Source organism: Gobio gobio, assembly GCF_949357685.1.
Source record: "Gobio gobio genome assembly, chromosome: 9".
Classification (NCBI taxonomy): Eukaryota; Metazoa; Chordata; class Actinopteri; order Cypriniformes; family Gobionidae; genus Gobio; species Gobio gobio.
The window spans coordinates 27660129-27732217 of NC_137115.1; the positions used below are offsets into that span (position 1 = coordinate 27660129).

The window sequence follows — 72089 nt, forward strand, 5'->3', positions numbered from 1 at the left end:
TGTGCAGATGGAGAGATTTCTAATATGTCAGGTGGAGAGAGTAATGTTATCATAAGAACAACTGAAACTGTATTATTGTTTAATCATAGCTTTGATCAACATTATACCACTATCTTTATTTTCTCTCTCTCTCTTTTTCATACACATAGATTCCATTGAGTGCATAGTGTGTTCAAATGAGTTCTGGTCAAATACAGATAAGGATCAGTGTGTCCCCAAAGAAGTGGAGTTTCTATCCTACGAGGAACCTCTCGGCATTTCCCTGAGCACTGCTTCCTTGCTTGGCACCTGTATCTGTTCTGCAGTGGTTGTCATCTTTGCACATTACCGCCACACTCCAGTTGTGCGAGCTAACAATTCAGAGCTCAGCTTCTTGCTGCTGGCGTCACTCAAACTGTGTTTCCTGTGTGTGCTTCTGTTCATTGGTAGGCCACAGTTGTGGACTTGTCAGTTAAGACATGCTGTGTTTGGCATAAGCTTTGTGCTGTGCATCTCCAGCATCCTGGTCAAGACTATGGTGGTAATAGCGGTGTTCAAGTCATCTCGACCAGAGGGTAAAGGTGCTATGAAATGGTTTGGAGCAGCTCAACAAAGATGCACAGTTTTGGTCTTAACAGCCCTCCAGGTTGTGATATGTGCAGTCTGGCTATCAAATTCATCTCCAACACCCCATAAAAATAGCCAGTATAACAGTTCCAAAATAGTATATGAATGTACTATTGGCTCAGTGCTTGGGTTTTCCATGCTACTTGGCTATATTGGCATTTTAGCAGCAGTTAGTTTCCTGTTAGCCTTCCTGGCGAGAAACCTTCCAGACAATTTTAATGAAGCAAAGTTCATTACTTTTAGTATGCTAATTTTCTGTGCTGTGTGGATTGTATTTGTTCCAGCATATGTCAGCTCACCAGGGAAATATGCAGTAGCTGTGGAGATATTTGCCATCCTTGCTTCCAGTTTTGGATTGCTGGTCTCCATATTTGCTCCAAAGTGCTACATTATTATATTACACCCAGAAAGAAACACTAAAAAAGCCATCATGGGAAGAGCAACCTGAAATAACTAATTTTAAACAGTCTTAAATGTCTCCAGTCTATGACACTATGGCCCGGTTTCACAAACAGGACTTAGGCTAAACTAGGATTAGGTATTAGTTCAATTAGTACATTTAAGTAACTTTTATAAATGTGCCCTAAAAAAAAACATTTTGGGTGTGTATCTTAAGACAAAACAATGGCACTGACATATTTTAAGATACATCAGTGCAAGTTTCTTTCAGTTAACACAACTCAAAAATGCATTTTAGTCTAGGACTAGCTTAAGCCTTGTCTGTGAAACTGGGGGTATATGTACTACTTGTTGAAACTTGAATAAACAGCTTTGATGCAATTTAAGAACAATTAGCAATTGTTTGGAATCAAATAAACTCAGGTGGTTCTGTGGTTCAAACCTTTCAGATAAATGTCAAGCAATTTATCATTCCATCCCTTGTGAAAAAGTAGTGTGCTTAATTGTATTGAAAGTGTACTTTTTGTGTACTTAAAATCTTAAAAGTATGCTTTTTAAAAAGTGCACTTGCAGATCATATGATATAATTAAAATTAAAGGCCACTTAAGTGTACTTAAAGAGAATACACTTTAATGACAATATTTATAAGCACACTTAAGTGCACTTTTTTTAAAATGCACTTTGTAATAATATCTAATTAATTTTTACTTAAATAAAGTACACTTTCATGGCAATATTTATAAACACACCTAAGTGCACTTTTTATAAGTGCACTTTGTAATAATATCTAATTAATTTTTACTTAAGGAAAGTATACTTTCATGGCAATATTTATAAACACACTTAAGTGCACTTTTAATAAGTGCATTTTGTAATAATATCTAATTAATTTTTACTTAAGGAAAGTATACTTTCATGGCAATATTTATAAACACACTTAGGTGCACTTTTTATAAGTGCACTTTGTAATAATATCTAATTAATTTTTACTTAAGGAAAGTACACTTTCATGGCAATATTTATAAACACACTTAAGTGCACTTTTAATAAGTGCACTTTGTAATATGTAATAATTATTTACTTAAAAAGTACACTTTCATGACAATATTTATAAACACACTTAAGTGCACTTTTAATAAGTGCACTTTGTAATAATATGTCATTAATTTTTACTTTAAAAAGTACACTTTCATGACAATATTTATAAACACACTTAAGTGCACTTTTTTAAAAATGCACCTTGTAATAATGTCTACCTATATTTTACTTAAAGGGGTGGTAAACCACGATTTCACTATTCTAACTTTAGCTAGCGTGTAATGTTGCTGCTTTAGCATAAACAACATCTGCAAAGTTACAACGTTCAAAGTTTAAAGCAAAGGGAGATATTTGCTTTTAAAGAAATCCATTTCTAAGAACTACAGCAAACGGCCAGTAGGCGACTACACACATTCCTCCAGGGTTGGTGACATCACCAGGCTCAATATTTACATAAACCCCTCCTCCGAGAATATTAAATAGGGGGGGCGGGGGCGCCATTTTGTATCGCGGCGCTGTTGTGGTATAGTTAGGCTGGAGTGGTGTTGCCGCGATGCCGAGGAAACGCTGTTATATTCATCCGGATTGCAGGTCTGGGGTACTTGCTTTGTTCAGCCTTCATAGGGACAGGGGTGCGTTGCAGAGCGTTTAACATACAACATGTTATATGCACGTGTGTATGAGACAGAAGGGAACAGGCACGTGCGGGGCTCCCGCAGCACATCTCACGGAGGGAAACTTTCACAATGTTCGCGAGTTCAACACCGGATTTGCACAACGTCAGCTGCGTGAGACAAACGCGGCCAGTGTGTGAATGCACGACGCGCGCGGGGCTCCCTCCCGCCGCACATTTCACGGAGGAAAACTTTCACAATGTTCGCGAGTTCAATACAGGATATGCACAACGGCTTGACCTGAAAGCTGGATTTACAAACAGAAGCTGTTTACGGGCCACAACCTGTAAGTCTGATTTATTTTTCATCGATGTGTTTTCCTGTAATAGGTTGTAGCAAGGAAGTAAACAGATGACAACACTGTTCTGCAAACCAGTCTGTTAAATGCTTATTCATACTTAACGTTATCCGACGAACACCTATCGTTACAAACACTAACGTTAAAATCTCAACAGCGAACTTGGCATTAGTGTAAATGATTCTTTGATTAGAGCTTTTATGTATTATTTATCTACAGGCATTCTAAACATGGTTCTGTGTGTGATTTGGCTACTATAGTAAAGCCAGTGTTTAGTGTTTTGGGTTAATAGTTCTTGCGACAGATATTTGGCTATAATCGTTCTAAAAATACAAAAGTAACAGTGCCATTCAGTAGCGATCACTATAGATCCGCAGTCTTTACTCATTAGGACTGAAGAGGTTCTGCTCGATCATCTTCACTAAAATGTTCTGGGTCTGATTCGGGCTCAGATTGGTGTGGTTTTATTGACGCCATCGTTTCTAATACTGACCAAAGCACAGTCTTACCGGTAAGGTAAGGGGGGTGACGTTTCTGACAAACGTACACTGCGGTTAGCGAATCACAACACACTGGGCCAGCTAACCAATCTGAGCCCATTGCGTATTTTTGAGGGACTGGCTTCATACAACCCGGAAAACATCAGACCGTTTTACAAGGAGGGACAGAGCAGTGTAGAATAAATGTCAAATATATGAAAAATAATGATTTTTTTTTTAAAAACGAAGCATGAACACATGTTACAGTGCACCCCACAAACACAATCAAGCCTTCAAAACAATGTGTTTTACCACCCCTTTAAACATATTTAAAATAATTATTGTTATTTATATTTTATAAAGTACACTTATTTTTATATTGACATACTAAAGCACATGGAATTTTTTTTCCAAAATTACATTTGTTAATGTATTTTAAATGTGTTTAGCCTATAATGTATACTGTGTGCATTAATGTATTTCTTCTAGCTTCAATACACTTTTTAAAATTTGTATCACTAGCTCCTGCTCTATGAACTCAACTACAAGTGTCAGTTTTTTTACATAATATTTGACATAAAGTGTAATTTATGAGAGGACTAGCCTAGCTATTTGTGCTTAATGTAATAGCAATGTATTACTTACATCTGTGTACAGAATACTTTCAATATCATTATGTTGTTCTACGCCGATTAAACACACATTTAATTGCAAGCAAAAGTTGAACAAATCTAAACAAAATTAATTTGCATTCAAATTCAGTTAAAAAACATTTAATTTTAATCAGACTACACTACACTGTAAACATGATTGACTTTTAGTTAGGTGAATGAGTCAAGTTATTTTAACTTACAGTCCAACTACACAGTGAGTTAGAACATCTTCAACTTGAACAGAAATGGAAAACATTTATAATCAACATTTAACCATGCACAAAATATCTTTCTATTTAATATTTGAATGTGCATGCGCCAAAAATACTACGTCATGATTTTGAAAAATGCGCTGTCCGCCATGTTTCTGTGATTGCGATGCGTGAGGAAACTGAAGCTGATCAAACAACAAGAAAACAACGGAGTGAACCTTTTGGATCATTGGATGATTACAGATGAGACGCTATGTGCTGCAAACGAGTCAAGTAAGTATATCTTGATTTAAGCTTTCTTGATTTTTAATTTTCACCGTAACATGGCAGTTCTTATTGCGATTAAGAGTGTAAGTTATTTAGTTTAAATGCAGATAGACGCAATATGGACTCGGGAGGTGAATTAATCATGTTTCCTATCATCATGTATCTATGATTGCATAATAATAATTTATTATATCGGAATGTGATCGCGTGTGTGGGCGTGTTCGAGGAATTTGGCTGCTGAAAATAAAATATTTGAATCGAACTCAGAATTTTTTAATGAACTAAATGACTTAAAGTTATAGTAACATTAGACATTTATATACAATTAATCCATATTATAATGACCAGTAATATTCAATATATCACCCACCTCTAGAAATAATGCTTGTAATGTATTTTTTATTTTTTTGCATTTGGAGAGTATGATGTTAAGTTACTATTTGTGTTTTTGTAATATTTTGTGCTTATCTGGAGTTATTTTTTATTTTATTTTGTAGGATCAGTATAGATGTGTTATTGGAGATCCAGTGCAAGCTGTGTGGAATCACAGAGCCGTATTGATGAGGTGAAGTTATTGTTAATTATGAATTTATTCCCAGCCATGACACTGATCACACACTACAAGCTAAAACACTGCTATCAAGTCTATAGCTTTTAAATGCTTTGCATCTTGTCCATTTGTAAGTAATAAATTCCCACCTGTGCATTTACACCCCTAATCATTATATATTTTACAGGTAACAACCCAAAGGAATGGGGCTGCAGCATTCCTGTGCCAGCCGTGGCAAATACAGGAACATCCTTAATGGAGATGGTCATATGAAACTTGCAAGGCAAGATGAGGAAAAATGGAAGAATAGCTTTCGCAATTTGCATGGGTCTTGGGTTATTTATATATATTTAAGTTATGTTTAATTCCCTGTAAAGTGGTAATAAAAACAATTATTAAAATGTCCTCTACTTTTAAAGCCCAGTGTCAGTGAAGATGATGTGGTCCGTGGGATCTGGTGTTTGTGGGAAACGTGAAGGAACCTCTCCCAGCATTCTACTGTGATGTTGCCCTGATGACTGAGTAATTCATCACATAGGTGATGCAGTTGCGGTCAAACGTTTACTCACACCTTGCAGAATAAACTGCTTCATCAGGGCAGTACTAAATAAAAAGACAACATGCTAATTTTTATGATCCCTCTTATTGCTAAAATTATAATTTTTTTAACAGATACAGCAGTGTGAATATAAACTTTGGAGCGCAACTGTACATCTATCGCTTTCATTTAATTAAGCCAATTATAATAATCGATAGATCTGTTTTATAAACAATTGTTTTCTTTCTGTCTTCTTTTTCTTTCCTCAAGGTATATATTTTTAGCTTTCCTGACTCTTTGGAACATGTCCATTCTCATCTACTGTGGAGAGATGGTGCGCAAGTTTTCTGCCGATGGAGAGCTTCTGGAACATTGACATAAATAGCACTTTCCAACAACTTCAAAATAGTTGGTGATGAACAATTAAAAAAAAAATAATAATTGTGCCTTTGGAGTTCTTCAGGTTTTTTATTTATTTTTATTTTTTACTTTCATTCACCGTAATGGTGGAATAAGATTTTAGAATAAACCTTTTGGTCCTAACTTTGGTGCTAGTAAAGGTTTAAGAGCTTAAAAGTTCGGTAACACTTTACAATAAGATCTCATTTGTTAACATTATTTAATGTATTAGCCAACATGATCTAACAGTGATGAGCAATATTTTTTTTACAGTGTTTATTAATATTTGTTGACCTTAGTTAATCAAATATAGTTCAAAGCTAGTTAATGACATTTATAGCCATTGTTCATGTACGTTAACAGTGCATTAACTAATTAACATATACAGCTTTCGATTTTAAGATTGCATTAGTAATAGGGGTGTAACGGTACACAAAACTGACGGTTCGTTACAGCAGGGAGAGAAAACTAAATATAAAATTGCTTTTTTTTTTCAATTAAAAAGTTGTTTACTGAGCAAATTGTCATTGTCCTTAAATTAATTCAATTATAACTAAAAGTTTCTTAAAGACATAAAAATTATCTCTGCAAATGCTGTAAAGTGTAGACTATATAGGAAGCCCTTACTTGCACTTCCACAGTACGCAAACATAATCATTTATACACAGTGGCTGTCATTTTCATGACAGATTTATTTAAACATTACGTACATTACTCCAATACATTAAATAATCAAGACATCACTAACAGGTTCAGTAGATTATAATGAATATATAGGCTAATATAGGTCATATATTTAGTGAAAAAGTTGATTTTTCTAGTGAACTAACAGCTGTGGACACTGAATGACTTCTAGTAAATGTGATGCTGCGTGACATTGTTCTCAAGCTGTTTTACTGACATATTTCCGCCGTTGAAACACTGATTGAGCAATTACACAACATGTGATATGTTTCAGTAAGTTGTAATGTATCCTCAACACACCTTGTGATGTTAATTCATGTTTATTCTTTGACTATAATGAGATGATTGCATTCACTCGCTCCGCGCTGCCTAATTAAAGTATTAGTCATTCTAAGTTCATGTTAAATTAAGTAGTTAACTAATTAAACATTATTGTAAAGCGTTACCCAAAGTTTTGAATCTTAGTGTTGTACATGGAATGATACTTTTCTTTACATTTTGTTTGTATTAATTCATGTGTTGTGTGTGTGAGGTACTGTGTGTTTGCTTCTGTGTGTGTACTGGTAATCCCTACGTTATTGGGACCAATTGACCCCACAAGTATAGTAATACCAGTAAATTTTGACCTTGTGGGGACATTTTTTTAGGCCCCCATGAGGAAACAATCTTATAAATCATACAGAATAATGTTTTCTGAAAATGTAAAAATGCAGAATGTTTTCTGTGATGGGCAGATTTAAGTACCTTTGTATGAGGAAGATTGTGCATATAATCCTCATTGTCCTCCAGACGCTTTCTAAATGAATTTGTGTTTGTGTGAATTGTTTCTTGGGATTTTCTTGTGCATCAACAAAAAGGTTTGTGTATTTGTTTTACAGATTGTTTTGTCAATAAATGCAGAGGGTTTCAATTTGGATTTGTTTATTATACTAAATTGCAGCTGTATTATTGGAAAAATGTAATTACAAATGTATTTAATTATATAATAGTGTACATGTAAATTACGTTAAAGTTTACTTTAGTTCACATGAATTGCTTCTCAATAGATTGAGCAGTACACTTTAACTATATTTTGAAGATATTAGAAGCAATTATGAAAGTACATATAAAGTTGTATTATAGTCCCACTTAAGTTGTTCCAAAAAATCACTCTTAATGGCAACTTATTACATTTTATTTCACCTTAATATGTGATACATTTGTAATCAATTACACCTAATGTGCATTCAGTGCGCCAAAAACAATGCATTTAATTCCCACTTAAGTGTATTTTTAGCTGACATTAAAATATATTTTAGTTCACATTAATTGCTTGTCAGTACATTCAGAAGTACACTTTTACCATATTTTAAAGTACATATAAAAATATACTAGTCTCAACTAATTGCATTTTAACATGAACTTAAGCTGATACATTTGAAATTAATTACAAATCAAATGCACTTAAGCGGCAAAAATATTACATTTAATTCACACTTAAGTGTATATTTAGCTGACATTAAAGTATATTTTAGTTCACATTAATTGCTTTCAATAGATTGAGCAGTGCACTTTAACTATATTTTGAAGACATTAGAAGCAATTATGAAAGTACATATAAAGTTGTATTAAAGTCCCACTTAAGTTGTGCCAAAAAATCACTCTTAATGGCAACTTATTACATTTTATTTCAACTTAATATGTGATACATTTGAAATCAATTACACTTAATGTGCATTCAGTGCGCCGAAAACATTGCATTTAATTCACACTTAAGTGTATACCTTTAAAGTATATCACACTAAAGTACACTAAAGTGCACTTTTTTTTCACAAGGGATCTGATCTGATTTGTACTCAAATGGATTATTAAGTGATTTTTCTTTAACACTTTATGCATTTTAATGTATAATGCATTATATGTCTTCGTAAATAATTGTAACAAAAGTTAAAATGCTTTATAATATTTGCAGATTCCTTGTTACATCTGAAATTGGTTGTTTTCATGTGTTTTAATGCATTATACTTTCTAAAGGTGTAACAATTAATAGATAAGTATTATAATGTATTATAACTGTGGTTACAATTATTCATGAGACGATACATTGCATTATAAGTGCATTACAATGTATAATTAATGCATTAAAAAATACTGTCACAATGAGTCTCGGAGTCAAATGCAAGTTCACAATGTTTATTTAGAAGTAATAGGTCTAGGCAAAGCACATATATCACACTCCACAGAATCGAGACCACACGCGGTGTCCAACGACGTAATCCACTCTGGTGGGTGACCGGAGAGAAATCCTCACATGAAAGATGACTGACGAAATACTCCATGCACTGGACAGAAGACGAGGCAGCGCCCGGCAGAAAAAGGCAGTTCGTGGGAACCTGGATGAGACTGGATCTCGCCTCAAAACGAAGCGCACCAGTCACACCGGAAAGGCAGGGCAGAGTTCTCTCGAGGACAGTTCTCCTACATCCACAGGCGTGTGAATTCCGGGCATTGACAAGCCTCCAGATGCCTGCGACCGAACCTGAGAATCGCTAAAGAGAGAAACATAAACAAGAACCTCCGACTGGACCGACAGAGTGACTGAGACCAACCAAGACAATGAGCACGCGACGAGAGAGAGGACAATGTGCTATAAAAGGGAAATAACTGATGAGACACGACAGGTGAACAATTAGCGAAATGAGTGGGAGGGGCCAGTGAACCCGTGAGGAACCACCACCAACAGGTAAGAAAATAAATACACACACACACACGATCACCCAGGAGTCCTGACAAATACATTCATAATGAATTATATATAAGGGCTTTAAGTAAGGTGTTACCGATTTTTCATTTATTGGAGCAATTCCATCTTTAAGTAGCCTATCACCTAATGTGTTTAAGTCAGCACACTCCACCTACAGTCAATGAAAGAACAGGCAGCACACAACACAATAGTATAGTTAGATAGGATGTGATTTTGCATTGAAATACAGCAGAAATCAGGATGGAGCTGAATGGAATGGAACAAAACAGCAGTGTTGATAGTGGTTTGTTATGCCGAGTTCAGACTGCATGATTTTCAAACTTGTCGGATCACTGCTCTATTCAAACTGCATGACTATCTGTGGTAGCATTCAGTTACGGCTGTGTTCACACTGACCGATGGACAGGAGGTTTTTACACTGCATGACTTTACAAGACAAAGAATCGCTGACAGCTCTGTCCCGTCCGTAAACTACGTTTCACAACCAAACACACGTGAGAAGTGACAAGGAAACGTCAGACCGTTCTCGCGCAAGACTGGAATTGTTATTAAAAATATAGAATGCAGAAAGTTTGCGATCCAAATTGTCTGTGCGCTGATTTGCAGCGAAAAGGAGAAAAAGAAAACAGATTATGGTGGAGGAAATGGTTGGGGAGAAACAGGGAGCAAGGATTGTGTTCTGCAAAGAGAGTTGGAGGTATATAAATAATTTTGCAATGTGCTGCTGTTGCGGCCGGTCAATCAAATGTTTGTGCTTTGTTTCTGTTAGATATAATTGTAATTATATCTATTAAAATACTGATATTTTGGTCTATAACACCTCCCGCTGCCCTGTATCTTGCTCTCTCATTGACTGTAGGTCATCGCCAATATAATTTTCAGTCAGAACTCCTTTCACACAGCAGGAGTTTTAATCGGCAAGTCTCTCTGATTGCGTATTTGATAATTCACACTGCATGATGTCGAGTGTGAACTCGGCATTAAAGTATATATTAGATATATTTAAACTGTTTCTTATAAATTCAACACACAGTAATACCAAATACCAGTCCTGTATGAACAGCCCATAAATCTAACTTTGGTAGATTTAAAATCTTGATTCTAAAATAAATTGCTGCAAGGGAATATAGCTATGCTTATGTTGTTTAATATACTGGGTTGGGAATGGGGGGAGCGTGGGGGGACTGAGTGTGGGGAGTGAAAATTGTGTTGCTTTTCCCTTGGACCAGACACTTCACAGACGTATTATCTGGTTGTGGCGGAGGAGGTGTTCCTGGATTAATTTGAGAGGACTGCGGAGGCCAGTGGGTGGGACGAAGACCATTGGCCGCTGCTCCTAATCCTCCTGTTGACAGGGGAGGCGCAAATAGCAGCCCAGCAACTTCCGGTCCAGAACCTCCTCATTTTTAAGGATGGGTTGGCCTCACCCCTGAGCAACATCATCAGCGATTTCGATTGCTGGATCTGGGGGAAAGTGGCCGGCCCTTCATAATGGCGCAACAGCTCCGGGACGCATGCCGCAAATGGCTGAAGGCCGAGGGAAGCGACGCGGACAAGATCGTCGACCTGGTGGTGCTTGAGCAGTTCATAGCCCGACAGCCCACGAAGACACCGCAGTGGGTCCAGTGCCACCATCCGACTTTGCTGGACATCCAACTGGTGGAGGACCAGATGGTGGCATGCCCTGGGGTTGGCGGACTCTTGCCAGCTGTCTCTCTCTCCACCCCTTCCCCTGTCTCTCTCTCTAGGTCTGTTCCACTGCCTCGAACCCGCAGGAGCCTACCACCGAGAGTCCCACCCCGATGGCGGAGTGGTGGGAACGGAGTGCACCGAGTGGTGGGGTAGCTCCGCCCAGCGGGGTGGGGCCGACCACTCCGGGGCCGACCTATAACCCTGTTCCTCCCATCTCTCCCCGCCAATACCGAAAAATCGATAGGCGTCCGATGATGGAGGTGGGGGTTCCGGACGCCTCCATGGGAGGATGGAGATCCGGGTTCCGGACGCCCCGCAGGCTGCCCTTGATCAAGCCGGGTTGTATCAAATACCTGTGAGTATTAAGGTATTAAGTGTATTACCTTAACAGTATTAAGTACTCCTTATCAAGCTTTGGTGGATTCAGGTTGTAACCGAACCTCCATTCACCAAAGCTTGATTCAACCGGGGGAATTGGATAGTGATAGAATATGGTGAGTGCATGGGGATGTGATAAAATATCCGTTAATGCCAGTCACTATTCAGTTTCGGGGACAAAAGCATAGAGTGGAGGTGGAAGTTAGCCCGCACCTCAGACATCCGCTAATTTTGGGGACAAATTGGCCAGGTTTTAGTTTATTATTGGGGTTTTTTATGTTCAGATGTCCCCTGGGAAATCAGAGAGCGGGGAAGGGGCGCGGTGGTATAGGTGGGGGAGTCTGAACCAGGACCTCTGGGATCAGCTTCAGGGGAAAGAGCGCTGTTGAAAGGCTAAACCTTATGGAGCACAATGATATTCCCCTGGAACAATCCTAAGATGAATCGTTGAATCATGCATTCGAACAGCTCCAGTCCATTGACAGTCAGCCTCTCCACCCTGCATGACCACTCTTTATTTTTCTATTTTAAAGGACAAGTTGTTTCACGAGTTCACACTTACATATAATTTATGGAGAGTAGTTTAAATGCGTATTTGGCGTGCTGTCCGGGGGGAGGGCTTCGAGCTCGGAATTTTGGCCCGAACCCAAAGTACCCCCCGTATATGTAAGTGGCTGATAAAATAAAAGTGTGGAGAAGGGGTGGTGGAGGGATGCTAGAAAACTTCAATGAATGGAGATAAGACTGCTGCGTGTATATATACCTCTTACTGTTGATTAGCTGAGTGCTCTCCACCTGTGTCAATTATCTGAACGTATTCCTCCCGAACTTTGTTTATAAAACATCATTTCACGAGTTCACACTTACATATAATTTATGGAGAGTAGTTTAAATGCGTATTTGGCGTGCTGTCCGGGGGGAGGGCTTCGAGCTCGGAATTTTGGCCCGAACCCAAAGTACCCCCCAAAAATGCTAAGCATAGGACAGCCGCCTGCTAAATACCCCCCAAGAAGAGCCGAGCTTGGCGGGCTGGCATTTGTGAAGGGGCTTGATTGCTTGACCGGTAGGCCCTTGAGGGCTGCTGCGGCACATCATGCCGGGGGATTGCCTGCAATAGAAAAATGTAAAAAGAGAAACATGGGAGAGACAACTATTAAAACATTAAACATTTCCTTGCTGCGTGGAAGCTTTCCACTCTTTCGTTCTGCGTGGAAGCTTTCCACTCTTTCGTTCTGCGTGGAAGCTTTCCACTCTTTCGTTCTGCGTGGAAACTTTCCACTCTTTCGTTCTGCGTGGAAACTTTCCACTCTTTCGTTCTGCGTGGAAACTTTCCACTCTTTCGTTCTGCGTGGAAACTTTCCACTCTTTCGTACTGTGTTGGAAACTTTCCACTCTTTCGTACTGTGTTGGAAACTTTCCACTCTTTCGTACTGCGTGGAAAACTTTCCACTCTTTCGTACTGTACTCTTTCGTACTGTGTTGGAAACTGTCCACTCTTTCGTACTGCGTGGAAACTTTCCACTCTTTCGTACTGTGTTGGAAACTTTCCACTCTTTCGTACTGTACTCTTTCGTACTGTGTTGGAAACTTTCCACTCTTTCGTACTGCGTGGAAAATTTCCACTCATTCGTACTGTGTTGGAAACTTTCCACTCTTTCGTACTGTACTCTTTCGTACTGTGTTGGAAACTTTCCACTCTTTCGTACTGCGTGGAAACTTTCCACTCTTTGGTACTGTGTTGGAAACTTTCCACTCTTTCGTACTGTGTTGGAAACTTTCCACTCTTCCGTACTGTGTTGGAAACTTTCCACTCTTCCGTACTGCGAGGAACTTCCTCTTTCGTACTGCGTGGAAACTTTCCACTCTTTCATACTGCGAGGAACTTCCTCTCTTTCATACTGCGAGGAACTTCCTCTCTTTCGTACTGCGTGGAAACTTTCCACTCTTTCATACTACGTGGAAACTTTCCACTCTTTCGTACTACGTGGAAACTTTCCACTCTTTCGTACTACGTGGAAACTTTCCACTCTTTCGTACTACGTGGAAACTTTCCACTCTTTCGTACTACGTGGAAACTTTCCACTCTTTCGTACTGCGTGGAAACTTTCCACTCTTTCATACTACGAGGAACTTCCTCTCTTTCATACTGCGTGGAAACTTTCCACTCTTTCATACTGCGAAGAACTTCCTCTCTTTCATACTGCGTGGAAACTTTCCACTCTTTCATACTGCGAGGAACTTCCTCTCTTTCATACTGCGTGGAAACTTTCCACTCTTTCATACTGCGAGGAACTTCCTCTCTTTCATACTGCGAGGAACTTCCTCTCTTTCATACTGCGAGGAACTTCCTCTCTTTCATACTGCGAGGAACTTCCTCTCTTTCATACTGCGAGGAACTTCCTCTCTTTCATACTGCGAGGAACTTCCTCCCTTTCATACTGCGAGGAACTTCCTCTCTTACGTACTGCATGGAACTTCCACTCTTTCATATGGCGTGGAAATGTTCCACTCTTTCAAGCTGTGAGGAACTTCCCCCTGTGCTGCGTCCATGGAAACTTTCCATTTCTTACTGGAGCCTGAGAACATAAGAAGGAAAAGATGAGTGTTTGATCGGGATATTCTCACTGTGTACTAGTCAATAAGGGTTTGGTGGGCTTTTTTGATGTGGAATCGATTGGTCCTGATATAGCTTTGGAAAGCGTCAGAAGACCATCTCCCGAGAGCTTGGATCTGCTGTTGGGAGAGGCCTTTTTGAGCTGCTGAGGTTGTTACCCCAATACGGAAGGAGTGGCTTGAAAAGTTCTTTGCTGAGCCCCTGATAGTTGGAGAACGGATTTGAGGTGTTTCTTTGAGGATACCAGCGTTATAGGTTGTCTGGTGTCGGGACGGGTGGGCTGGGATCTTTGAATCCCTTTGATCAGAGAGGGTTTGGTGAATTGTTTATTTCGGGGGAGGAATCGCCGTACATCAATTGTGGAAAACTGCATGCAGCTCAAGTAACCTTTGATGTATTAAGGTAGAAAATAAATGAGGTGATTGAAAGGAGAGAAATCATGGAACGGTATGTTTTTAAGAGAAGTGAAATGCTTTAAACATCTCCAGGCCGTCATGTAGGATTGAGGTTTCTGGGAAAGAACATCACTGCTTTGGCAGTGGAGAAAATTAGCCAGAGAAACTGAACTCCTGGGAAAGCAGAGGGAACATCACTGCTGTAGTAGTGGAGAAAATTAGCCGGAGAAACTAAGCTCCTGTGAGAGCAGAGAAAATGGCACTGTTGATGCAGTGGAGAAAATTAGCTAGAGAAACTGAGCTCCTTTGGGAGCAGAGTGAACAGCACTGCTGTAGTAGGAGAAAATTAGCCAGAGAAACGAAGCTCCTGTGGGAGCAGAGGGAACAGCACTGCTGTGGCAGTGGAGAAAATTAGCCAGAGAAACTTAACTCCTGTGGGAGCAGAGGGAACAGCACTGCTGTAGTAGGAGAAAATTAGCCGGAGAAACTGAACTCCTGTGGGAGCCGAGGGAACAGCACTGCTGTAGTAGGAGAAAATTAGCCAGAGAAACTGAACTCCTGTGGGAGCCGAGGGAACAGCACTGCTGTAGTAGGAGAAAATTAGCCGGAGAAACTGGACTCCTGTGGGAGCCGGGAACAGCACTGCTGTAGTGGGAGAAAAATAGCCGGAGAAACTGGACTCCTGTGGGAGCCGAGGGAACAGCACTGCTGTAGTAGGAGAAAATTAGCCAGAGAAACTGGACTCCTGTGGGAGCCGAGGGAACAGCACTGCTGTAGTTGGAGAAAAATAGCCGGAGAAACTGGACTCCTGTGGGAGCCGAGGGAACACCACTGCTGTAGTAGGAGAAAATTAGCCGGAGAAACTGGACTCCTGTGGGAGCCGAGGGAACAGCACTGCTGTAGTGGGAGAAAATTAGCTAGAGAAACGAAGCTCCTGTGGGAGCCAAGGGAACAGCACTGCTGTGGCAGTGGAGAAAATTAGCCAGGGAAACTGAACTCCTGTGGGAGCAAAGGGAACAGCACTGCTGTAGTAGGAGAAAATTAGCCGGAGAAACTCAGCTCCTGTGGGAGCAGAGGGAACAGCACTGCTGTAGTGGGAGAAAATTAGCTAGAGAAACAAAGCTCCTGTGGGAGCAGAGGGAACAGCACTGCTGTAGTGGGAGAAAATTAGCTAGAGAAACAAAGCTCCTGTGGGAGCCGAGGGAACAGCACTGCTGTAGTGGGAGAAAATTAGCTAGAGAAACAAAGCTCCTGTGGGAGCCGAGGAAACAGCACTGCTGTGGCAGTGGAGAAAAATAGCCAGAGAAACTGAGCTCCAGTAGGAGCCGAGGGAACAGCACTGCTGTGGCAGTGGAGAATTAGCCAGAGAAAACTGAGCTCCTGTGGGAGAAAAAGGAGAAAAAGTTAGACGGACAAATGGAGAAACGCATTGTGTAACCGAAAGGACTCTTATTTTGAAATGTTAATGCCTTATTATTGAGGGATGCTCATTCAAATTCATATGAGATAAAACAACAACAACCTTTATATCTATAGCACGTTTAAAAACGACATGAGTTGACCAAAGTGCTTTACGCTCTCAACGGTACTAATAAAGCATTGAAAAAACACCCCTACATCAACACACAAAACACAAACACACATCTCAAACTCCCAGTCCTTATGGGCAGTTTTAAGCATGAGAGAAGAGATGTGTTTTCAACACAGATTTAAACCGTCCTAACAAGTCACAAGATCTGATACGCCGAGGGAGGCTATTCCAGAGGCGTGGCGCAGCCACAGAGAAAATACAGCCTTACAACTGTATACACCGTTTTCTTTACAGTGATTTATCTTAATATGTTGTCGTTGATACAAATTCGCTTTGCATAAATGTATGCTATTCATTGATTGAGAAATGCTCTGAACTCGAGCATTGTTCAATCCAGTAGAACGCACAATGGTGCCACATTCAGGTTTTGAAACGTGATCGCTCACGTTAATTCAGTGAAATCATAGCCTTTGAATTTCTTCTGTTTCATAATAAGATGGTAGGCTATAACAATCATTGATATGCTTGTTATACGATAGCCTGCCCTAAAGGTATTGATGTTACATTTAAAAAAGCGGGTGCTCCCAAATACATTGTTCAGTTCGCACACGTCTATTTATAGTCACAAAAGCGAGTATGGTCGCACTGTGTTGAGCCCTGTGTGACCGAGCTTATGTGAGCGTCAAGTTGAGAAGTATTGAATCAAGGCGGTGATTATCAGCTGAGTCCAACTGGTAGCTGATTGTTTGGCGTAATATGCCCTGTTGCATTGACAGCATTTTAGTGATTTAGCCTCACAATACGTTCGCTCGCTTTACCAGCTGCAAGTAAATTGATCGTTCATCACCACGGCGACCGCGTGCGCGTACATGATGAACGCACTTTTCCTGTGTGAAAAGTATCTGTCTGAACTGTAGTACACAGAGGCGGAAAGATCGCAAGAAAAAGTAAAAGAGTTGTAATACTTTATCTTAAGACAGGAACTGTTGTAGGTCTCCCTGTTGCAAGTCTGTGCTGTGTGCACTCCTTTACATTGTCCGAGCACTGCTCTTGCGGTTGGCTCATGAATGCTGATGGAAGCGGCCGAAAGGGGTTTTTAGATAGCTTATAAATTTGTAAGGAAAAAGTATTGAAGTATTGTAGAGTTGCTTCGAGCCGTGTAGACAGCGTGGGCGGGCGGGGCGAACTGCCGTCCGTGCTAGAAAACTTCAATGAATGGAGATAAGACTGCTGCGTGTATATATACCTCTTACTGTTGATTAGCTGAGTGCTCTCCACCTGTGTCAATTATCTGAACGTATTCCTCCCGAACTTTGTTTATAAAACATCATATCGAGTGACCCAAGACACTCAGACAAAACAGGATACAACTCAGTTGTTAGTTCCAAAGAGCCGTTGGGAAAACTCATCGGGCCATTGGAACGATCTGCACGAGGCCATAGGTTTGCCTATGCATGGGCAGGTGCGTCCCTAAATTACAAGACGGCAGCAGTTGCAACCTGTGCGAGACCAAAGACCAAAAAGGAGATGAGGCAGTTCCTGGGGCTGGCAGGATACTATAGATGGTTTGTACTTAATTATTTGGACCTCACCAGCCCGCTGACTAACCTCACTAAAAAGGAAGCACCAGGGGCCTCATTTATAAAACTTTGCGTAGGATTTGCGTCAGAAGTGCCTTACGGATGAAACATAGGATGTGCGTATGCACAGAAATATTCGGATTTATAAAACCGTGCGCACGCACATCCTACGCAGTTTTCCTTTAATAAATCACAATCAATTCTAAATGTAGCGCAGCTTTTGCGGCTTCATGTCACGCCCATGGTTGCCCATAAATAGTCCGTGAAACGCCCACAAGTTAATATTCATCGATTGCAAAATCATGGCAAACACAGAGAGGAAATAAAAAAACGTAACTTCACTCAATTTGAAGTAGAAGTTATCGTTGGCGAGGTGGAAAAGAGGAGAAAAATTTTGTTTTGGAGGGCACAGTGTGGGCATTACTAATGCCAAAAAGGCACTTGAGTGGCAAAAGGTTGCAGAAGCCGTAAATGCTGTAGCCTCACAACCTCGGACCATGGCCGAAATAAAAAAGAAATGGTCGGACATCAAAGTTGAGGCAAAAAAGCGTCTAGCGCTCCATCGCCAGAGTGTGTCCTCGTTTGCCAGCAAGTCTTCTTGCTGTCTGAAGATGCGTTCACTCCGAATCCTTCCATTTGCCACATCTTCTAAGAGCTCAAGATCAGCCATTGTGCATCATTACGCATTGTGAAGGGGAATTTTATTTCCATCCATTTAATTGCATCTAACAAGCTACAGACGTTGGTTATTATCTATGTGGAAATGGGAAATAGTTCAGTGCAAATGTAATGTCTTGCAGCTTTCTGAATGGTTGAGACATAGGCCTACATCATACGTTATTTTATCAAAAATAAAACTAAAGGCATATGCATGATTCCGTAGCTGATGAAGAAATTTTACTATGAAAACAACTTTCCCCAGTGGACAGTTAATACATCTATCTGACTATTTATCTATCTATCTATATGTGACCCTGTCTGTGAAAACCCAGCTAAAGTCATTTTTTGGTGATTCATTGTTTTATACATAAAATCATCCTACATAATGTAAAGAACATTCTGTGAAAATATAACCTTGATATCTTTAATATTGACTGAGTAAGACCATGTCAAAAATTATTTGAATTTCGGCCTCAGAAAATCATGATTTTGAGAAATTCCAATTTTAAAATCAAGCTTATTTTTAAAATTGCAAAACATTTTAACCATTTTTATTCTGACTACGTGCCATATACCACATAAAAGCTAAGATTCTCCCATTTTCAGTGATATAGGACACATTTATGGGAAAATTCTTAGAGTTTTGTAAAACAAGTCTATTTATTATGATGTGCATGTCCAAAAAGCGTGAAACATTGAAACGAATGGGGGCACCACATGAGCTTGATTTACAAAGTCAGTTCACTCTAAGGATTTGTAGACTATAACTTTATTAGTAAAATGAAATCTCAGTAGAAAATGTCATTAATAGGCCTATATATATATATATATATATATATATATATATCCATTAATATATAAAACATCCATAGAAAATCTCACTGTGTAACATTTGTAAAGTAAATCTAATGCCCTACCAAGTGAACAGGTCAGTCTCAAACTTCGTACAGTTAGTGATAACTGTGAATCTTCACTTTTCGATTAGATTATAACAAAAACCAAACTATTTCGACACGTCGCAGCCATTAAATGTGTTTAAAATAAGATGGTTATATCGGCAGAAGGTGTAGATAGAAAACTAATAAGCTGTTCCTGAAATGTCGGTGATGGCACAAAGAAATCCACACAGAAATCGGAACCCGGCTTAAGTTGCCGTTTTCTTGCCTTTCCCGACACTGACCTGATCGTTGATCGTGCGGATTGATATTATGGTTTGTTTGCACTTTGTAATTGTAAAAAATATGTTTCTGAACCGAATGATATAAGAATCATATAGAATATAAGAAGCTTTCCTGTAGCTCAAACAGTAGAGCACGGCGCTAGCAACGCCAAGGTCATGGGTTCGATTCCCAGGGAAAGCAAGGATTGACAAAATGTAAAAATGTGTACCTTGAATGCAATGTAAGTCGCTTTGGATAAAAGCGTCTGCCAAATGCATAAAAATGTAAAAAATTTAAAATGTAAGAATCAGCAGTTGTTTCTGCGTCGAAAGTAAACATTAAATCAATATTTAAGAAGCCCACGTCCGGTATTTTTTGGTGCAAAATAATAAAACGTAGCGTCAATAAAATCATTTATTTCAGTATTTATAATATTATAAATGAAAAATTGAGTACTGCATCTCAAAGCCCTTGGTATAATCTATCATTTACAGCAATAAACACAAATCACCTGTTTTGGTCATTTTTATGGCTATGACTACTTTGACGCTCTATATCTCATCATTGGATTATGCGACTTTAGCCGGGGTTTCCCAGACGGGGTCACATATATCTCCCTAATTATCTATCTATCTGTCTATTTAATTGCATCTAGGCCTATATCTGCTACGCCAGACGAATATCAGTTTTGCACATTATTTCGTTCTGTTTACCATATTATTTATGAGGAAGAATTGCATTACATGCCAATATTATTGCAGAACATATTTCACTTTTCTTTTTGCAAATATGTGTTAATTTGCATTTCTGTTGTAATTTTGGTTTGATTTTGTTTGTTTTACACTGCAGATCGATCAAACGGCTGTTAATTGTAAGACTTGCTTTGTGAAGTCTTCATGTTGTTTATGAGAGGCAGTATTGCCATTTCTTATACACAACGGTCTACAGTTTCACACACTTTCATGTGTTTCTTCCATCTGCCGACGGTGTCGCCATTTCTCATTTCACCCGTTTTTGTGCGTACGCCTGGGTCAGAGCTTGCGTGAAGGACCGCACATTTTCCCGTCAAGTTTGCTTTTTATAAATACCAATTATTGCATAGAGAGCGGCGTACGGCTTCTTTTGTGCGTACACAATGTTTATAAATGAGGCCCCAGATCCTGTCCAGTGGACGGAGCCGCGCCAGCAGGCTTTTACCCAGGTGAAGGCTGCTTTATGTGGTGGACCGCTGTTGCACTCTCCTGATTTTTCTCTTCCTTTTTTGTTGCAGAGTTGTTGGAGAGATTCTGTATGAAGAAATGGTCAAAAGGATTAACAATGCAGATTTATTTTTATAGGCTTCTTTGTTCATATTAATATTATGTGGTCATAATTCTGAGCACAAGTGTATATATATATATATATATATATATATATATATATATATATATATATATATATATATTATACTACACACCCTACCTTGTCACTCTCCGCTCATGATTTGAAAATGACAAGGTAGAGCAACCCAGAAGGATTTCCTTATTTCTCAAGTGACACCTCCTTCTCTTTAAAAGAATGCCACACTGTGTCATGCAGTGAATTCACTAGTTGAGTTGGCCATAAAGAAAAAGAAAGAAGGAGAGAGATGTGGATCACTCTAAATATCTACCTGTATCTGTCCTTTTACTATATTTCTTCTGCTTTCATCTCAGATTCATGTCAGCTCCAGGAACACTTCAAATTGAACGGGATGTACCAGAATGGAGATTTTATTATTGGAGGCCTGTTTGAGATTCAGAACCTCAAAGTCTTCCCAGAACTTAGCTTCAGAACTGAGCCGGAACTGCCCCAGTGTGAGGAGTGAGTTTGTACTGTGCAGGATGAGAACAGCTATGCTGAACAAAGAGTGTGAAAGAAAAGTAAAATGAGATTTAAAGAAAAGGATGACAATAGAATGATAACAGCTACTGTAACTTCTGCTCACAATATTTTCTAAATGATGTTCCTTTTGACTTCTGGATAGTTATTCCAATTAACTAATATAGTGTTGAGCATAAAAACTGCATCTGAAACAAATTGTATATCAAACTAACACATAGTATAAAAGAACAAGGAAAACAAATGTAAATGTAATTGTAATGTTAGAATATTTTGTTTATAATAGTATTGATCTCTTATTTTAAATATACAGTAGACTACTTAGTCATACAATTTGTGTTGCTTTTTCCAGATTCTATATGGCAAGTTTCCAGCAGGCAGTGACCATGGTTTTTGCCATAAATGAGATTAATAATAATAACAACCTGCTGCCTAACATTACAATTGGTTATCAGATCTATGACAACTGTTTAAGGCTTGGAGTGGCATTCCGGGCTGCCATGTCCCTGGTTAGTGGTACAGAGGAGTCCTTCTCAAACCTAAACTGCACTGGTCTTCCTCCAGTGATTGGGATTGTGGGGGATCCAGGTTCAACTCAATCTATAGCAATTTCCAGTGTCCTGGGACTGTTTCGAGTTCCACTGGTAAGATATAGTTTTTTTTGTTTTGTTTTGTTTTCATAAAATATATTTGCTTCCAAAAAACTATTTGTAAAAAAAAATAATAATAATAATAATAATAAATGTTATATTTTTTCTAATTTCCTTGCTTCTTCTGAATTTTATTCACAGTGTAAAATTTCCTGAGAAGCCTGATTTTTGTCTTTGTTTCTCCTGCTTTGTATTAGGTTAGCTACTATGCCACCTGCTCCTGTTTGAGTGCCAGGAAAAAGTACCCATCTTTCTTCAGAACAATCCCCAGTGACACCTTCCAAGTGCAGGCTATGGTTCAGATATTGAGGCATTTTGGATGGACCTGGGTTGGTCTCCTCTACAGTGATGATGACTATGGCATCTATGCTGCTCAGTCCTTCCAGCAGGAAATGCAGCAGTTTGGGGGTTGCGTGGCCTTCTCTGAGATTCTGCCTTATGATAACAACCGTAGGGATATTCAACGAATAGTAGGGGTTATTCAGACCTCTACAGCCAGGGTAGTTGTAGCATTCTCAACTGATCTGTCATCCCTGATGGATGAGTTGTTGTTGCAAAATGTGACAGATAAGCAGTGGATTGCAAGTGAGGCTTGGACAACAACACCTGTCCTACAAACTCCAAAATATTTGCCTCTACTGGGGGGCACGCTCGGCATCGCCATCCGTCGTGGACAGATTCAGGGACTTCATTGCTTTCTGAAAGGTTTCCGCCCTGACACTAATCCAAAAAACAGTACAATAAAAATCTTCTGGGAGAACATGTTTGGGTGCAAGTTTGAGGTTGGAGGCAAAAATATAGGTGAAGAACAAGGGGAAAACAAATGTTCAGGGCAAGAGGATCTGAGCAGCACAGATACAGCATTCACTGATGTATCAGAGCTGAGGGCCTCATATAATGTGTATAAGGCAGTTTATGCACTAGCACATGCTCTTCATGACCTGATTCAGTGTGAGGAGGGGAGAGGACCATTCAGTGGGAACAGCTGTGCTGACATAACCAACCTGATACCTTGGCAGGTAAGACTCAAATATATAGTGCATATTGTGTATGTGTATATATATACTGTATATATATATATATATATATATATATATATATATATATATATATATATATATATATATATATATATATATATATATATATTTATATATATATATATATATTAGGGGTGTAACGGTACACGTATTCATATTGAACTGTTTCGGTACAGGGCTTTCGGTTCGGTGCACGCGTGTATCGAACGGTTTCCGAGTGTATTCTTTAACAGTTAATAGTCGACTTGTTGTAAGCGCGGAACACACTTCAATCCGAGTTCCCACACAAACATATTAAGTATTCAGTCCATTTTATCATGAAATTCAAACGATAAATGCTGTTTTGAAACTCCTTAATGTGACGTGACTGTATAGGCGCTGTAAAGACGCGTCAGTTCACGCAATCATCTCTTCCTAAAGAATAAACATAAAATAACATCTCTTAAAGTATGTTGAGGATACATTACAACTTACTGAAATGAATCATATGTCGTGTAATCACTCAATCTGTTTCAATGGTGGAAAGACAATAAAACAGCTTATAAACAATGTCACGCAGCATCACATTTACCTCAGGCAGTCATTCAGTGTCCACAGCTGTTAGTTCACTAGATAAATCAACTCTTTCGCTAAATATATGCACTATATTAGCCTATATATTCATTATATTCTACTTAACCTGTTAGTGATGTCTTGTTTATCTAATGTATGTTTAAATAAATCTGTCATGAAAAGGACAGCCACTGTGTATAAATGATTATATTTCAACAACGAATTGGAGAAAAACAATTATAATTAGATTTAGAAGTTAATGCAAAAACTGCCTTATGTGAAGCTTGAGCTAAAAATAAATAGCAACTGAATTTAGTTACAATTTGGTAAAACTGCTGTACCTAACTCGTACTGAACCGTGACTTCAAAACCAAGGTACCTACCGAACCGTCAGTTTTGTGTACTGTTACACCCCATGTAGACATACATATATTTCATATGACACTTGTCCTGTCTACAAACTGTACAGATAGTGCACTACCTCCAGAAAGTGAACTTCACTACAGGCTTTGGGGATAATGTGTCTTTTAGTGAGAATGGAGATGCTCTAGCCATCTATGATGTGATGAACTGGCACCCGAGGTCTGACGGGTCGATCGTTGTCCGCATGGTTGGTGTGGTAAATGAAGGGGAGACAACAGGGAAGGTGCTCACACTGGATGACGATGCATTATATTGGAACTCTGAGACAAAAAAGGCAATTAGCATGTTACTTTAATTCTTGATGAAAATGTCTGAATGCTCATTTCATTGGCTGATGAATAACAATAAATTAGTAAATTAGTGGTTTTCAAGCTTGATTACTGGGTCAACTCTATACACTGACAAATATACATGAATATAATAAAATATTCATACATATACATGCAAATACCCATACATTTAAATAGTGATAATACTCCTGCAGCCCCCACGGTCTGTGTGCAGTGAGAGCTGCCCCCCAGGAACCAGACGAGTCAGAAGGAAGGGTCTTCCTGGCTGCTGTTTTGACTGCCTGCCATGTGGAGATGGAGAGATTTCTAATAAAACAGGTGAGGAGATTCATGTCTACAAATGACATATCGTCCCCTTGGAATTATAAGGTTCTATCTGACATTTTTGTCAAAATTGAGTTATTCACATATTCTTATTCTGTGATAACTTCTTTACATCATGTGATGTTGTTTTTTAAGTTTAAGTTTTTTGGAACTTTTTATTTAGAAAATAAAAAGGTTCTTTCTACACAGTCAAATGGAATGCAAAAAACTTTAAAGCTCAATATCTCCAAACCAGTCAGAATGCAGATAGAACCTTATAATTCCAAGGTGGCGATATGTAATGAGTATGTAAATGTATTTATTAGATCAGTTTCCCTACAATTATACTGTGCTGTTGTTCTCTGTCTTTCTTTCTTTCTTTCACAGATTCACCTGAATGTTTCATGTGTCCAGATGAGTTTTGGTCGAGTCCAGAAAATGACGATTGTATTCCCAAAGAAGTGGAATTTCTATCTTATGAAGATCCGCTCGGGATTTCTCTGACCACTGCCTCCCTTTTAGGAACTAGTTTATGTGTTGTCGTGACGGTCATCTTTGCTCATCACCGTAACACTCCCATAGTACGTGCCAACAATTCAGAGCTCAGCTTCCTGCTGCTGTTATCACTCAAACTGTGTTTCCTGTGTGTGCTACTGTTCATTGGCCGGCCACAGTTATGGACATGTCAGTTTAGACATGCTGTGTTTGGCATAAGCTTTGTGCTGTGCATCTCCAGTATACTTGTTAAGACTATGGTGGTAATAGCCGTGTTCAAGTCATCTCGACCAGAGGGTAAATCTGCTATAAAGTGGTTTGGTTCAGCACAGCAAAGAGGGACAATTTTGGCCCTAATTTCTACACAGGTAGCAATATGTACAGTCTGGTTATCCACAGCATCCCCAACACCCCATAAAAACAGTCAATATATCCGCTCTAAAATAGTATATGAATGTGCTATTGGCTCAGTGGCTGGTTTTTCTATGCTGCTTGGATACATAGGACTGTTGGCAGCAGTAAGCGTCCTGTTAGCCTTCATGGCAAGGAAACTTCCAGATAATTTTAATGAAGCAAAGTTCATCACTTTTAGCATGTTGATCTTCTGTGCTGTGTGGATTGCATTTATTCCAGCATATGTGAGCTCACCAGGGAAATATGCAGTGGCTGTGGAAATATTTGCCATCCTGGCTTCTAGTTTTGGATTATTGTTGGCCATATTTGCCCCAAAGTGCTACATAATTGTTTTACACCCAGAAAGAAACACTAAAAAAGCCATCATGGGAAGATCAACCAAAAAGTAATAGTTTTACATGCTGACCCAAATAATAATTAACTGCTGTAAGATCCTGTACCAAGTCTCACTCTCCTGCTTGTCCAAGCTTATTAAACATTTTAGGAATTTATATCAGATTCTACCTTTTGGTATGTTTAACAGGTAACAGGTGTCTAACAGGTTTATTAGTTTTTTTTTGGCAGTGTTTGAATTTTAGATGGCAACTATTAACTATTAACAAGGGTGACACTTATTTCTTATTAATACATTAATTAATAATGCATATTAATACATTAATATTAATACATAATAATAAAAAATTAATTCCACTGTGCATTGTTAGCGAATGTGTCATTACAAATGTATGTATGTGTTTCAGATCTTTGTTTATATTAGCACTGATGAAACAATCTGATGGGAATAGGGAGTACACAAAGCTCTTATGATAATCACAATAAGTACAAAATGGAGTCAAAAGCATGACTGCCACCTACATGATATCCTGTGTAACATACTGTCTATCGGACGACACAGAAGCTACATAACCACTGGCTGACTCACGCCAGCTCAGGTCTTTAAACCCAGTATCAGTTAACCCAATTAATCTGAGCTGAAAATTCTTACTTGAACGGCCATCATGTTAAACAGATTATAATGGTATAATGTACTAATTTCTGATGTTTGTACTGTAAAGTCGTTAAAAGGTCCCAATGTACTTGAATCATGCATTGTATTGTATTGTGTTTTAGATTGAAAGGAAATGTCCATAATTGTGTGTTTGTGTGTCCTGGTAAACCCTACATTATGGGGACAAAATGTCCCCACAAAGATGGCAATATCCACGTGACAAGCATGGCGGGCGAGAGCTGCTCACAGAGGAGCCCGGAAGCATAAAAGGAGGCGCGACGACATTGAAGGACGGGAGAGGAGCATGCCTGGACTTTATGTTGTTTTTTTATTTATTTTTTATTATCTGTGTGCTTGGCAGCGGTCCATGAGGGGTTGCTCGCATTACTTTCAGTTTGTGTTTATTTATTTATTAAAGTAGTCCAGTTCCCGCCTCCTTTGCCCATAACAAAGAACTGTATTACAATCCGAAATCCTTGTTGGGACATTTTTTGTCCTTATAAATCATACAAAGTGATTTTTTTTTGAAAATGTAGAAATGCAGAAAGTTTTCTGTGATAGGTTTATGGGTAGGGTTATTGTAAGGGGATATGTGTGTGTGTGTGTGTGTGTGTGTGTGTGTGTGTGTGTGTGTGTGTGTGTGTGTGTGTGTGTGTGTGTGTGTGTGTGTGTGTGTGTGTGTGTGTGTGTGTGTGTGTGTGTGTGTGTGTGTGTGTGGGCATGTTTTCGTGAAATATCAGGACACAAATGTGTATAATGACATGGGTATGACATAGGTATTACAAAAAGAGGGTGAAATATGAGGACGTTTCCCATGTCCTCACTTTTCACAAAAACAAACATGTGTGTGTGTGTGTGTGTGTGTGTGTGTGTGTGTGTGTGTGTGTGTGCGCGCGTGTGTGTGTGTGTGTGTGTGTGTGTGTGTGTGTGTGTGTGTGTGTGTGTTCATCAATTATATTTCACAAACATAATTATAAATGAACCCACAATGACGTATAAATTCCCAGGAAGGTTCTATAGAAAAAATAATGACACAGACCTCATAATAAATTAGGGAACAGATAGGGTGATCGGGCTCATACAGAGAATCAGGAAGAGAGATGCTGATCGCTCTACACATCTGCCTGTATCTGTCCTTTACATTAATCCCTGCTGCTTTCAACTCAGACTCCTGTCAAAGCCAGGGACAGTTCAAGTTGAGCGGGATGTACCAGGATGGAAACTTTATCATTGGAGGATTGTTTGAGGTTCAGCACCTCAAAGTCTTCCCAGAACTGAGTTTCAGAATGAAGCCAGAACAGCCCAAGTGTGAGGAGTGAGTGTGGAAAGCAAAGGATGAGAAATTATGCAGACTGAAGACTGTGAAAGACCAAAATGAGATTAAAGAAAAAATTATGACACTAACAGAAAAAAGAAAATGATTTTTTAAAATGTTCTTTTATTTGATTGCATGCAATATGCATTACATACTGAAATCAATTACCTTATAGAATGTGTATAGTGTTAAAATCAAACCGTAATTACTCTACAGATAAATGCAGATTATTTCATATTGTGAGTATGTAAATACAATTATTTATTTTTATATAAATGTACATTGTCACTGATTATATATATATATATATTTCTAGATTTTATATGTCAAGTTTCCAGCAGGCACAGACCATGGTTTTTGCTATAGATGAGATCAACAAGAATTCAAAACTGCTGCCTAACATCACTCTTGGTTACCATCTTTATGACAACTGTTTGAAGCTTGTAGTAGCATTCAGGGCTGCTACAATTCTTATTAGTGGGACAGAGGAGACATTTTTAAACCTCAATTGCACTGGCCCACCACCAGTAATTGCTATTGTTGGCGATCCTGGGTCAACTCACTCTATTGCAGTTTCTAGTGTACTGGGTCTGTTTCGTGTTCCTATGGTAAGATATGATATTAATACAAAAATTAATGATAACATAACAATGAAATTCTTTCTTTCTCTTCTACCCACCCTAATCTTTCTGCTGCCTTTCTGTCTTTCCTAATTAGATTAGCTACTACGCCACCTGCTCCTGTTTGAGTGACAGGAAAAAGTACCCCTCTTTCTTCAGAACAATCCCCAGTGATGCTTTCCAGGTGCGGGCTATGATACAGATCTTAAAATATTTTGGATGGACCTGGGTTGGTGTTCTCTATAGTGACGATGACTATGGCATCTATGCTGCTCAGTCCTTCCACCAGGAAATGCAGCAGTTTGGAGGTTGTGTGGCTTTTTCTGAAATAATGCCCTATGATAATCACAGGGACATTCAGCGCATAGTGGCAGTGATTAAGGCCTCTACAGCCAGAGTAGTGGTGGTATTCTCAACTGATCTGTTACCCCTGATGGATGAGTTGTTACTGCAAAATGTGACAGGCAGGCAGTGGATTGCAAGTGAGGCTTGGAGCATCTCACCTGTGCTCCACCTTCCACGTTTTGTACCCCTCGTTGGAGGCACATTGGGCATCGCCATCCGTCGAGGAGACATCAAGGGACTTCATGAATTTCTGCTACACCTTCATCCTGACAGTGATCCAAGAAATAATATGGTGAGAATCTTCTGGGAGAACATGTTTGGGTGCAAATTTGAGAATGAAAGCAAAGATGGAGAAAAAATGTGTACAGTCCAAGAAGATCTGAACAGCACAGTTAATGAATATAATGATGTATCAGAGCTGAGGGCATCATATAATGTGTATAAGGCAGTTTATGCTCTTGCACATGCTCTTCATGACCTGATTCAGTGTGAGGAGGGGAGAGGACCATTCAGTGAGAACAGCTGTGCTGACATAACCAACCTACAGCCGTGGCAGGTAAAACCTACAGAAATAGGGCCCACAGCTTACTGTGCTACAAACTCTCATAAATTATATACAGACATATATAGTGTAAGTAATATTTTTTTTTATAACCTGTGCAGATGGTTCACTACTTACAGAAAGTGAACTTCACCACAGGCTTTGGGGATCATGTGTCATTTGATGAGAATGGAGATGCTTTGGCCATCTATGATGTGATGAACTGGCACCCAAGTTCTGATGGGTTGATTGTTGTTCACACAGTTGGTGTGGTAGATGAAGGGGCAGCAACAGGAAAGGTGCTGACACTGGAGGATGATGCAATATACTGGAACTTTGAGACAAACAAAGTAACCACTTAATGCCATCATTTTGCAAAAGTTTAGTCTTAATACTATATAAAGCTAAGACAAATTAGAACAAATAAATGAACATGCCAAGCTATTTATTATGCAACTGAGACATACAACATATAAACCCATGAGTGATAACAGATGTCTCTTTCAGCCTCCACAGTCTGTGTGCAGTGAGAGCTGCCCCCCAGGAACCAGACGAGCAACAAGGAAGGGCCTTCCTGTCTGCTGTTTTGACTGCCTACCATGTGCAGATGGAGAGATTTCCAATAAATCAGGTGATGAGCTATATTCAAATTTCAAATGATATATATATATATATATATATATATATATATATATATATATATATATATATATATATATATATATATATATATATATATATATATATATATCGTCGCTGCCCGATGAAACTCACGTATGTCCAAAACGGTTACTTTTCAGGAAGTGAGAAAAACACAGTATTTCAAAAGCAGTTGAATGTAGCGTTGTCATACTTGGTACGGCATCTTTACATGTAACCATATTCTTGCCAGTGTAATGATATAATCCACATTTGACCAAAATTTAGTTTAAATGGACATACGTGCATATTTTACAGTAACGGTGGTCGATACGCGTTCTTCCGATCATTAATTAGAATGGGCAAGTCGCGTTTCATATTGACAGAGGAATACGTGTGAAGAACTAGATTAAAAAACGAATCTGTGAAGAACTAGATTAGAAATAAACTGTGGAGAGCTTCAATGTCATACTTTCGTCAGCCAGGTTCACAAATATAAAAATAAATAAAAATATTCTGTGACAATTACTTTGTCTATACCATTTACCGATAAATAATAGTTGTGAATATATAATAAACTTGAGAACAGTTGTCAAAAACAAAAGTTTGCTGATACTTTACCTCACAGTGTTATTCGGCTATCCAGTGCTGAGCTTCGATGAAACTTCACGAGACCGGCGAGATGCTTCCACAGGGCGGGAGATACGCGGCGTGATTGACAGCTTTGACACCAAATGGATATACGTGAAAATCAGATGACATGATTTCACAACTTTTCATTGGCCATTTAGATATGTGAAGCATACTGTATACGGAAATGAACCTGGACATTCAATCCGTCGAAAAATCTCAAAATCGGCAAAATGGACATACGTGGTTTTCATCGGACAGCGACGATATGTGAGTTGGTGGTCCAGTGGGTTAAACCATAGAACTGATATGCTGAAGGTTGCTGGTTCAATCCCAGTGGTCACCACCAGTGTGTCCTTGAGCAAGGCACTTTACTGTTGCTCCAGGGGGATTGTCCCTGTAATAAGGGTACTGTAAATCGCTTTGGATAAAAGCGTCTGCGAAATGCATAAAAAAAAAAAAGTATGTTTTGTACAGAATTCTGCAAATGTTACACAAATATTTTTATATATACATTTCTCACAGATTCTACTGAATGCACAGTGTGTCCAAATGAATTCTGGTCCAGTCCAGAAAAGAATCGCTGTATCCCCAAAGCAGTGGAGTTTCTATCCTATGAGGATCCTCTCGGCATCTCTCTGACTACTGCTTCCCTGCTTGGTACCTGCTTCTGTGCTCTCGTGATGGTCATCTTTGCTCATCATCGTAACACTCCTGTAGTACGTGCCAACAATTCAGAGCTCAGCTTCCTGCTGCTGTTATCACTCAAACTGTGTTTCCTGTGTGTACTGCTATTCATTGGCCGGCCACAATTGTGGACGTGTCAATTAAGACATGCCATGTTTGGTATTAGTTTTGTCCTGTGCGTCTCCAGCATCCTGGTCAAGACTATGGTGGTAATAGCGGTGTTCAAGTCATCTCGACCAGAGGGTAAAAGTGCTATGAAATGGTTTGGAGCAGCTCAACAAAGAGGGACTGTTGTGGTCCTCACTGCAGTCCAAGTTGTGATATGTGCAGTCTGGCTCTCAACTGCCTCTCCAACACCCTATAAAAACATCCTGTATATCAGGTCTAAAATAGTATATGAATGTGCTATTGGCTCAGTGACTGGGTTTGCCATTCTGCTGGGTTACATTGGACTCCTGGCAGCAGTAAGCTTTCTGTTAGCTTTTCTAGCAAGAAATCTCCCAGATAACTTTAATGAAGCTAAATTTATTACCTTTAGTATGTTGATATTCTGTGCTGTGTGGATTGCATTTGTTCCAGCATATGTGAGCTCACCAGGGAAATATGCAGTGGCTGTGGAGATATTTGCCATTTTAGCTTCTAGTTTTGGATTACTGCTGGCCATATTTGCTCCAAAGTGCTACATCATCTTATTACATCCAGAGAGAAACACTAAAAAGGCTATCATGGGAAGAACAGGTGAAAACAAGTAATTATACATGCTGACTGTAATATTTTCTTATATTGGTATTTCTCCCTTTGAATGTCCAGCTTGTAGGAGATTTGGTCAGATATGCACCATTATATTTTTAAACGCTGTCTATTGCTCCCTCTATTACTTTGAATGTTTTCTAAAATAAATTAAATTACAATAATATTGATTACCATACCAATGATTCATATTATTATTTAAGACAAATGTGTGAAATATGACTTGTGAAGAGACGATCCATGATAATCTCTTAATTAAAATAAACAGGTATAAAGAAAATATGCAGATTGTATTGCTCACAAGCCAATGTCACTATTGGAAAATATTGCGGTAACGCTTTAGATTACGGCCCAGAAAGTACAGCGTAACTACAGCATTTACAGCATAATTTTCGGTAATTATAGTGTAACTATAAAGTAAGTATGTGTAGGTATAAGGGAACAATATGTAATATTGGGGGAATAAAGGAGTAACTTTCAGGAAAATTAACACATTATTTATACTGTAAGTATTTTTTAATTAAGGGGTAATTATCCGTGTAGTTACAGGGTAAGTACAATAAACAACGCATACAACATCTGATATCACTTGGAAACATTTATTTGAAAAACTTAATCCAAAACAGATTTGACCCTTTCTTATTAATTTTTTTTTAAAATAAAGCATGAACTGTATTTTCAGTGTAGTTAGCTACATAATACAGAATAGCTGGAGACATCCTTCTTAAGATTCATCTGTGGCAAGGACGAAAAAGTAGAGGAACAAGACGAGGATAAAGCCAAGCAAGAGAAACGAATAAGTATGTTGTAAATATGTTGTAAATCTGTTTTAAAAAACTTGTTTTTCAAATAAATATTTCCGAGTGATATCAGATTTTGTATGCGTTGTTTATTGTACTTACCCTGTAACTACACAAAACAAGAGGGGAACAAGCACCACTTTAATTTACAGCCCGCAGATTAACACTTACCCTGTAACTACACAGATAATTACCCCTTAATTAAAAAATACTTAGAGTATAAATAATGTGTTAATTTTACTGATAGTTACCCCTTTATTCCACCCAAATTACATATTGTTCCCTTATACCTACATGTACTTACTTTATAGTTACACTATAATTACCAAAAATTATGCTGTAAATTCTCTTTAGTTACGCTGTACTTACGCTACAATATTGCTTTACTGATGTCTTACTGCTTTAATGCTTTACTGGTGTCTTATTTCTAAATAATAATCTAACATATTTGGGTAATAAAACTAAATTCAGACCATAGCCAAAACAACAGAGCAGTACACTGTATGATCAATGTTTAATATTAGCAGCGTCTGGATTGCTAATAGTTCATTAATAATTAGAACATTATATCACAGGCCTTTCTTGAATGATGTTGAACTACACTGCAAGACAAGTGTCCTTGTTTTAGGGTTTGGTGGATATAAGGTGACAAGAGATTTAATTTTTTCAACAGTACATTTGTTGACCAACACAAACTCAATATAGCCATACTCTAGAGCACAGGAGCGCATGCGTAACAAAACATCAGAAACAACAAGAAGAATGGACCACCAACAACTGGAACACAGGGCTATAAATATAAATATATACAAGCACGCACACACATACAAACACAATAAGGAACAGGTGTGACTAATTAATGAACAAATTGGTAGATAAATAGTATGCATGTACATCACTTTCCCGCCAGAACACGCCCCTCTCAGCCTGAGTGAGTGGTAGAAGAGCTGCTATGTGACTGGATTTAATAGGGGAAACTGTGAAAACGCAGATGGGTATTCCCTTTCAGTCGGTCACGTTTGACGTACGTCGGAACTGGCCGATGAATAGGGAATCGCTTTCAGGGACCAATCTGCTTTGAGTGTAAACTAAACGGGCCAATAAACATTGGCATGCGGTTTGCGCATTCCACGCTCCTCCCCGCTGCCGAATGATTGCTGTTCCTACCGTGATTGTTTCTACGAAGGTATTTCTGACAAACGAGCCTGCTCTTCGGGTGGACGCTCTTTGATCTGGTGCGGGTGAAAGAGCGTGAGCAGTAGTGGTCACAGTCACGTGTGACATCAACAGCTGTTTTCACAGCTCAGAGTGTGTGTGCGTCTTCAATGAGAGTGAGTGCTCACAACAGGCTTGTACTATAAAACTGTTGTGAGCCACAGCCATTTCCCCTGTGTGCTTCAGCACCAATAAGAGTGTTTTTTCCTTCCAAAAGACCTTGCACAGTTTGACCCTGCGTCTTTTTAAAGATGTCATTCAAACGACTCGGTTACTTACCTGAGGGAGGGAAAGAGTATTGCATAGCTACGCTAGGGGGGAAACTCCTTTCCTCTAGAATATGAAGCAAAATTTTACCCTTATAATTTTATCCATGTAAAACGCAGTGCAGCTGCACAGCGGATCAAGCAGAGCGTGTCTACGTGCTGATTGGCTGAGCTGCAGCAACTGCAGGAACCTATGGCGAGGCAACACCCTGAGCAAAGCAAAAGCACGGCGGGTTATGCAATACTCGTTCCCTCTCTCATGGAACTGAGGTTATGTAAGTAACCGTCGTTCCCTTTCGTTCAGTCACTACGACGTAACGTTAGTGACTAACGAATGGGGGTTTCGCTTAGAAGCCTATCAACTTCGAGTTTAGAGAAAACGCCCAATGGCGTGCCAATGCCATGGGCATGCGGAATTTGCATACGTAACTCTGCCTCACTGCGTGAGTATATAAGGAAGTACGAGGCAATATCGCATTATGTTTCTGCTTTCGGAGCCAAGAGTACCTACCTCTTCACTCCTACAGCCTTCTGAGACTCTGTCAGCTTCTTCGAGACGAGCAGCTTTCCAGTCGGTGTTGGTGTGACGGCGCGTTCCAGTGATCGCATACTTCCTGCCTGCTGATCTGTGCAGTGGTCCGCCTGACAGCTGGTGTGTGTTTCCCTGGGTGCTTCGGCATCGACTGCAAAGTTTCCTCTCACAAAAGAGCTTGCACGTAACACGTCCTTTTCAGGATGTTTCGTCCGTGCACTTCTGGGTGCGGTAGGTCGCTTTTCTCTTTTGACGGGCACGAGCGCTGCGTGACGTGTTTGGGCTTTCAGCACGCTCAGGCAGCGCTTGTGGATGACTCATGTTCCCTCTGCGGGAACCTGGCCATCTCGGTGCTTCGATCTAGACTCCGTGAATTCCGTGCTGATGCCGGAACGAGAGTCCCCTCCGCCACCCCCCAATCTGCGGTCTCCTCTGGAGGCGGCACTTTGGCTGGTGACCAGGGTGATCTGAGGGTGACGGTGTGGAACAAAGCTCCGACGCTAGTTCCTCGGCCCACCCCCCCCTCTCATGCACCTGACCCGGTCCGTGCTCAGGCGTCTACATCGGGGCCGGCTCCTGCTGTCCCGACTGTGGCGTTTGGCACGGCGGAAGAGGAAGTGATGTCTATCGCCGCATCACAAGGTGGGCTGGAGTCATCTGAGGATGATGATTCGGCTGTGCTGCCACCTTTGGGTGCGCCAGCATTGCCCGAGTCGGACCCAGAATTGACAGCCATGCTGTCTCGGGCCGCCGCAGCGCTTGGACTGGAGTGGAACCCTCCGCCTCAGCCCGAGCGTTCGCGGTTGGATGATTGGTTTTTGGGGGCCGCTCCTCCAATACCTTTCTTCCCCGAGGTGCATGAAGAGGTCGCGCGTTCCTGGAAGTCCCCGTTGTCTTCCCGTGAACGTTTGGCGAACTCTTCCGCCTTCACCTCCCTCGATGGAGTCGCGGCTCATGGGTACACTGGGGTCCCCCCAGTCGAACGTTCTGTTGCGATGCAACTGTGTCCACAGAGCGCTTCGTCCTGGCGTGGTGACCCAAAGCACCCCTCCAAAGCCTGTAGGTTTTCGTCATCCCTGGTGGCGAAGTCCTATAGAGCTGCGGGGCAGGCCGCCGCTTCTCTGCATACCATGGCAACTCTTCAGGCTTACCAAGCCAAGTTGCTGTGTGATATGCACGAGGGAGGGGCTGATCCAGGACTCAGCAATGAGTTGCGTGCCGCCACCGACCTCGCTCTCCGGGCGACGAGGGTGACCGCACGCTCCCTGGGTCAGGTGATGTCCACAAATGTGGTCCAGGAGAGACACCTATGGCTCAACCTGTCTGATATGCGTGACGCTGAGCGAACCCGTTTCCTCAACTCCCCCATATCCCAGGATGGGCTATTCGGCGGAGCGGTCGAGAGCTTCGCCCAACAGTTCTCGGCCGCTCAGAAGCAGACTGAGGCAATAAAACATATCCTGCCCCGGCGGTCAGCTGCTGCCTCCACCCAACCGCCCGCGCAGGTGCCTCAGCCCGCTCGCCGCCGAGGACGCCCTCCTGCGGCTCCCTCTACCTCTGCGCCACCCAAGCAGCCTCCACCCGGGCCGCGCAGAGGCAGCCGCAGGAAGGCGTCCCAGTCCACTCCAGCCCCGCAGCCCGCGAAGAAACGCCAGGCTAAGCGGCGCTCCTGATGCGGACGGCTCAGGGATGGGCAGTTCTTTCCAGGAGACGGCGGCAGGGCCGCTCCTTCCCCCGGTGGAGGGCCGGGGGAGAATCTTTTGTTCAGCTGCTGGCCCCCGGGTCAGCAGCACCCTAATGTGGTTAAAGAAAGAACTGACAACCCCATCCCTGAGCCCCCAGAGATCGGTGACGGCAGTGCGCGCCACCCTCGGGTCTCGCCACTCTCGTCCCTCTCTGTCGCCAGCCCCCTGGCAGAGCTGACCCCAGTGGAACGCGAGTCCTTCCCTGGTCTCCTCTGTCAGGGCGCAGCCGTTAACCGTGCCCGACCCCGGGACGCCCAACAGCCTCCCCTGTCCGGGCCGGTAACGCTGCCTCGCTGCCCCACCCAGGGTACGTCTGCCGTCCGTATGACCCCATTGGTGCAGTCTCTGGAAGCCTGGCTTCAGCTTCCCGGGGCTGTCCCGCTGGGTTGCCCGGACCGTCAGGCTCGGCTACGCGATTCAGTTCGCGCAGGCTCCTCCCCGTTACAGGAGAGTCCGCTATACCGTGACCGGGGCCCATGCCCCCGTCATGCGTGCGGAGATTGCCACTCTACTGGCGAAGGGTGCGATCGAGCCTGTCCCTCCAGCCGAAATGAGGTCGGGGTTCTACAGCCCCTACTTCATTGTACCCAAGAAAACCGGTGGGTTACGGCCAATCCTGGACCTTCGCATCTTGAACCGATCCCTTCACCGGCTTCCGTTCAAGATGTTGACTGCGAAACGCCTTTTCCAATGCGTTCGTCCTCACGATTGGTTTGCAGCGATCGACCTGAAGGACGCCTACTTCCATGTCTCCATCCTTCCTCGACACAGACCGTTCCTACGGTTTGCTTTCGAGGGGCGGGCATACCAGTACGCGGTTCTCCCATTCGGGCTATCTCTGTCCCCTCGCGTCTTCACGAAGATCGCCGAGGCAGCCCTTGCGCCCCTTCGGCAGCACGGGGTTCGCATCCTGAAATATTGACGTGGGCCTTGCTTGGCAGTTGTCCCCCCATGACCCCCAGCTACACAAATGCAAATCAGAGTAGCAGCAGGGGGAGTTTTATCTAGGTTCTGAATTTTTTAAACGAAAACATTTTAAGTTAAATGTACTCATTTTAGTTCACATTACTACATTTTTAGGGCAACCAGTTTGCTCCAATTTTTTAAGTAGATTCAACTTGTCCGGGCTAACAGAGTAGATTAATTTCTCTGTATGTCATTAGCAATAACCAATGTTATGTAAAAAAAATACACACAAAATAAAAAGTTACGGTGTTATGCCTATATGTAATTGAAGCACTTTTGCCACACACATTAACTTAAATAAAGTGAAAATAAATATAATAGGTTTTTCTGGAGCTGGTGGTCTGAAACCTCAATGAGGTTGAAGAATATAGGGATAAATTAAGCCCCTCTGTGGACTGATTTCCGGACTCTTGTGATTCTCACGCACACACACGCACACACACACACACACACACACACACACACACACACACACACACACACACACACACACACACACACACACACACACACACACACAACATGTTTGTTTTTGTGAAATGTGAGGACATTCCATAGGCGTAATGGTTTTTATACCGTACAAACCGTATTTTCTATCCCCTCACACTGCCCCTGTCCCTAAACCTAGCCCTCACAGGAGACTGTGCAGTTCACTTTCTGTGAAAAAAAACTCATTCTGTGTGATTTATAAGCATTTTGAAAAGTGAGGACATGGGGAACGTCCTCATATTTCACCCTCTTTTTGTAATACCTATGTCATACCCATGTCATTATACACATTTGTGTCCTGATATTTCACGAAAACATGCCCACACACACACACACACACACACACACACAGCCAAAATACATCAACTTTTTTTTTATTTTATTCACCTCTTAACGTTCTTTTGTTTCATTTTCTTGTTAATTTAATACATTTCTTAAAATCAGTTTGTTGTTAGACTCCCTTCTTTGTAAACTGTCATTAACTGACTATATCAAGACAATCAATCCTAATTCCATCAAATTTGTGAGCGAGAACTGTAGTCTGTACATGCATGTTGTACTAAATACATTTTCCATTCTGTCCAGGAAAATGTATTAAAGGTCCCATGGCATGAAATTTTCATTTTATGAGGTTTTTCAACATTAATATGAGTTCCCCTAGCCTGAATATTGTCCCCAAGTGGATAGAAATGTTGATCGGTGTAAAACCGAGTTCTGGCTGTCTTTCTCTGCCTTTGAGAAAATGACAGGCCAGACGAGCCAATCCTGAAGTCTCCTGGTTTGACGTCCAAGCAGGAACGGTTACCTCCCTTTCCTCCGCCCAGAGAATCTGGCACACCCATGCAAACGCTTGAGAGATCATGGGTTGTGAACGAGTGAACGCTGGCAGTTTCTCAGTGTTTGGATGTACAAATGAAAACAGAAGTCTTTTTTCAGTTCCTTCTGATCTGTGATCAGTGATTTCTGATGTGTAGCTAATTATTTATTATTCGTGCACACGCAGCGGCTTCTCTCTCTCCAGACAAAACGGTGTTTTCTATCTTGTGAGTCAGTGTTTTTGTACGTCCTCGTCGCGTCTATCGGTTCTAAAATGTGCATACAGTCATGAGTTTCTGCTCAACATCGGCAGAGTCAGATCTTTAGAGATAAACTTCACACACGCCGAAGCTCGGGCTGCACTGGCCGGTGGCCTTCAACATCCCCGACCCCCAGTACTGCATCTGGCCCACAGCGGAGGCACCAAACACGGCGTGAGATTAAGCAGAAGGGGGGTAAGCGTGAGCATATCCGGGCTAGCCAGCCTAGCCCCACAATAAACTGGATTACATTCGATTACTGCTGTTGTGTCTTTGTTTGCGCTGTTTACTTAACGCGCGTCACTGACGCTTTTATTTTATTAAAAAAATAATGCTATTATCAACACTTACTTTTAACTCGTTCATCTCGACAGCTGTAATGGTACTTTGCATGTGTTACAAAGTTGGTAATAATGATGAAGACGGACTCGGTGTGACTGGGACTCGTGTTTATTCAGAACTCTCAGATACAAACACAATAAACTCGCGCTGACTGACAGCGCTCTCATAACTCAGTAGTTACTATAAATAATTTTGTTAGCAATCGCTCTGTCTCTGGTACATTAGTGATGTCCGGTTTGCGAACGATCTTTCTTTTGAACCAGTTCTTTTTAGTGAACCGAATCAGTTCACCAAATCGGACTGAATCGTTCTAAACAGTTCGCGTCTCCTGTCAGCGCTGATCCATAATTTACTAAAGTTACTAACTTTCTGACATGAGTGACAGTCCCTCCAACTAGAAATAGACTAATAACCTGGAGTATATGCTGTAACTACAACAGTTCAGACATGCTGAGAACTGATGTGAAGTGAACTCCGGTCCATCCGTCTCTCTGGCAGCAGCTCGTGCCTGCTCGTGCCTCGTAGACCTCGTTAAACCACGCCCCCTCCGCTCATTTAAAATGCAAAGATGTCAGCCAATCACAACAGTGGGCGTTTTTACTGAAGTCTCACAGCAGACACGCCTCTTGAAGCAGGGCATTCAGCCACAGGGCAAACAGCAGTATATAAAAAAATGCCTTTTATTTCTAAATTATGACATTTTATGATGTAAAAGTCATACTAACAATATAAGTACACCTCAGGAAACATTATAAAATAATAGAAAAATGCCATGCCATGGGACCTTTAATACAGAGTTTTTTCATTCATTCTGGAAAACATCCTTATAACAATGACCTTGCATGTGATTGGAGGAGCCCGACGAGCTTCTCGCCCTCGTCCAATCACGTGCGAGGTCATGGCCATGACGCGTACAAAACTTGAAGACGAGCTTTAAACAGACGTGTTTTGGACTCTCTTTTTTTATACATTTCCTGTGTTTTTGCTGCTTTGCTTTTTCGTGATCAACAATGACAGGACGTCGTCTCGCCTTCAGCTCCCCTTCAACTCCTCTGCATGGACGCGGCCAACTTTTTCGACTAATCTTTCAGGCGTCTTCACAACTCTGAGGCAAACTGCAGGCGCAATGAACCAGAGCATGGGTAATGTAACGTTACGATTTAAAGAATATGCTTTTATTCAGCTGTATAAGGAAATGGATGCGTTAATAGATCCGAGCTTAAAACTGCACATTTTGTTTACACAGACTATCCTCGCCTCATAACGAAGCCGTGACCTCTTATCTGCTTGGAGCGATTTCCGAGAGTCCAGATTTAACCGCTGAACATGACGACATTGTGTGTAAGTATAACGTCTAATGTTTTTCTCATTCCTTGTTTAATTTTACCGTGACTGTTTTTATTAATACCAGTCTCAAGGCCTGTACACACCGGGACGAATATCGCACGCGCTTATCGCCAGCGTTTTTCGTGACGTTTTTCGGCGCGTCTTGAGTGTTCACACCCAAGCGATTTCCACTGGCGATGCGCCGAGTGAACGTGCACATTCAGTCGATGTGCTCCCAGTACACAAGGTGGTGCTGCGGCACTTTAAGCCTCTGACACTCGCTTGTCACACAGAAGAAAAGGAGAGACAGTATTTACGTGCTTGCCAAAACCACAGATATATTATGTCTATGGCAAAATCATTCACACACTTGTTGCTAACTGGCAAGCAGCATTAGCAGTTCATCTTCTTCTTTGTCTACTTACTACTTCTTCGTCGTATCAATGTGTGCTCGGCAAGACCGTTTTGTGCTTGAGCGCCACCAAGTCGTGTTTTATTGTCACTTCAGCAGCTCCAGGCACGTGAACAAAAGCGCCGATCTCATTGGTCGGACAGTTTTTTACGCGCCGCGTCAAAATAAAAAAACGAACCCGAGGCGTTTTTTTAAAAATTACGCTTTTACGCCTGGCATTTTGCGCGTCGGTGTGAACACTCATATTGGCGCCCATTGTTTAGTCCCGAGGCGTTAAACGTCGGCGATAAACGCGTGCGAAAATCGTCCCGGTGTGAACAGGCCTTCATGTTATTGTTTTCCAGCTGCCTGTAAGACGTATTATGAATCGACACGCCGGAGCTTCAGATACAAACAACCTGAACTTACATCGCAGGCGGAAACTGCAAAGTTTAGCTCGGAGTCGATCAAGAAGAAAAAGGGTAAGATTTATTATATTAGATCAGTTTTTTGTCAATGTGAGTATTTTTCAGGTTGCTTATTGTCTTTATGGATTGTATTACAGTTGCTGAAAGCGAGACGAAGTGTGCTGGCTGAGGATGAGGTGGACATTTGGAAGTCCGCGACCATTGACCTCATATCTGATGAGGAAGACGGCATTGTTGACGGGGTGTCTGGATGGATTGTGCGGCCACCGCCCTCTCGCAGCCTGGAGCTCTCCGAACTCTGTGCCACTTTGCAATCCAGATTAGAGGTGACACCGAAGTACAGGGCAACTCACCATATACGCCTGTGTTCCCCGAATGTGTTGGGCACTTCTTTTTGACGTTTTTGGAGGACAACATAAGATACATTACTGCTGCACTGTACATAGTTGTGTTTGACAATAAAGCTCTTTCTTTGAATGAACAGCTGTGTGTTTAAATGAAGCTCTTTCTTTGAATGAACAGCTGTGTGTTTATAAATGAAGCTCTTTCTTTGAATAAACAGTACGGTCCGTATAATTTCCCATATATTCCTTGATGGTATGAATAGTGTACTTCATAGCACAATAACATTAATATAAAACATAAATTATTACAACATAAATTATATATTTATTATTATTATTATTATTGGGGTTTACATTTATAATGAGCCAGGGGGACCAATAATGATTGGTTTGCAGTGATCTGCCAACCAATCACGAGGGATTTTTCTTGTTTAAAAGTAGTGGCCTCAGCCAATACTGAGTGAGTAAATTCAAGTCTGGCCGTTGACTCTCTGGTTTCGCTGCTATTCATATGCTAATTAGAGGTGTCGCAGCTCCGCGCGGTCTCTCCGCGGGGGGCTCTCCACCTACGTCATGGTTCGTTTACGACAATTTGTGGCACAGACGAACGCGACGTTCGCTGCCTCTAAATTGTCGAAAACTGCCGAAAATTAGGGAGATTTCCGGGAGTCTACAGGCGTTTACGGGGTCGAAAATCCCACTTTTCATGCAGTGTTAAGTTGTGTGGTTAATTAACCTGTCTCCATGTTTTGACTAATTTGAAAGCAGACCAGATGGCTCTGGTGACTCTTGAATGCACTTTCCAAAAAAACTCCAGAAAACATCTGATCCTGTTGAGGGTCAAAGATCTCAAACGATGACCAGTGGGCACGAGGTGCAAAGAGGTTCCCAAAGACGGGTAAGATCCTCTTTTGGCCAGCGGGGGGCAACCTAAGCCAGGGGAATCACGGCCGCCACTGGGTTTTTTAAGTTTAAAGAGAAGGTCTGGATAACGTCTCGGTTACGGATGTAACCCTCGTTCCCTGAGGAGGGAACGGAGACGTAACGTTAGTGACTAACGAATGGGGGTTTCGCTTAGAAGCCTATCAACTTCGAGTTTAGAGAAAACGCCCAATGGCGTGCCAATGCCTTGGGGCATGCGGAATTTGCATACGTAACTCCGCCTCACTGCGTGAGTATATAAGGAAGTACGAGGCAATATCGCATTATGTTACCTGCTTGAGGAGCCAAGACTGAACTCCTGCGTTCCAGGTAGCACAGCTGATGTGGCAAGGGGACGTTACGTCTCCGTTCCCTCCTCAGGGAACGAGGGTTACATCCGTAACCGAGACGTTCCCTTTCGTTCAGTCACTACGACGTAACATTAGTGACTAACGAATGGGGGTCCCAATATAATCCCGCCACTCAGCTGTCTTCCAGCGCCCTGCGTAAGTGTGAGTACCCTATCGTAAGACTAGTACGGACGAAGGACTCCCACTTAACACAGGAATACCAAGGTACACTGGGAAGCATATCCCAGTGAGGGAAATGCCAAAAAGCCTACCCGTGGGGAGGACTTAAGAGACACATATGACCCGCTAAGGGCTGCATATGGAAGATCTCTAGGGTACCAGCCGAAGGTGGATTTTTAACCCTAGGGGTGGCGGGGACACGCCAAGGGAAGAAACCCGCTCACTGCGGAGACTTACGGTGAAATACACATGTGGGGGTCGCCGGAGGGAACCATGCACATGGGGCACCTGGCCGGACATGAGGGTCTGGGCTCGAAAGGGCAGACAGAACTGATGTCGGCGTCGACAGTGCTGGAGGAGCTCAGGGCTCTCGGGGAGCTCACCTGAGGAAATATCGCACGTATCCAGTCCGTGGAGTGGAGTGGCGAGCAAGCGAAGACACCTGAGCCTGGCCCATCACCGGCCCCTCGGGGGGGCGAGTACATAGTCGGACACTGGCTCCACTCGGAGATTGTAGAATCTGGCGAATGTGTTGGGTGTCGCCCAGCCTGCAGCTCTGCAGATGTCTGCTAGCGAGGCGCCATGCGCTAGAGCCAAAGAGGAGGCCACACTCCGGGTGGAGTGTGCCTTCACACCAAGGGGACATGGTCGACCTTGCTGCTGGTAAGCCAAAGCAATGGTGTCCACTATCCAGTGAGACAGCCTTTGCTTTGAGAGAGCACTTCCCTTCCGCTCTCCACCATAACAGACAAAGAGCTGGTCTGAGGTCCTGAAACACTGCGTCATGTCTACGTAGGCGCGGAGGGCGCGTACTGGACAGAGCAATGCCAAGTCTGGGTCTGCCTCCTCCAAAGGCAGCGCTTGCAGGTTCACCACCTGGTCCTTAAACGGAGTGGTGGGAACCTTGGGCACATATCCAGGCCGGGGTCTCAGGATCACGTGAGAGTTAGCCGGCCCGAACTCCAGGCACGCTTTGTCAACCGAAAATGCCTGCAGGTCCCCGACCCTCTTAACTGAGGCCAATGCGGTCAGCAGAGCCGTCTTCATAGACAGGAACTTAATATCAACCGACCGCAAAGGCTCAAAGGGAGGTCTCTGCAGAGCAGTTAACACTACTGCGAGGTCCCAAGAGGGTACGAGAGGAGAGCGAGGAGGATTCAGTCTCCTGGCTCCCCTCAGGAACCTGATGACCAGGTCGTGCTGACTTACCTTTTTGCTCTCCAAGAGATCGTGGTGGGCAGATATTGCGGCCACATATACTTTGAGGGTGGAGGGAGACAGCCTTCGCTCCAGCCCCTCTTGGAGAAACTCAAGCACGGACCCGATCGGGCATTTCCAGGGGTCTTCTTGGCGGGAAGAGCACCAGGTGACGAAGAGGTTCCACTTCAACGCATAGGCATGCCGAGTGGACTCTGCCCTAGCGGAAGTGATGGTGGCGACCACCGTAGGTGGTAGGCCACTCAAACATGCCGCGTCCCGTCTAGGAGCCACATGTGGAGGTTCCAGAGGTCGGGACGCGGGTGCCATAGGGTGCCCCGTCTCTGAGTAAGGAGGTCCGGTCTCAGAGGAATAGGCCAGGGAGGGGCTGTCGCAAGGAGTACGAGTTTGGGGAACCAGGTCCGGCCGTGCCAGTACGGGGCGACCAAAAGGACCTGCTCCTTGTCCTCCCTGATCTTGCACAGGAGCTGTGCGAGTAGGCTCACTGGGGGCTTTTTGAACGCATATTTGCGTAGGCCCCGCGGCCAGCTGTGTGCCAGTGCATCCGTGCCGAGCGTGCCCTCGGTCAGGGAATAGTACAGGCTGCAGGGGGAAGAGTCGTGGGAGGCAAACAGATCTACCTGTGCGTCGCCGAACTGTTCCCAAATCAGCTGAACCGACTGGGGATGGAGTCTCCATTCTCTCGGGAGAGGCTGAAACCGCGAGAGCTCGTCGGCTGCGTGGTTCAGGACTCCCGGAATATGGACAGCACGAAGGGACCTCAGGCGCTTCTGACTCCATAGAATGAGATGGCGGGCGAGTTGAGACATACGGCGGGAGCGTAGACCGCCCTGGTGGTTGATGTACGCTACTACGGCCGTGTTGTCTGTCCAGACAAGCACATGTTGGTCCCTCAGCAGCGCTCGGAAGCGGTGCAGGGCAAACCGTACTGCCAGCAACTCGAGGCAATTGACATGCAGGAGGCGCTGGGGTCCTGTCCAGGAGCCCGCGGCTGCTTGTCCATTGCACATGGCACCCCAGCCCGTGGCAGAGGCATCCGTCGATACGACAACATGCCTGGAAACTCGTTCTAAGGGCACACCGGCCCGAAGAAAACTGAGGTTCGACCACGGGGTGAGCGTCTGTAAGCAGGCCCGAGTCACTTGGATCCGGAGCGTGCCAGACTGCCATGCCCATCTCGGGACTCGATCGCGAAGCCAGTGCTGAAGCGGTCTCATATGAAGCAATCCGAGCGGCGTTACCGCGGCTGCAGATGCCATATGCCCCAGGAGCCTCTGAAATAGTTTCAGTGGAACCGCACTCTTGCTCTCGATTTGACGGAGGCAAGTCAGCAGAGACTGCGCGCGCTCGCTCGAAAGCTGCGCGTACATGGCGACCAAGTCGATCTCCATACCGAGAAAAGAGATCCTCTGCACGGGGCAAAGTTTGCTCTTTTCCCAGTTGACCCGGAGGCCCAGACGGGCTAAGTGGTGGAGAACCAGATCTCTGTGTCCGCAAACCTGCTCTCGAGAGTGGCCCAGACGTTATGAGCCAGTCGTCGAGGTAGTTCAGGATGCGAACCCCGTGCTGCCGAAGGGGCGCAAGGGCTGCCTCGGCGATCTTCGTGAAGACGCGAGGGGACAGAGATAGCCCGAATGGGAGAACCGCGTACTGATATGCCCGCCCCTCGAAAGCAAACCGTAGGATCGGTCTGTGTCGAGGAAGGATGGAGACATGGAAGTAGCTGTCCTTCAGGTCGATCGCTGCAAACCAATCGTGAGGACGAACGCATTGGAAAAGGCGTTTCGCAGTCAACATCTTGAACGGAAGCCGGTGAAGGGATCGGTTCAAGATGCGAAGGTCCAGGATTGGTCGTAACCCACCGGTTTTCTTGGGTACAATGAAGTAGGGGCTGTAGAACCCCGACCTCATTTCGGCTGGAGGGACAGGCTCGATCGCACCCTTCGCCAGTAGAGTGGCAATCTCCGCACGCATGACGGGGGCATGGGCCCCGGTCACGGTATAGCGGACTCCCCTGTAACGGGGAGGAGCCTGCGCGAACTGAATCGCGTAGCCGAGCCTGACGGTCCGGGCAACCCAGCGGGACAGCCCCGGAAGCTGAAGCCAAGCTTCCAGAGACTGCACCAACGGGGTCATACGGACGGCAGACGTACCCTGGGTGGGGCAGCGAGGCAGCATTACCGGCCCGGACAGGGGAGGCTGTTGGGCGTCCCGGGGTCGGGCACGGTTAACGGCTGCGCCCTGACAGAGGAGACAAGGGAAGGACTCGCGTTCCGCTGGGGTCTGCTCTGCCAGGGGGCTGGCGACAGAGAGGGACGAGAGTGGCGAGACCCGAGAGTGGCGAGACCCGAGGGTGGCGCACACTGCCGTCACCGATCTCTGGGGGCTCAGGGATGGGATTGTCAGTTCTTTCTTTAACCACATTAGGGTGCTGCTGACCCGGGGGCCAGCAGCTGAACAAAAGATTCTCCCCCGGCCCTCCACCGGGGGAAGGAGCGGCCCTGCCGCCGTCTCCTGGAAAGAACTGCCCATCCCTGAGCCGTCCGCATCAGGAGCGCCGCTTAAGGCCCATTTATACTTCTGCGTCGAGTGTACGCCGTAGGCTACACGCGTAGCCGACGCCGTCGTGAGCATTTATACTTCTGCGCTGTTGTCTGCGTCAATGTGCAATTCCACATGCAGACACTAGAAGGCAGTGTCCTCGGGCATGTTGGTGTAATCAAGACAACAGCCGAAGAAGAAGCAGCTTGATGTGTAGAATCTGTACATTCATGTCGGAATATCAGCAGCAGTGAGAGAGCGGCTTTTCTTGCAGCTTGAGTTGTTGTATCTAATACAAATTAAGCATCTCTAGTTGATCAGTAAAGTTAAATAAGGCGATCTGGCGCTGGAATGCATTTGTGAAACCATGCGGAGCTCGTGGCCGCTGTTTTCAGCAGCGGTGGCTTAGCAAGCGATTGTTGTTGCGGAGACTTCATTCACGAAATATACCCTAATGTGTCCCTGTTCTTGATATACAATTACTGATTAACATCTTTGGTTTTAATGAGAAAATAAATAAACTATATTCAGCGGATCTATGTATTTATTTACTACCATAAAGAATCGCTGGACTGCAAAATAGTGTGTTATAGCAGACGTAAGGAACTATCATCCAATTTCTGGACACACACACACACACTCCTATCGCAGATTTTTTATTTATTTATTGACCTGAGGGAAGGGTTCTGGCAGACCAATCACAGCGCTTGCGGTCCACGTAGAATTGACGCGTTGTTACATTTTTGGAGAGGTGCGCGTCAGGCTACGGCGTAGGGTACGGCGTATCCAACGCGTCTATGCGTAGGGTACGCCGTACCCTCTGCGTGCACTCGACGCAGAAGTATAAATTGGCCTTTAGCCTGGCGTTTCTTCGTGGGCTGCGGGGCTGGAGCGGACGGGGACGCCTTCCTGCGGCTGCCTCTGCGCGGCCCGGGTGGAGGCTGCTGCTTGGGTGGCGCAGAGGTAGAGGGAGCCGCAGGAGGGCGTCCTCGGCGGCGAGCAGGCTGAGGCACCTGCGCGGGCGGTTGGGTGGAGGCAGCAGCTGACCGCCGGGGCAGGATATGTTTTATAGCCTCAGTCTGCTTCTGAGCGGCCGAGAACTGTTGGGCGAAGCTCTCGACCGCTCCGCCGAATAGCCCATCCTGGGATATGGGGGCGTTGAGGAAACGGGTTCGCTCAGCGTCGCGCATATCGGCCAGGGTGAGCCATAGGTGTCGCTCCTGGACCACATTTGTGGACATCACCTGACCCAGGGAGCGTGCGGTCACCTTCGTCGCCCGGAGAGCGAGGTCGGTGGCGGCACGCAACTCATTGCTGAGTCCTGGATCAGCCCCCCCCTCGTGCATATCACACAGCAACTTGGCTTGATAAGCCTGAAGAGTTGCCATGGTATGCAAAGAAGCGGCGGCCTGCCCCGCAGCTCTATAGGACTTCGCCACCAGGGATGACGAAAACCTACAGGCTTTGGAGGAGTGCTTTGGGTCACCACGCCAGGACGAAGCGCTCTGTGGACACAGTTGCATCGCAACAGAACGTTCGACTGGGGGGACCCCAGTGTACCCATGAGCCGCGGCTCCATCGAGGGAGGTGAAGGCGGAAGAGTTCGCCAAACGTTCACGGGAAGACAACGGGGACTTCCAGGAACGCGCGACCTCTTCATGCACCTCGGGGAAGAAAGGTATTGGAGGAGCCCCCAAAAACCAATCATCCAACCGCGAACGCTCGGGCTGAGGCGGAGGGTTCCACTCCAGTCCAAGCGCTGCGGCGGCCCGAGACAGCATGGCTGTCAATTCTGGGTCCGACTCGGGCAATGCTGGCGCACCCGAAGGTGGCAGCACAGCCGAATCATCATCCTCAGATGACTCCAGCCCACCTTGTGATGCGGCGATAGACATCACTTCCTCTTCCGCCGTGCCAAGCGCCACAGTCGGGACAGCAGGAGCCGGCCCCGATGTAGACGCCTGAGCACGGGCCGGGTCAGGTGCTTGAGAGGGGGGTGTGGGCCGAGGAACTAGCGTCGGAGCTTTGTTCCACACCGTCACCCTCAGATCACCCTGGCCACCAGCCAAAGTGCCGCCTCCGGGGGAGACCGCAGATTGGGGGGTGGCAGAGGGGACTCTCGTTCCGGCATCAGCACGAAACTCACGGAGTCTTGATCGAAGCACCGAGATGGCCAGGTTCCCGCAGAGGGAACATGAGTCATCCACAAGCGCTGCCTGAGCGTGCTGAAAGCCCAAACATGTCACGCAGCGCTCATGCCCGTCGAAAGAAAAAAGGGATCTACCGCACCCAGAAGTGCACGGACGAAACATCCTGAAAAGGACGTGTCTTTTTCAGGACGTGTCTTTTCCTCTCACAAAAAGAGGACGCTCTTTTTGTGAGAGGAAACTTTTGCAGTCGATGCCGAAGCGCCCAGGGAAACACACACCAGCTGTCAGGCGGACCACTGCACAGATCAGCAGGCAGGAAGTATGCGATCACTGGAACGCGCCGTCACACCAACACCGACTGGAAAGCTGCTCGTCTCGAAGAAGCTGACAGAGTCTCAGAAGGCTGTAGGAGTGAAGAGGTAGGTACTCTTGGCTCCGAAAGCAGAAACATAATGCGATATTGCCTCGTACTTCCTTATATACTCACGCAGTGAGGCGGAGTTACGTATGCAAATTCTGCATGCCCCATGGCACGCCATTGGGCGTTTTCTCTAAACTCGAAGTTGATAGGCTTCTAAGCGAAACCCCCATTCGTTAGTCACTAACGTTACGTCGTAGTGACTGAACGAAAGGGATCAAAGGTATCTAAACTAAAGATAACTTGAAACAATTTCACAGTATAGCTTATTGGAGATGTTCTAATTTGAAAGTTAAACATTTAAATTTCTAAACTTTGTGAAGGATTAATGAATTAAGGGTTAATGAATTTAACATTATAGTTAAAGTCTTAGAAGACTGTTGAAAAGATTATCTGGGTGAGAGAGAGAGAGAGAGAGAGAGAGAGAGAGAGAGAGAGAGAGAGAGAGAGAGAGAGAGAGAGAGAGAGAGAGAGAGGCTGCTTGAGTGGAAGCAGGGATTGTACTGTGCCTGTTATCGCCCTGTTAAAGCTGAAACAAAACAAAAACAATGATATCAGAACAAAACAACCCAGCTGACTTTCCTAAAAATAAATTAGTAATGAACAGACATGATTTGAAACTTAAGAGACCATGTAAAAGCACATTTTAAGAATGAGCAGTTCATATTTCTGGAATGAGCGTTTTATCATTACAGATGGGTTAAATTAAACAAAAAAACTTTAAAAGAAGCTGATTATTCTGAGTGAATCTGATGAAAAGATGATCGGAACAGGGGACGAGCTTTAAGTGGATTGGGCATCCAGCTCTGTCTGTCACTGGTAATTATGACCAATTTTGTCATTTATGAAGACGATTTAAATTAATCTCTGGATTAGTAATTATAGTTAAAGTGGAATAGTTAAAGATTGCCGTCAATCATGGGTTTGACACCCTTGTCTAGATTCAACAGAGTCTGAGGTAAATGTAAATTTTATAGACTTGACGGCAGAGACAAAGTGACAATTTAACTGAAGTCACTATCCAAATTATCCAGAGACTCCCTCATATTAATGAAAGGCCGGAGGGCGAACCAAAAAGATAACTTCTAAAAGGAAAAAGTTATTATTCTAATTTATAGATAGTTATTATCTATTAAATAGGCATGATATTTTGATTCATACAGGGAACTACAATTAATGTTAAAGAAGCAAGTCTTTATGTATGGCTGAGTTTGAGAAATGAGTAATGTAATATTTTGGTTTCTGCGGAGCAGTAGAGATTAGTGGTACTGAAACAATAATGATCGTATGGTACGATCATATGGATCATACGGCAAACTAACTATTTGATAGAGGAAAACAATTTAAAACAAGAGAGAAATAGCCACAAAAATGTATGTTGTCAAAATAGGATTTCTGACAGGGATTATGAACATCCAAAGTCAAATTAGGCTAAAATGGATATTGAAATATGAATGCTTTTTAAAATACAGATTGATTTGAACCAGTGTTAAAGAAATTGATGTGGCAAGGTTGATGATAAGAATCACTGCCAAATGACATGATTTTAGGAGGAGTTTTAATGGACAGGGAGAAAAGGGTACTTTAAATTAAATCCTAATTAATTGATTTTGAATGGTTTACTGATAACAGGAACTGAAAAGATTTTGATAAAGAATTGGGTATTGGCTGTGTCCCAATTCGGGGGCTGCATACTTCAAAGGCCACATTTGAAGGCTGATTGCGTCACTGCAGCGCGACGAAGGCTGTCCCAATTCGAAGGGGCCTTCAAATGCAGCCTGCCGTTCGTGTTGCCAAGTCCGCGTCTTTTCAGCCGAATTAGGCTACTTTTAAGTTGTTTCCGCAGGTGAAAAATTATTTCCGCGGGTTTGTTTCTACCCCATAAGTACGATTTCGCCGCTCCAACACCCCCAAACGTACAACTCCAGTGGAGAATTTGGCTGCTCGATGGAGAAAATCGCATTGGCAGTTTTGGACTACTTTTGTTGCAGAGACCTGGCAACCCTACCCACCGTCCTTCTCCCCGGCCGCGAAGGATAGAACCAACCAGAACAAGTGGATCCTTCGCAGTGTATTCCTCTGCCCATCCCGCGGCCGAGGAATACACTTATAAATGTAAGTAGCCTATTGTGTTTTTTCATTTACTCAAATAACCAACGAAACGTTTTAAAAGCCGATGGTCTTTATTTCTGTGTTACCACTGCACGGCTTTATTCGTTACGTGATCTGATTTAATATTTCGTTTTGTTTTATGGATGAAGTTTTATGGATGACAGCTTTATTAAAATGAGGGCAGCAAATGAGTATTTATTTACCGGGCCGAAAAACTCGGCCAGTGTGGATTGGAGTACGACCCATTTGTAGTATTTCCATAGGTTCTTGTGTAGGTAGGCTATAGGGAGGCTTTATCCTATACAAACCCCACAAAAAAAAGAATATAGAGTTTGAGTATCTATAAATATGATTTCTGGAGTATTTTGTATGTTTGTAGGCTACTGATGCATCATATTTTTTTAATTTTCTTAAGATTGCACCCCTGCCTTGCAGGTTAAAAAAAAAATTACAACTTAAAAACAAACAAACAAAGTATGCAAGTTAACAGACACATCTTTACTGACATGTATTGTGCTGTTGTGTTTGTTATTGAGTGACATGTTTATTTCCTCTGCCTTAGTATTGAAAGTGTCCTGGGACAGGTGAGGAATTGGGAAACTTGGCCATGGTTTGTCTTCATGAATGAGGTGTTGGGACAACCCCACTGTCCTCATTGCCTCCATCCCTGAGGACACACCAGGGCCAAGTTCAGCAGAGGATGACCAAGATGAGGAGCAACTCCACCAAGAGGAAACGAGACCGAGAGGATGAGCTGATGGAGAGACTGAGAGGATGAGCTGATGGAGATACTGAGGGAGGACATGAAGAGACTGGACTGATTGTTTTCTCTTCTTGAGAGATTGTTGAGAACTAAAATTTTGGTTTTGTAAATTAAAATGTGTAAATTAAATATTATCGTTCTACATATTATTTTTGTAATGCAAGTTATAATTTGTAAATGAAATAAACAATTCTGTACATTTATGTCAATTAATTTGTAAATGAAACAATAAATTGTTCTATATATTTTTATTTACAGTACTTTTTACAACTATTTACATAAGTTACGTTTAAGATTAGAAAAACAAAATACATTTTAAAATTAACAGTACATAAAACAGATGGAAGAAAATGTTTTTATGCAGTCTTTTATTGAGCTGGGCTGGGAGACCCTGGTGAAGCCTCTGTCAGCGGGACATCATCTGGGATCAGTGCATTTTCCACTGTCTGCCAACAGGTTTGCAGTGCTGACTTATTCGACGGCTGCCATGTAGCTAATATGTTTTCAGAAAGAGGGAAGAATAAATTAAATTACCTCACATCCTCAAATCAAACCATAAAATATTTTAACATGCATAACTGTTCTATGAGCTGAACTCTGACTGCAGAACAGCGGCCCTCCAAGACCAACGGTGCCTATCCCTCATCTAGAAGACATATTTATTTAAGACAGTGTATTTTATTTTTAGATTCTTTTTTAAACGATAACTAATAACGAAATCTAATAATCATGTGTAAAAAGTCAGTTTTTCATAAAACCACAATATTTGCCTCTGAGATGAAGTTGAATAAAAATCTGAGGTACTTCACAATTATACTCAAATACAGAGTAAATGCATTTCGTTACATTATTAGTAATATTTAGCAACTGTTGACAGCTGCTGTTGAAGAGAACTGAAATTAACATTTATACTGGACTTTAAAGTTATATTCAACTGCCTAAAAACAAAACCACTAAATATGTAGTAAACTATATAAAATCGTATGTTGGTAACATATTTAGTCAACATTTTATTTTTATCAGTAGATACATTAGATTACTGGAGTAAATTGAAACACAATACTAGCATTTAAAAGTGTAATCTGGCAATTTCTCTTCAAAAATGTGACGTTGCGGCGCGCAATGAATTCTGGGGTAGGCAAGGCTGCGAAGCATCCATCCAACTATCCTTCATTTCATAGGAAAAGAAGGACGCATTTGCAGGCCGTATTTTGAAGGATCATTCGAAGGACCTACGAATTGGGACAGCCTTCGTCGCGCCGCGGTGACGCAATCTGCTATACCTTCCACTGTAAACGAGTCTCTGTGCGTCCTTTGGAGGCCGCGTCGGCCGCGCACTTCAAAGGACACGGCCTTCAAAGGATGCAGCCCTTGAATTGGGACACAGCTATTGAGTATGATTAAGTATGATGTCACGAGATAAAGATGAGTGAACGAGCTGATTGAATGTAATACGAATTGATAACTATGTAATTTTGATGAAGTGTATTTAACATTAACAAAGTTAGATTCATGTTCATTAATGGTTAAATATGATGTGGGCTATGATGAGAAAATAGGTCTGTTGGAAGTAGTAAGTTTAACAAAAAATAGGGTGGTTTGTGAAGAATTGTGTTGAAACAACTGCCTGGAGGAAGGTTGATAAGAATGTGATGCACAGTGAGAAACTGTGGGCATTTAGAGCTGAAATGTAAGCATGAAGTTGAGGTAGAGAGGATAGTGACCCCATTGACAGAAGCACAAAAGAGAATCAGTGCATGACAGACATTTGTGCTTTGAAAATACTACCTGCATGGGCAGAGGTGTCATCTGAACTGTGGGCAAAGCACAAATGTAAACTGAAGGATAATTTATGTAGAGACTTAAAGTGCTAAAATAGATTATTATCTGTCTTACTTATTTTTATTGTTTCGTTTGAGTTGGACCACTATTGTGGTTTGGTGAACGCCAAAAAGGTCTGTTATGATTTTGATTAATCAAGAGAACCATTGATTGTTTGTTTTTTCATATACTGTATGTTTTCTAAAGTATTAGTCTCTGAGGAGTGACTGAGGGTCTGGCCTAGGGATGTGTGATGTGTCGTCAAATGCTTGATAGCAGCAAGTTGGCGTGTTTGGATAATGGAGGTATCACACACCCCTAACATGCTGGGAGAGCAGTGACAGTGATTACTCACTTAGCCCGGCTTAGAGAGATGAAATAGGGATTTTCAGTATGTTTTGGGAAACTTTCAGGTTAAGAATTTATTAGTTTGTAACTTGACGGATGAATGCAAGCTGATGGAGGGTAAGAGTGAAACGATTTACACAGATTTGAGTCATGCATTCGGGGTTGTGCACAATTTTGGGGCGCAGTGGAAACACAAGAACATTTTAAAGTCTGATGGGCGCACAATTATGAGTGTGTCTAATCTGCTAGACACAATTTTCTTGCCAAGAATTTATCAGTAAAAGCAGCGTTACTAACAACAAAGAGTTTAATTCAACAGGAAACGTGAGAGCAGACGCAGCTGCAAAGGCCGTGGAAGCGCAACAGACGAGGGAACCAGAATGTCTTTTATTATCTGAAATAAACACAAATGTTTTGCCTTCCTTATAGACTATGCAGTCTTTCAACTCAGGGCCAGAGAGAAGCAGTGATGGGAACAGTGTGGCTGCAATGTGCAAAATGGCGTCTGGACGAGTAGTGATGGCAAGCCTTGTTTACCCCGACAATATTTTCGATGATTATGATAAATGGCTGCATGGGCAAGCCTGCCCCTTACGCAACAAAAATATATTTCTCAATATATTACATGACAATATATTTAATATATATTATTTAATAATATATTATATATGTAAGTTATATATTGCAATATATGGGACAATACTGCAATTATTGCGGTTTTCATATATTGAATAAAAACATATTATACTATTTAATATATTGTTATGTATATTGAAATATATCCCTCATTATATGAAATTATATATTGGAAGAGCCATTGTATATATATGTAAATATATATGTAAAATTATATGTGATAATATACCTCAATGTACAAGATAATATAATCAGATTTATATGGGAACATATGTCTTAAATATATTGATTTATATTACATAATATATTATATATAATTATCATATTATATATTGTATACATGGTAAATATGAAATAATCTAATGTACGATGTCTGTCATATATTTTAAAATAGAATAGATTGAATAAGACATCAATATAGTTCACAGTAACTGAATGAGGTTTATTTCAAAAGCAGCAGCTGAATGTTACGTCTGGTGACAGGAAAAAGGCAGAAGATCCAATAGCGAGTTCAACAACAGGTATTTATTATACTCAGGTCCACAGTAGAGTTAGGACAGATTGCTGGACAAAGCACAGACGAATGAAGCAGGACTGAAGTAGGCAAAGGCATATTATTGGGGTTTACATTTATAATGAGCAAGGGTGACCAATAATGATTGGTTTGCAGTGATCTGCCAACCAATCACGAGGGATTTTTCTTGTTTAAAAGTAGTGGCTTCAGCCAATACTGAGTGAGTAAATTCAAGTCAGGCCGTTGACTCTCTAGTTTCGCTGCTATTCATATGCTAATTAGAGGCATCGCACCTTAGTGGTCCCTCTGCGGGGGGCTCTCCACCTACGTCATGGTTCATTTACGACAATTTGTGGCACAGACGAACGTGACGTTCGCTGCCTCTAAATTGTCGAAAACTGCCGAAAATTAGGGAGATTTCCGGCAGTCTACAGGCGTTTACAGGGTCGAAAATCCCACTTTTCATGCAGTGGGCAGCATAAGGTCTGTGTGCAGGTTAAGACATGACTCTGGGGAAACCAGCTGGGACTCCTTTACATGATATCAAACCAGGTAATTTGGTGGTGATACAGGACCTGAGAAGGAAGAGCTGGAAGGCGAAAAGGTGGCTTGGGCCTTTCCAAAAATTCTTCTGACAACGCACACCATGGGTTCACGCAAGCCACTGCAGAAAGTTTGCTGAAGTATTCCACCAGCAGGAAGGGGAGGAGCGAAACCGGAAGTGAAGAAAGCCATGATGAAGTGCCAGGGGAACAAAGCTTCTACTTTGGCACTGCTGCAGAAACAACAGCTAGAGATAAAGACGAGCTGCTGGCTTTGTCTGCAAATGTAAAGAGGAAGAATTGTGCGCACATCCAATGAAACTTTTACAGGTGCCAGATTCAATAAAGAATAAATCAAAGTAAACAAAAATCTGCACACTGTTGATACTGCTCCCAAAGATTTATTAAAACATGCAACGTTTCAACCCAAAAGGGTCTTCGTCAGGCCTGATTTGATTTGTCTGCAAATGTCCCATGCCTGCAAAGCAGTACCACTGACTGTTGCAACACTGAATGAAACTGACTATTTTATCCTGCAGCAGATGAATGAGATACTGAGAGCAGCGAAGGATATTGAGCAAGAGAAAATTCCAACAAAACATCCGACATCTGACTGCGAGAGAACCCAAAGATACCATCAAACAGAAATGCTGATATCGTCACTGAGAGTGAAATACATAGAAGGGGACATGTTTGTGTGTTCACAAAGACTGAAACCAACCATGAAGACAAGAAGGGCCTACTGCAGAGTCAGGATTGACATGAACAATGAAACAACTGAGAACTGTACAGCGGTAGTGGGTGGCATTACAACTAATTTTACCTGCTCGTTTAGCAGACCAAATGACACTTCACCTGCGGCAGTTTGGGTTTGCGGTGACACAGCTTATCATTTTATGCCGAGGGGAGCGTGGGCAGGTTGCTGTTACGCAGCTTTGATGAATGTGGGGACATCTGTGTATTTACCAGGTAATGAAAACAAGACGGAAAATAGACAGAAAAGAGATGTTAAGTCTATATTGGGGGCTCTACCAGATAGGTATAATGATTATGTTTTATCAGATCCATGGACAACACCGGGAGCAAATGTGGGTTGGTCTATTTTCCTGGGAGTGGGAACAGCAGTAACGATTAACAAGATTAATGGGTTAGCATGGTCTGTACTAGCTATAGCTAATAGCACGGAGCACGCTTTAACAATAGTAAATGAGGAAATAAAGCAAATCAGAGATGCAGTTATCCAAAACAGACTAGTTTTAGACATGCTAACAGCAGAAAAAGGGGGAGTTTGCAAAATGCTTGGGGTATCGTGTTGCTATCATATTCCAGATTATAGTGACAATGTAACCAATATAATTGAGTACATGAGACAGGCTATAAGAGAACCTGAAAAGGCTGATGACTCATGGTTTGGTTGGATAACAGACCTTAAAGGATGGGGATATTGGCTAGGATTTACTGTATTGCCAATTCTTGCAATTGTGGTCCTAGGATTGATGTGTTTGCCATATACACTGTAAAAAAAATCAGGTCTCCAATTGAAAATTTTCTAGTGACTGATCACATCTAAATTTTTTAGTTGGCCAAATTGAATTTCTGTGAATTAAATTCCATCAATTCACAGTAATTCTATTTAGCCAACTGAAAAATTTAGATGTGATCGGTCACTAGAAAATTTTCATTTGGAGACCTGAATTTTTTTTACAGTGTACCAGGTGACTGATGAGGCAAAGGATGAAACAAATTAGGAGATTTTTTCAGAGATGAAGAGTATAAGTGTGATGAGATGGTTTGAATTTGCTTATTATTGTTATTATTATCATATTTTCCTATTTTAAATTTTCCATACTTAGGTAAGTTTTAATAATTTTAAATATCCGGACCCGAATATTTATACAGAATAAAGATGTGGGCAGTCTTTCTCCAGAAATCACATGAATTCTGCTCCTCTGCCTCGCTGGAACATCTCACTCCATTTTCACTTTGTGTTTCTTACTCTGCACAGAGAAACTTCTTCTTTATTAGAAAACACACAAGGCTCTTCTGAGAGCCTCTTCTGCCTTGTTAACCAAACAACTCCTTATACGGACCCCATTATAGTCTTAATGCATGAATCATCTCATAAGCTTTCAATTTCCATTATCTTCAATGAACTTATTGTAACCCAGGTTGAAATCTGGTAATATATTATTAGTTCTGCTGCCCCTTTAAGAAGTGATCTCATGCCACCCCAGTCATGTGACTGTGCTTGGCCAATCGCGCAGTAGAGCACAAGTTTAATTAGGCTGCGGCTTCTTCCTCATTCAGAGGTGTGGGGAAGCTGATCGGCAGCTGTGGACAGGTTTGTGTTCAACAAACAATTCACTCTTTTGCTTGATTTATTCTTTTAAGTTAAACACATCATTGTAACTTTTAGAATAACTTAGTGGCTGCAGGGGATTGTCACCGTCACCCGATTGCCATATGTTTACTTAGAGGAACTGGTGAGTACTCTGAATGAATGAACTACATGCTGAAAGCTAACATATTAGCCAAATATTCACCAACTGGTTTTGATTAATTTTATGCTTTTGTGACATTTGCATTTGTGGGTTACAAATATATTTGTTTTCAGTAAGTGTGTTTATATGTAGTAAGGAAATCTGATTATAGTGCTGTTGAATTTATTTGAACTTTGTGCAGCCAATACAACTTTAACATTGTACTGTTTATTGTGTTGTCATGCCCTTAATGTTTATTATTTGTAGTTTGTACATTTTATTGATTTATTTTGTAATAATTTAGAATTGTGTGCACATGAAAATGATATCTGAGTGTGGAATGAGCTGATGCTTAGTTTCAACTTAGCCCTGTTATTTACTGGTCCTGTTGTTGTAGTACAGGCCAGGTTTTTTCTCTCTGTCTGGAGACGAATGATGGCGAGCCGAATTTCTATTGCTGGGAGCCTACCATCCGTGTAGCATCCACTGAATAGCCATCCTACTGGTCTGGTAGGACGGTTGTCCACAGCCTGTCCCCCACACACTTCTCCATAGACTAGTGCTTCAACCCCACATACACATCCTTCACATGATGAACAATAACTTACGGACTTATCACTACAAACTTCCATAAAACCCTTGGGGGTTGTCGCGCTGGTCTTGTATACCATCTATTGCTGGGACAGTTCTTTTTCTTTTTGGTTTTTGTGTGTTTGTATTTGCTGTAATTCATATTAGTATATACTTGAACATCAACTACCAAGTGCACTTAACTATAAACCGGTTCAACTGCAGTCTGTAAATATTTTGGGATTCTTTTCTTTTTCTTTTCTTTCATTATTTCTATTTGTAAAGATTTTGTTTGATTATTTTGCAATACATGGTACCTGCACCAAATTTAAACTTATGTTTCTGTGTTGTTACTGACCACCAGCTCCTGTAGACGAATTTAGACTTCTGTTATTTTACTAGCCTAAGACATATTAACATCGGTTAACCGTCTCAAACACCCGTTACATCTTGGCGAGCCAGCCAGGAGCTGGTTTGTACAGTAATTAACATTTTTATAATAACAGAAACAGTTTATTCAGACTCACCAGTTCGTTTTTTGCAATGGAAGTTTTCGAAACACTTGGGATAAAAATTCCTAATGCCGTCTTAGTGGATGGACCGGTCGAAGAGAGTTCCTCTGAAGTTATAGATTTTCTTGATCAATACGGCGACATTAATCGCGATGACATTATTGATGATAGCGAATCCGAATTTCATCATATGCTCGTTGTTGAATTTGTGTCAGGAGCGTCAGTAGCAAAACTGTCCTCACGACTGCCGTATACATTTATTTCTGATGAAAATAACGAATTCCATATTAGGAATTTATCCCAAATTTACACTTCAAAGTTGGGTGGTTCAAAGACTGACACTTATTTATCTGACTTGAAAGGAATTGCTAAAGAGTCTGGAAAAGATTATTCGATGGTTCTTGGTGAAATGATGTCCCAGATACAAGAAGCTATAACACAACTTCATCCCGCTGCTGTAAATGTCCCTAAAATTGAACAAAAGATAGCTGACCAACCAAAAAACCCTCCAGAGCCATCTGTACCTCCTCCTGTCCCAAGTCGAACTTTTGGTTCAGTGTATGCTCCCTTACAAACCTCTTCCACCCCACCTGCTTCTGCTTTTAACAGTGCCGGGGGACGACCGATTGCACCTGGTGACCTTAACCCTCCTGAGGTGCAGCGTTACGTCGTGGAGCATGTGGTTCGGAGTAGTGATACATCCATGCATGCCACCCACCGGTTGAGACCGTTCTCTGGTAAAGTGCCCAGGCCAAACCATGAAATGGACTACGACACCTGGCGGTCTGGCGTTGAATTAGTGTTGCGTGATCCAGCCATCTCTGATCTCCAACGCGCCAGACTAATTCGTGACAGCCTGCTGCCCCCTGCCTGTGACATGGTGAAACATCTAAGCCATGATGCGCTGCCTGATGTGTATCTGCAACAGCTGGAGTCAGCGTATGGCACTGTCCAGGATGGTGAAGAACTTTACGCCAAGTTCATGGACACTTACCAAAATCATGGAGAGAAGCCGTCTGAGTACCTGCAGAGACTTCAGGTGGCACTGCAACATGCTGTGAGGAGAGGAGGAGTATCTGAGAGAGATATGGATAAACGCTTATTGGCTCAATTCTGTAGAGGGTGTTGGGACAATGGACTGATTTCAGAACTCCAACTCAAACAAAGGAAATCCAGTCCACCATCTTTTGCTGAACTTTTACTACTCCTGCGAACAGAGGAGGACAGAGAAGCAGCAAAGGAGCGAAGAATGAAACAGCATCTTGGAGGAACCAAACAAAAGGTAACCACTCATGCTCAATTTGTAAACAGGCCGGATGAAGAATCAAATCTGTGCACTGCGATAACAAAATTCACCAAGGAGCTTTCACAACAGATGACAGCCATTCAACAACAGCTTGCCGCTCTCAACGCCGGTCAAACCAACAGACATCAGCCAGCAGCTATGTATTCTGCCTCAAAGCAGTCTGAAACCGGGAAGACGGGGAGAAATGCCAAATCAGCTTCTTCCTATCTAAAACCTGGGTTTTGCTTTCGCTGTGGGGAGGATGGCCACATTAAGCCTCAGTGTGATTCTGATCCAAACCCAGAACTGGTTAGTGCCAAGCGAAAGCAGTTTCAACACAGGCAGCAGAAGTGGCAGAGACAAAATCCATCTCCAAAGAAGCATTTAAACTAACTTCAGTTCCTGGTGTGGGACACCCAGGGGCTGAGCAGGACCAAATTTGTCCCGCCAAGAGTAAGCTTCCTGTCAACTGTTCTGAGCTACAGTCTACATCAAGGAGAGTCCCAAAAGGACTTATAGGATCCAGATGTACTGCTGATGTCAAAGTCGCCGGTCACCAAGGTTCCTGTCTTTTGGATACCGGGTCCCAAGTTACGACCATTCCGGTTTCCTTCTACAATGAACGTCTCTCCGATCAACCAGTTCAACCCCTGCATGAGCTACTCCACGTTGAAGGAGCAGCAGGCCAAAATGTTCCATATCTTGGCTACGTTGAAACTACAGTGACTTTTCCTAAAGACTTTGTTGGAAGCATCATTACTGTTCCAACTCTTGCGCTTATTGTTCCTGATGTCAGACCAGGATTTTCTACCTCAATCTTGATTGGCATGAACACTCTTGAAACGCTCTATGACCAGTTTCTGCAAAGCGACAATTCTTCTTTCCAACCAAATGCATCCGGTTACCGAGCTGTACTACAAACTCTCCAAGTGACCTACCAACAAAGCTGCAGCGACCATCTTGGAGTTGTAACTCTGCTCGGTAAATCCTCTGTGCTCATTCCTGCTGGCCACACTGTATTGCTGAAAGGCTCAGCTAAAGTCTCTTCTCCAGCAAGTCAGTATGCTGTCGTTCAACATCCGGATTCAGGCCTGCCGGGTGGTCTGTGCGTTAGCAGCTGTCTTGTCACCATGCCAACGCGTTTCTCTCACCAAGTACCTGTCATGGTGAGAAATGAATCGGAGCAAGACATTTACATACCATCTTCGACCATCATAGCAGAGCTAGGAGTGTATGAGTGCATTGTTTCAGAGCAGCATGTGGCTAGTTCCTTAGCACATGGCCCAAATGGCACTCCATTAGTTTTCAACTTTGGGGAATCGCCATTACCCCCGGAATGGAAGGAAAGAATCACCACCAAGTTGAATGCAATGTCCAATGTCTTTTCCCAGCATGACATGGATGTTGGCTGCGCTAGTCATGTGAAACACCATATTAATCTGCATGACAACACTCCATTCAAGCACCGAGCAAGACCAATTCATCCTCAGGATATAGAAGCTGTTCGCAAACATCTGAGAGAGCTTCTAGATGCTGGTGTTATCAGAGAATCCGAGTCTCCATTCTCGTCGCCTATAGTTGTTGTCAAGAAGAAAAATGGAGATATTCGATTATGTATTGATTACCGCAAGCTCAATTTGCAGACTGTAAAGGATGCATATGCATTGCCAAACTTGGAGGAATCGTTTTCTGCACTCACTGGATCCAAGTGGTTTTCGGTGCTAGATCTCAAGTCAGGTTATTATCAAATCGAAATGAATGAAGCAGATAAACCAAAAACAGCCTTTGTTACGCCTCTTGGATTCTGGGAATTTAACCGTATGCCCCAGGGAGTAACCAATGCACCTTCAACCTTCCAAAGGTTAATGGAAAAGTGTATGGGAGATCTCCACTTGGAAGAGGTCCTGGTGTTTATGGATGACCTGATAATTTTTTCCAACACGCTTGAGGAGCACGAGAGCCGTTTGCTTAGAGTGCTGAGCCGTCTACGAGAGTACGGATTGAAACTATCGCCTGAAAAGTGTAAATTTTTTCAGACATCAGTCAAATATCTAGGACACATTGTTTCTGAAAATGGTGTTGAGACTGACCCAGAGAAGGTATCTGCTCTAAAATCCTGGCCAGTTCCCACTAATCTCAAGACCTTAAGATCCTTCCTGGGATTTGCAGGCTATTACCGCCGTTTTATTAAGGGGTATTCAGCCATTGCAAAGCCTCTCAACGACCTAACCCGTGGATATTCTTCCACAAGAAAAAACTTAAAACCCCTTGACTCAAAGGTCCCCCAGTTCGATCCAAAGCAACCTTTTGGTTCTCGGTGGAGTCTTGACTGTCAGCTTGCTTTCACTTCCTTGATTGAAAAACTTACCAGTGCACCAGTCCTGGGCTTTGCTGATCCAAAGCGCCCTTATATTCTGCATACAGATGCAAGCACCATTGGGCTGGGTGCAGCGCTCTATCAAGAGCAAGACTCCAAACTTCGGCCTATTGCTTTCGCAAGCCGAGGACTCACATCAAGCGAAACTCGTTATCCGGCTCATAAACTTGAGTTTTTAGCATTAAAGTGGAGCGTGACAGAAAAATTTCAGGATTATTTGTATGGTGCCAATTTTACAGTGGTTACCGACAGTAACCCTCTTACCTATATCCTGACATCAGCCAAGCTGGATGCAACAAGTCATCGATGGTTGGCTGCGCTCTCCACATTTTCCTTCAAGCTGCAATATAGAGCTGGACGACAAAATCTGGATGCGGATGCACTTTCCCGCCGACCACAGGAAGACTTGCCCTGCGGCGAATCTGATCAAGAACTCCTCGATCAGTTCACTAGACAACATCTTTCTTATCCTGGTGACCGCTCAATTTCATCTGAGGTTGCCACTGCCATTTGTGAGAGTTGCCTCTTCCGAGCGGAAGCAGCCAGCCCTTTGATTGAGTCCCTGTCCCTCAAGGCAGACGTTCTTCCTGAGAGTTATATAGAAGATCCTGGGCTGCCTGTGGTTCCGACTCTGTTCCATCTTGAGCTCCGGGACAAACAGCGGGCTGACCCAAATCTTCGGGAAGTCATTCACCAGATGGAGACAGGTGAGAAAGTTCCTCCTACTGCCAGGGAGGGGCTGCCTGAGATCTCCTTGTTGCTGAGGGAGCTCAACAAGCTCGAACTAGTCGAAGGCATTCTCTACAGAAAACGACAGGACAATGAACAGACTTCATATCAACTCGTCCTGCCTGAAGAACTTCGTTCCACTGCTTTGCAGAGTCTCCATGATGATATGGGTCACATGGGGATAGAGCGTACGTTAGACCTCGCTCGTACCCGGTTCTATTGGCCCAAGATGTCTGCTGATGTAGAGCACAAGATAAAGGCTTGTGGACGGTGTGTTCGTCGAAAAAGTCCTCCTGAGAGAGCTGCTCCTCTTATCAGTATTCAAACTTCCAGACCACTTGAACTTATCTGCATGGATTTTCTCAGCCTTGAGCCAGACTCTAGCAACACTAAAGATATCCTCGTGTTAACAGACCACTTCACTAAATTCGCCTTAGCCTTTCCAACCTCTAATCAGAAGGCTAGGACAGTGGCCAAATGTCTGTGGGACAATTTTATAGTTTATTATGGGATACCAGAAAGACTACATACAGATCAGGGGCGGGACTTTGAGTCCAAGCTGATTAAGGAATTATGTGAAGTGGCTGGAATTAAGAAGTGTCGGACTACACCATACCATCCGGATTACCGTACTCTGCTCAACATGTTGGGGACTCTGGAAGCGAAACAGAAAACAAAATGGAAAGATTTCGTCAAACCCTTGGTACACGCCTACAATTGTACAAGGAATGAGACCACAGGATACACACCATACAAACTGATGTTTGGACGTTCTCCTCGTCTTCCGGTCGACCTGGCTTTTGGTTTACCGCTGAGTGGGGAAAAACACCAACCTCATTCACAGTATGTCCAAAATCTGAAGTCTCGGTTGAAAGAAAGCTACGACATTGCCTCAAAGAACGCCACCAAAGCATCTCAAAAGAACAAGGTCCGCTTTGATCAAAGAGTCATCCCTTCGAAGTTGGAGCCTGGAGACCGAGTGCTTGTACGCAGTGTTCGATTGAGAGGTAAACACAAGCTCAGTGATAAGTGGGAGCAGGACATCTACGTTGTGGTGGATCAAGCTGGAGACCTACCCGTCTATACAGTGAAGCCAGAGCATTGTGATGGTCCTAAACGTATTCTTCACAGAGATCTCCTTTTACCGTGTGGTTTCCTCCCTGCTGTTGAAGAGCCGTTCATTGAGGCCAGTTCAGTCTCAAGGCCAAGAACGCGGCAGCAGCGCGAGATTCCTCCTGACTCTGAGGTCTCTGAAGAGGAAGACTCTCCACCTGAACCAACAGTTCTTGGTCTGGACTCAAGTCCAATGAAGTTCACTGTGGAGAAGTTTTATAAAAAGGCTTCATCCCCAAGTGTTGCCAATGACTATCTTCCTCCACCAATGACATCTGTGAGTGAACCAGCTGTTGTTGATGAAGGTGAGCACTTACCTGAAGAAGAGACGTTACCTGTGACATCTGACCATTTATCTGAAGCTGAAGAATCGGTAGCACCTGTTGAAGCTGACTTACCTGAACATCTATCTGAGTCTGAAGCCGAGGAAGAAGAAGAGTCTGTCGAACTACCTGTGGAAAGAAACTCTGGAAGTGTCAGTCCCGAATTTGTTGAAATTCCACTCACTGAAGACGCTGAAGAATCTGTCGATCCTGAGACGTCAGTTTCTAGTGTCTTTGAGCCCCTAAACTTTGATTTAACTCTTGATTCTGTAGAACCAGAACCCGGTCCAAGATGTTCTGTGCGTCAACGATTACCACCTAAAAGGTTGCAGTACAGTTCTCTTGGTAATCCCCTGATATCTGTGGTTCAAACCCTTTTACATAGTATATCTGAGGCATTAAATCCTGCTTCTACCACCAGTTCAGTTATTCATGTGGTTTAACATGCAACGGGACGTGCATGGGTTTAAAGGGGGAGGGTGTAACCCAGGTTGAAATCTGGTAATATATTATTAGTTCTGCTGCCCCTTTAAGAAGTGATCTCATGCCACCCCAGTCATGTGACTGTGCTTGGCCAATCGCGCAGTAGAGCACAAGTTTAATTAGGCTGCGGCTTCTTCCTCATTCAGAGGTGTGGGGAAGCTGATCGGCAGCTGTGGACAGGTTTGTGTTCAACAAACAATTCACTCTTTTGCTTGATTTATTCTTTTAAGTTAAACACATCATTGTAACTTTTAGAATAACTTAGTGGCTGCAGGGGATTGTCACCGTCACCCGATTGCCATATGTTTACTTAGAGGAACTGGTGAGTACTCTGAATGAATGAACTACATGCTGAAAGCTAACATATTAGCCAAATATTCACCAACTGGTTTTGATTAATTTTATGCTTTTGTGACATTTGCATTTGTCCATCCATCCATCCATCTTCTTCCGCTTTATCCAGGGCCGGGTCGCGGGGGCAGCAGTCTAAGCAGAGATGCCCAGACTTCCCTCTCCCTAGACACTTCCTCCAGCTCTTCCGAGGGGACACCGAGGCGTTCCCAGGCCAGCCGGAAGACATAGTCCCTCCAGCGTGTCCTAGGTCTTCCCCGGGGCCTCCTCCCGGTTGGACATGCCCGAAACACCTTCCCGGGAAGGCGCTCAGGAGGCATCCGGAACAGATGCCCGAGCCACCTCAACTGACCCCTCTCGATGTGGAGGAGCAGCGGCTCTACTCCGAGTTCCTCCCGAGTGACTGAGCTCCTCACCCTATCTCTAAGGGAGCGCCCAGCCACCCTGCGGAGAAAACTCATTTCGGCCGCCTGTATCCGGGATCTTGTCCTTTCGGTCATGACCCAAAGCTCATGACCATAGGTGAGAGTAGGAACGTAGATTGACCGGTAAATCGAGAGCTTCGCCTTACGGCTTAGCTCTTTCTTCACCACAACAGACCGGTACATCGACCGCATTACTGCAGAAGCTGCACCGATCCGTTTGTCAATCTCCCGTTCCATCCTCCCCTCACTCGTGAACAAGACCCCTAGATACTTGAACTCCTCCACTTGGGGCAGGAACTCTCCACCAACCTGAAGTGGGCAAGCCACCCTTTTCCGACTGAGGACCATGGCCTCGGATTTGGAGGTGCTGATCCTCATCCCAGCCGCTTCACACTCGGCTGCAAACCGTCCCAGTGCATGCTGAAGGTCCTGGTTAGAAGGGGTCAACACGACAACGTCATCCGCAAAGAGCAGAGACGAAACCGCATGGTCCCCAAACCTGACACCCTCCGGCCCCTGGCTGCGCCTAGAAATTCTGTCCATAAAAATTATGAACAGAACCGGCGACAAAGGGCAGCCCTGCCGGAGTCCAACATGCACCGGGAACAAGTCTGACTTACTGCCGGCAATGCGGACCAAACTCCTGCTTTGGTCGTACAGGGACCGGACAGCCCTTAGCAAAGGACCCCGGACCCCATACTCCCTGAGCACCCTCCACAGGATGCCGCGAGGGACACAGTCGAATGCCTTCTCCAAATCCACAAAACACATGTGGACTGGTTGGGCAAACTCCCATGAACCCTCCAGCACCCTGTAGAGGGTATAGAGCTGGTCCAGTGTACCACGGCCCGGACGAAAACCAGACTGTTCCTCCTGAATCCGAGGTTCAACTATCGGCCGAATTCTCCTCTCCAGTACCCTGGCATAGACTTTCCCGGGGAGGCTGAGAAGTGTGATCCCCCTGTAGTTGGAACACACCCTCCGGTCCCCCTTCTTAAAAAGAGGGACCACCACCCCGGTCTGCCATCCCAGAGGCACTGTCCCCGACCGCCACGCGATGTTGCAGAGGCGTGTCAGCCAAGACAGCCCCACAACATCCAGAGACTTGAGGTACTCAGGGCGGATCTCATCCACCCCCGGTGCCTTGCCACCGAGGAGTTTCTTGACCACCTCGGTGACTTCAGCCCGGGTGATGGACGAGTCCTCCTCTGAGCCCCCAGCCTCTGCTTCCTCAATGGAAGGCGTGATGGCGGGATTGAGGAGATCCTCAAAGTATTCCTTCCACCGTCCGACGATATCCCCAGTTGAGGTCAACAGCCGCCCATCGCCACTGTAAACAGCGTTGGTAGGGCACTGCTTCCCCCTCCTGAGGCGCCGGACGGTTTGCCAGAATCTCTTCGAGGCCAGCCGATAGTCCTTTTCCATGGCCTCACCGAACTCCTCCCAGGCCCGAGTTTTTGCCTCCACAACCACCCGGGCTGCAGTCCGCTTAGCCTGCCGGTACATGTCAGCTGCCTCAAGAGTCCCACAAGCCAACCAGGCCCGATAGGACTCCTTCTTCAGCTTGACGGCATCCCTTACTTCCGGTGTCCACCACCGAGTTCGGGGATTGCCGCCTCGACATGCACCGGAGACCTTATGGCCACAGCTCCGAGCGGCAGCTTTGACAATGGAGGTGGAGAACATGGTCCATTCGGACTCAATATCTCCAGCCTCCCTCGGGATCCGGTCGAAGTTCTGCCGGAGGTGGGAGTTGAAGATCTCTCTGACAGGGGGCTCGGCCAAACGTTCCCAGCAGACCCTTACAGTACGCTTGGGTCTACCGGGTCTGTCCAGCTTCCTCCCCCGCCATCGGATCCAACTCACCACCAGGTGGTGATCAGTTGACAGCTCCGCCCCTCTCTTCACCCGAGTGTCCAAGACATACGGCCGCAGGTCAGATGAAACGACCACAAAGTCGATCATTGACCTACGACCTAGAGTGTCCTGGTGCCATGTGCACTGATGGACATTCTTATGCCTGAACATGGTGTTCGTTATGGACAAACCGTGACTAGCACAGAAGTCCAATAACTGAACACCACTCGGGTTTAGATCAGGGGGGCCGTTCCTCCCAATCACGCCCCTCCAGGTGTCACTGTCATTGCCCACGTGGGCGTTGAAGTCCCCCAGTAGAACGACGGAGTCCCCAGTCGGAGCACTTTCCAGCACCCCTCCCAGGGACACCAAAAAGGCCGGGTACTCTGCACTGCCGTTCGGCCCGTAGGCACAAACAACAGTGAGAGACCTATCCCTGAGCCGAAGCCGCAGGGAAACGACCCTCTCGTTCACCGGGGTAAACTCCAACACATGGCGGCAGAGCTGGGGGGCTATAAGCAAACCCACACCAGCCCGCCGCCTCTCACCATAGGCAACTCCAGAGTGGTGAAGAGTCCATCCTCTCTCGAGGAGTGTGGTTCCAGAGCCCAAGCCGTGCGTAGAGGTGATTCCGACTATCTCTAGTCGGAACCTCTCAACCTCACGCACAATCTCAGGCTCCTTCCCCGCCAGTGAGGTGACATTCCATGTCCCAAGAGCCAGTTTCCGTGTCCAGGGATCGGGTTGTCTAGGCTCCTGCCTTCGACTGCTGCCCGATCTTCTCCGCACCGGCCCCTTACGGTCCCTCCCGTGAGTGGTGGGCCCACGGGAAGGTGTCCCCACGTCGCTCCTTCGGGCTGAGCCCGGCCGGACCCCGTGGGGGAAGGCCCGGCCACCAGGCGCTCGCATACGAGCCCCAACCCCAGGCCTGGCTCCAGGGTGGGGCCCCGGCTGCGCCATACCGGGCGACGTCACGGTCCTCGTTGTCATTGTCGTCATAAGGGGTTTTTGAACTGCTCTTAGTCTGACCCGTCCCCTAGGACCTGTTTGCCTTGGGAGACCCTACCAGGGGCATATAGCCCCGGACAACATAGCTCCTAGGTTCATTCGGGTACTCAAACCCCTCCACCACGTTAAGGTGGCAGTTCAAGGAGGAGTGGCAGTTCAAGGAGGAGTGGCAGTTCAAGGAGGAGCAGTTCATTTGTGGGTTACAAATATATTTGTTTTCAGTAAGTGTGTTTATATGTAGTAAGGAAATCTGATTATAGTGCTGTTGAATTTATTTGAACTTTGTGCAGCCAATACAACTTTAACATTGTACTGTTTATTGTGTTGTCATGCCCTTAATGTTTATTATTTGTAGTTTGTACATTTATTGATTTATTTTGTAATAATTTAGAATTGTGTGCACATGAAAATGATATCTGAGTGTGGAATGAGCTGATGCTTAGTTTCAACTTAGCCCTGTTATTTACTGGTCCTGTTGTTGTACTACAGGCCAGGTTTTTTCTCTCTGTCTGGAGACGAATGATGGCGAGCCGAATTTCTATTGCTGGGAGCCTACCATCCGTGTAGCATCCACTGAATAGCCATCCTACTGGTCTGGTAGGACGGTTGTCCACAGCCTGTCCCCCACACACTTCTCCATAGACTAGTGCTTCAACCCCACATACACATCCTTCACATGATGAACAATAACTTACGGACTTATCACTACAAACTTCCATAAAACCCTTGGGGGTTGTCGCGCTGGTCTTGTATACCATCTATTGCTGGGACAGTTCTTTTTCTTTTTGGTTTTTGTGTGTTTGTATTTGCTGTAATTCATATTAGTATATACTTGAACATCAACTACCAAGTGCACTTAACTATAAACCGGTTCAACTGCAGTCTGTAAATATTTTGGGATTCTTTTCTTTTTCTTTTCTTTCATTATTTCTATTTGTAAAGATTTTGTTTGATTATTTTGCAATACATGGTACCTGCACCAAATTTAAACTTATGTTTCTGTGTTGTTACTGACCACCAGCTCCTGTAGACGAATTTAGACTTCTGTTATTTTACTAGCCTAAGACATATTAACATCGGTTAACCGTCTCAAACACCCGTTAGTGATTCATTTCTAAAAGCTTTCTACAAGCAATTGTTAGCAATAATGCACACACATACATTTTATCCCCATCATCAGTAATGTGGTGGTAGTTGAAATGTTGCCATCAAAAGTTATATTAAGTAATTATAATTAAAGCTAGACAATATTTTTTTAATCATATAGTGACCTTTAATTTGGAGCAAGAGAAACTGGGCGAGTGACTTTATTGCATCAGACATGTCAATTTCCTCACAGCGGATTGGTCCAATTTCAGTTTGAGATCTCTTATCCAGAACATAACCCCAGGTTTGCTGTGGAGCTCAAGTTACTATGACGATGAACGCAGCTGAAAGCCAAGCCACTTTCATGGTACCTAAAACCCAGGATTGGCGCAATCTAAACTGAATCTTATCTGGCTAACCAGCGAAACACTTGGGGTGACTTGACTGTAACCCCGTTCCCTGATAAAGCGTTACGTCGTTCCCTGGTTACGTCATAGGCACACCTGCTACATGAGGCTATAAATAGATGAGCTCCAGCTGTAGCCATCAGATCTCTTTTGTTTGAAGACCAGTCCTGGAGCATCATCAGCACGGCACAGCGATGCAGCATCTCGTTCTGCTTTATCATGGAACAGGGTTACAGTCAAGTAACCCCAAGTGTTCCCTTTCAAAAGCTACACTCAATGCTGCATAAGCTTATGCATATGAGAACGAGAATACCCATGCCACCGTGCTTGATATTGTCTGCACCCCTTACGGTTGTGTAGGTTTGCACAAGGACGCAAGAAGCTTCATTAGCTTGCGATGTTGACTCAAGGACGTGAGACCCCGGAGTGGCAGGAGCATCCAAGCGATACAATCTTATGAATGCGTGCGGAGAGGACCAACCTGCCGCATCACAAACACTTTGTAAGGGGGCACCCCTTGCTAACGCAGTAGAAGAGGCCTTCTAAGCTTGACCGC

General features: G+C 43.4%; 3 protein-coding genes across 3 annotated transcripts in view; all 3 read left to right on the forward strand.

The window, feature by feature from the left end:
* olfcq1 (olfactory receptor C family, q1) overlaps positions 1-1054 on the forward strand; it is a gene marked incomplete at both ends in the record, with an annotated part of 3450 nt that extends 2396 nt beyond the window's left edge. The window contains 2 exons of the mRNA XM_079824925.1: positions 1-31; positions 150-1054. The exon at positions 1-31 is cut by the window's left edge and continues 93 nt beyond it. Coding sequence (XP_079681051.1) covers positions 1-31; positions 150-1054 — 936 coding nt within the window. The remainder of the gene's footprint in view (positions 32-149) is intronic.
* Positions 1055-21178: 20124 nt separating this feature from the next.
* On the forward strand, positions 21179-25967 carry LOC307131333 (extracellular calcium-sensing receptor-like; the record flags this gene model as incomplete). The annotated part of the gene is made up of 6 exons (XM_079824922.1): positions 21179-21393; positions 21764-22055; positions 22259-23080; positions 24123-24350; positions 24561-24684; positions 25057-25967. 6 exons carry the CDS (start codon positions 21179-21181, stop codon positions 25965-25967), a joined length of 2592 nt encoding a protein of 863 aa, XP_079681048.1.
* A 1699-nt stretch (positions 25968-27666) lies between these two features.
* On the forward strand, positions 27667-32095 carry LOC307131340 (extracellular calcium-sensing receptor-like; the record flags this gene model as incomplete). Its single annotated transcript, XM_079824939.1, has 6 exons — positions 27667-27881; positions 28198-28489; positions 28599-29402; positions 29510-29737; positions 29895-30018; positions 31182-32095. The coding sequence occupies 6 exons, from the start codon at positions 27667-27669 to the stop codon at positions 32093-32095; spliced, it is 2577 nt and encodes an 858-aa protein (XP_079681065.1).
* Between the last annotated feature and the right edge of the window lie 39994 nt (positions 32096-72089).